The sequence below is a fragment of the Cajanus cajan genome, chromosome 9, assembly GCF_000230855.2.
Source record: "Cajanus cajan strain Asha chromosome 9, NIPB_CcT2T_4, whole genome shotgun sequence".
NCBI lineage: Eukaryota > Viridiplantae > Streptophyta > Magnoliopsida > Fabales > Fabaceae > Cajanus > Cajanus cajan.
In genome coordinates, this window is record NC_138525.1 from 8,168,814 (window position 1) to 8,229,892 (window position 61,079).

The following is a 61,079-nucleotide window of genomic DNA, read 5'->3' on the forward strand; positions in this document are numbered from 1 at the left end:
TAAGATTTTATAAAATAAAACACTAGTATTTATTTATTTTAAATATACTAACTAAAATTTAAGAGTTTAAAATAATAATAATCATAATAAAATTATAATTATTAGATGATTCTATTTTATTAATTAGATCATAATAATTATATAATTAGGAATAAATATCTTATAATTTTATTTCACTAAAATGTTGTAATAAAAATTTGATATATATATATATATATATTATGAAAATATTATACTTATTCTCTATTATATATATATATATATACATATATTTATTAAAATTTCAATTACTATTTTAAGAAGGTATACTAATAATATATTGAGAATATTGTTATACTAAAAAAAAATAGGACATTACAATTCTTCCCTACTTACAGAAATTTCGTCCTCGAAATTTTTTTATTGCTTTAAATAAATAAGGATAATTTTTCCTAATTTCCTCTTCCAGTTCCCATGTAGCGTCTCCTGTGTTTTCATTCCAAATGACCTTTACCAACGAAATCTGTTTGCCTCTCAACTGTTTGATCCTCTTGTCTGCGATCTGCACATGCATTGCATCATATGTAAGGATATCTGTACAGGCATTGCATCATATGTAAGGTTATCCTTTAATTGTACTGTATCAGGCGTTATTACATGAGAAGGGTCAGAAATATATTTTCTTAACTAAGACACATGAAAGACATTATGGAGATTAGAAAGAAAAGGAGGTAGAGAAATTTGATAAGCTACAGGACCTATTTTTCTGAGAATTTGATAAGGACCAATAAATCGATGTGTGAGTTTCTTTGATTTCATTACCCTACCAATACCGGTTGTTGGTGTAACTTTCAAAAATACATGATCGCCTTCCTGAAATTCAAGAGGTCGTCTTCTTTTATCAGCATAACTTTTCTGTCTGCTTTGAGTCATTCTCAATTTTTCCTGAATCATTTTGATCTTTTTCGTGGTTTGTTGCACTAATTCAGGACCCAAGATTAAGTTTTCTCCTGTCTCAAACCAACACAAAGGAGTTATGCACTTTCTTCCATATATACATATATTTATTAAAATTTCAATTACTATTTTAAGAAGGTATACTAATAATATATTGAGAATATTGTTATACTAAAAAAAATAGGACATTACAATTATTATAGAGGAAAAATATTTTATAATATACATGTATTTATTTATTTAATTATTTTGAGAAAAAAGAGAAGTGGGTTAGAAGAAAAAGAAAATGGGTTGGGTTGACCCAGTCCAATGGATTAATTTTAAGAAAGGAGTCAGGTAGCGTTAACCATATCTACCTCATTTGCGTTCTGAAGGATTAGGGAAAAAATAGGAGAAACAAAGAGCTCTAAGGAAGAGTACTCATGAACGAATCTTAGATCACACAAGACCATTCGTCTTTTTCTCATCCAAGTAAGGGGGGAGTGAGAAACCTTACTCTAGGTGTGAGAATGTATGTTGGGTAGTGGGATTGGCCTCCAATCCTTTGTTTGTTGTATGCTCATGTATGAGGGGTTTTCCCCAATTGTATCTGTTTCATCTATTGTTCCTCTTGTATGTAATTAATTGTATAAATTGCTTGAATGAATGATTAATTTCAGTTTTAAAATTGTAATTGTATGATTTGAGATTTCTGTGGGTTCCTACGGGAAACCCTATGAGAAAACGGGCAAAATAGGAATGTTTTCTGTTTTTTTTGTGTTCTTTGTTGGATGTGATGCATGAGTATGTGGTTAATTTTGAAAATGAATATATTTTTATATAAATTAAAGTGCTCTGTGGGTTCCTACGGGAAATTCTATGAGAAAATGGGCAAAATATGAATGTTTTCTGTTTTGCCTTCTAATTGCTTTGTTGTGTTCCTTGTTGGATGTGATGCATGAGTATGTGGTTAATTTTGAAAATGAATATGCTTTTATATGAATTAGAGTGCTCTGTGGGTTCCTATGGGAAACCCTATGAGAAAATGGGCAAAATATGATTGTTTTCTGTTTTGCCTTCTGATTGCTTTGTTGTGTTCCTTGTTGGATGTGATGCATGAGTATGTGGTTAATTCTGAAAATGAATCTATTTTTATATGAATTAGAGTACTCTGTGAAAATTATGAATATGATGTGATAATATGATAATGTGATATAGTGATGTGATATGGTGATGTGATGTGATGATGTGATATGATAATGTGACATGATGTGATATGAAAATGAGACATGATGATGTGATATGATGATGCCCAATTTATATAACAATAATTAGATATTTTCTTATATAATATTTTCGCAATAATATCATTAACAATATTTTTTTATGAAGATAAAGATAAAGAAAAAGAATATTTTGTAAATTTAATACATGATATATCGTTCTAAAATATTTAGAATAATTTACTATTTTACACATTATTTATTTCTTCCACTTCTATTACAATAATTACATTGATAGTGGAAAAAAAATTACAATTAAAATAATATGGTTGGCAAATAAAATTATAACAGATCCATCAAATAGCCTCCATATTCCAATTTCTCCCAAGTAAGACAGCAGTAATAACAACTGTAAAAGGACCTGGTATGGCCGGTAGATCCATCTATGTTATATTAAATTTTAAAAACAAAGAAAAGAGAGGAGTGAGAACAATATCCAATAAATACAATAATTCAAAAGAATATACAAAATTATTTATAATCAATATTAAACATATATATATATATATAAATATATATATACAGATCATATATTTAGATTTTCATGATACAATAAAATTTGAATTATACTTGTAGTGACTAGTCAGGATAAATGAGCATCATCATAATATCAACCAATAAAAGGATATTTCACCTTAACCAACAATAGGATATTTCACCTTCATTTCTTACACATTTAAATCCCCAAGGTTAAACCTCCAGCTACAAATAATTCAAACTTTATCTTCTATGGCCATAGAACAATATTTATTTTCATAAATACGTGAAGAAATAACAACAAGACGAGTCCAAGATATCACAACTATATCATAGTTGATTATAAATATATTTTCAATAAATATATTTACGTAAAAGAATATATTAAGAGTACCAATGATATAAATAAACATGATAATCATTATAAAATAATTAAACAATATAAAATATGAACACCTTAATAGTTATTATGGATAAAAATAATCATAGGTTAACAAATAAATGAGTTTAGGGACACCCCACTAAATAAATATACATAACAAATAACATAAATAAATATACATAATAGTATATTAAACTTTAAAGAGATAAGGTTCTCCTCCCCCTTACCTGGATAAGCAAGAGTTAAAACTTGAGCAGAATCCCCTCTGGATTCCCTCTTTCTTTCCCTCTCTTTCTTTCTCTTTCTTTCTCTCTCTCTCTCTTTCTCTAAGATTTTCACCTTTTCACTCAGTTATAATTTTTTTCACCCCTGCCTTCTATTTATAGGCATCCAGTGGTACCCGGAACGGCCCATACTGATTTCAAAACGGCCCGTTCCGGAGCCTTCAAATATACACAAAATTTTCAACTGGAACGACCCGTTCTAAAATCAGAATGACCCATTTCCAAAAAGCAAAACAACTCGTTCTAAAATCAGAACGGCCCGTTCTGAAGTTCATTTTACACATATTGACCTTTATTGGAACGACCCGTTTCTAACTAAACTTTTTAGGCAATTTTCGAATCTTGGAATGGCCTGTTTCCCTCTGGGAACGGCCCGTTTCCCTCTGGGAACGGCCCGTTCCAGAAAAACCCAAATAGGCTTTTTTACAAATTTAGAACGGCCCATTCCACTTTTGGAATGGCCCGTTCTACTACCTCAAAAATAACTTATTTACTTTGTTTGGAACGGCCCGTTCTGCTACCTCAAAAACAACTTATTTACTTTGTTTGGAACGGCCCGTTCCACTTTTGGAACAGCCCGTTCCAGCGTAAAAAAAACAAAATTTTATAAAAATTTTCACAAATAATTTAAATTGTTACAAACCTTTAAAATACTCAATAAAAACCCCTTTAATTAACTAAAATAACTATAAAAATAATCTTCATAAATATATAAAAATAGATAATAATTGATATTGTAATAGTAAAAATTCTGGGGTGTTACAGTTATGATGATGAGACATGATAATATAATATGGGAAGGACATATGAAAATGTGATATGAGAAAAGCATGGTCTTGATTGACATGCATCATGTGCATAAATGTTTTTAAGGGTACGATATGAAATACACCACCAGAGAAGGCCCCCTAGTGTAAAAGCTTTGGGGATTAGTTCTTGGGGATAGCTCAGTTTGTAAGTCTCAGTCTCGCCCATTGTGTGCATGGGATGTATCTTGCGCGGCTTAGTTATCCCGACGAGACACTGGTAGTATGTTCTTCTAGTGAGAGTGCGCAGAGGGTGTGACCCAGCATGTACTCCTAGACTACTCTTTGTGTATTGCTAGCGGCAATATGCCATGTGATATGTTACTGGCGCCACATGAATGATAAAATGTAGTCCGTGTCCATCCATGTTCATTTTGATGTTATATGATAAATTGATATTTTTATGTCTTGAATGAGTGAGATGCGATATTATTATTAATTTATCTGTGTTATATATGTTTTTTTGTGTTTGGTTATCCGGTGTATATTCCTACACTGTGAGCCAGAGTGAAATGTTTCTCACTCTCTTTTCTTGTGTTGTTTTTCCTTGACTGTCTTACAGGTAATTATCAACATGAGACTGAGGATGTTGGTGATGAAGCTTAGGCTTCTATGTTGGGATTTGCTCTGATAGGACATGTGACATCGGGGCATAGATAGAATTAGATTAGAATGTTTTTATTAAATTATTTAGGAAGACCTTATATTATTTCTATGTAATTTTCGCTGATTAAGCTACTATTTAAGTTATGGATGTGATACCCTCTATTTAAACATGTTTGGTATTTTAATTATGAAAAAAAAATTATTTTATTCAATTTTTGTTATTTGTGTTATGGTATATGGGGTAGAGGGTGTCACATTAAGTGGTATCAGAGCAGGTCGATCCAATCGGTCGTGAGTTATGTACTTATCATGATTCTGTTGTGTACTCTGACAGTGTTTTGTTTGTTGTATACTTTGATGATGCTTTGCTTTGATAATGATGATGACGATGTTCTCCTTGTGTTGATATTGTTGAGTTTTATACTGTTAGATTATATTGTAATTAGAGGAATGATAGATAGTGTTAGCTAATATCATTATGACTGCTCTTCTTCATTCTTATAAGTGCTTAATTGTTTGATACTTCTTGCTTACGTAAGAAATAATGGATGAGTGATATGCTTGTGTTGCAAGCATATGTGCGAATAGTAGTAAATGAGATATTATGCTAATCAACTAGAAATTATTGGGACCTTATATTTGGCTGAGACATTGATTTGTCGAGTGTATTGAGAGTTTATGGTTGATGGAGTTTCTGTAATCTATAGTTGTAGTGATTGAATCCAAGAGATTATGTGTTGAGCATTGGAGCTTTGCGTGTTCTTGATGAAAGGTCGAAGTGTTGATTTCCTTAAGTTTTGATGCTTGCATATTAACCTTGTTAGGGGTTAGGTTGCATGAGGATTTTATTTCAGCTCTAAGTCTTTTTTGTGGAATATGTGAGTTGTTTTGGTGTAGAATTGTAGCTCAGATATGAGTTTGAGGAGGAAAGGAGTGAGTCTGAAAGGATAGAGGTATTTTCGTGGCTTTAGAGGTTGATACACTATTTTTGTCTAGTGTAGGGGATGTTTGCACTGCAATTTTGTTGTGCCCGTACGAGTTCGCTATTGACGGATTTAGATTTGATGGTCTTCACAAAAGTTGTAGCCTTGGATGTTATCTTTCCAATGGAACTAGAATCAGGTAAAATAGAGGTCTAGTCGTAAGAATTGAATATATCTATTTTGGTTTTTGAATTTTTAGCTAAGAAGATGATCTTTTAGAATCTCATGTCTTCATAGAAATTAAAGCTTATTCTTTTAGCCTTCTTTTGAGATAGGTTTAAGATCATTTGGATGAGTATAACTCTCTAAGTATCATTTTCTTTGGCAGTTGTTGGAGGGATATGTATGGTGGCATGATGTTTTGAGTTGTTAAGCAATACAAGGATAAAAGCTAATTTTGTTATGATGTCTTGAGGTGTTATCATGTGGATTGAAAGGTTGTTTAAGGTTGTATTATGATATGTGGTAAAGTTGGTTCATGTACACGCTATATGGTGTAAATGGTGATTGATTCATACGTGCTTAAGAATGGTATATATGAAGGTCTAAAGTAGGTATTCTAATATGATTTGATATGCATGTATGTTAATATGAGGATAGATGACCTTATGGATCATGTGACACCCTTACTACCCCAACACATATAAATAAATCTTGTAAATAAACTAAAGAATAAAATATTAAACGTTGGTAAAAAGGGTTCACATAAAACCTTCATAAATAACTAAAATAATTAAAAATAAAATTTAGAAAGTAAAACTTGAGAGTTACAAATTATTAGCATATAATAAATACAACTCTAAATCCATATAAAAATTTATCCCAAAATTCTCTTCCCCGATGTCACAATATCAGAGCACACCCACAACTCAACAGTTAACATTCTAGATGCCACCCAAAGCTGGATCTTCCTCACCTAAAACATCCACAAATTATACGGTGAGAAAAGAAAACATTTATATGAAAAGCACACAAGGAAAAACACAACATAATCATAACTTATACAAGTATTTCTATATATCATAATTTGTCAATCATTCATCTTCACATCTCAATTCACAATTACACCAATCCATCACAATTCACAAAAATCTTACAATTAACACTGTCAAGACCACGCCACAACTGAAACAAGTGATACGGGTTAATTGCCTCACTTATCCCACACCATGTCAGGGGCACGCTCGTCCTTGTAGCATCACTTACCCAAGGTTCGTCTCATCCCTAGTCATTAGTGTGAGGAACCACAATCACAATCATATTCCACACAATCTCTTGCAATTAACCCTATGCCAGGGCTGCCATATTTGACATAAGTGATGCGTGTTAATTGCCTCACTCATCCCACACCATGCTAGGGGCACGCTCGTCCTTGAAGCATCACTACTCAAGGTTCATCTCATCCCTGGTCATTAGTGTGAGGAACCACAATCACAATCATATTTACATCCATATAACATCTCATCTCATAGCTCAATTCCATATCACATACACAATTCCATATCACATACTCAACAGATAAGTCCAACCACTACTAGAAAATTGCAAAATAGCGACTGAAATTAGCGACCGAAATTTATCAGTCGTTATTAGCGACTGATTTAGCGACCGATTATGAAAAATCAAAATAGAGACCGATTTAGCGACCAAAATAAGTCATCACTAGAAAATCGGTCGCTAAATAAGAAATTTTGATTTTTTAGCGACGAAATAAATTCGGTCGCTAAATTATAAATTTTGATTTTGTTTAGCGACGGAATTAATTCGGTCTCTATTTCGATCGCTAAATTATAAATTTTGATTTTTTTTAGCGACAGAATTCAATTCGATCGCTAAATAATAGTTAAAATTAGTGACAAAATTGAATTCGGTCGCTAAAAAGTAGTTAAATTTAGCGAGGAAATTGAATTCGGTCGCTATTTCGGTCGCTAAATTATAAATTCTGATTTTTTAGCGACAGAATTTAATTCGGTCGCTAAATAATAGTTAAAATTAGCGACGAAATTGAATTCGGTCGCTAAATAGTAGTTAAATTTAGCGACAGAATTGAATTCGATCGCTATTTCGGTCGCTAAATTATAAATTTTGATTTTTTTTAGCGACAGAATTGAATTCAGTCGCTAAATAGTAGTTAAATTTAGCGACGAAATTCAATTCGGTGGCTATTTCGGTCGCTAAATTATAAATTGATTTTTTTAGCGATGGAATTTAATTCGGTCGCTAAATAATAGTTAAAATTAGCGACAGAATTGAATTCGGTGCTAAATAGTAGTTAAATTTAGCGACAGAATTGAATTCGGTCGCTAAATAGTAGTTAAATTTAGCGACAGAATTTAATTCGGTCGCTATTTCGGTCACTAAATTAGAAGTTTTGATTTTTTTAGCGACCGAATTAAATTTGGTCGCTAAATATTAGTTAAATTAGAGACGAAATTGAATTCGGATGCGAAATAGTAGTTAAATTTAGGTACGAAATTTAATTCGGTCGCTAAATCAGAAATTTTTATTATTTTAGTGACGAAATTAAATTCGATCGCTAAATATTAGTTAAAATTAGTGACGGAATTGAATTCGGTCTCTAAATAAAAATTTTGATTTTTTTAGCGACAAAATTAAATTCGATCACTAAATATTAATTACAATTAGCGATGTAATTCTATTCGGTTGATAAATATTAGTTAAAATTAGCAACGAAATTCTATTCGGTCACTAAGTAAAACTTAATAAATTTTATAAATTGCTTAAAAGTGATGATAATATTTTTGTTGAGTATCAATCCCATTTTCTTTTTTTTGTAATAGCAAGACACTAATTTATATTAAAAAAATATTTATATGCACTCCTACATAATTAATACCAATACTTATTTATGTGAAAAAATATTTAGAGGTTTTTTTTTACGATTAGATTTTTAGGCAGTTTTTTAATTAGAGTATATGAATTTTAAAATTTCTTATTTATTTTGATCCATATTTATAATATATATTTCTAAGTTATGATAACTTTATTTTTAAATGAATTTTTATATTTAAAATTTAAATTAGTATTTTATTAATGGTTGATAATTAGAAAATAAAACAAGGATAAATACATTTTTTGAATTTTATATCTTAGATTTAAGATGAATAAATATATTGTTAATTAATAATTTATTTAAAATGTTAAAATTTAATTTATAAAAATAATATTTTAAAAGAGAAGGGTTATAATAATATCAGTGTAACTTTTACTAAGTATTACATCGCTCAATAACTTTATATTAAATGTGAATTTTATAAATTCAACCGTTAGATTGAAAGTTTTTTACTCTTAGATCATATATACAGAATCTTACATGAATTCAAGATGATTTGATATTTCATTCTTGTAAAATAAAATTGACGTAATATATACATTTCAAATAAAATATGAGCATTTTGATTACTTTTAAGTTGTTGTTTAATTTTAACAAAAAATGATATAAACATATAAAGTGATATGAACTTTCAATCTATCGGTTGGATTTACAAAATTCACATTTAATATAAATTTATTAAGCGGTGTAATACTTAGTAAAAGTTATACCAGTGTTATTATAACCCTTATCATTTTAAAATATATAAATTATTACTTAAACATTTAAATTTATAATAAATAATTTAAATTGTATCATAAAATTAATTTTAAATAGAAATAAGTAGATTGTTAATTATAAAAGTAAGTATATATATAAATAAAGATTATTTAAATATAATATAATTATTATTATTAGTAATATAATTATTATATATATTTATAACAGTCCGGATATACCAAAATGATAAGGATCTAAAAATAATATAAGTATGAGATTGTATAGTTGAGGATAACTTAAATGAATTAATTTGTACTACTTATACTAACAACATGCATTGGTTTTTCGGTAGCTTATCTCATAAGAACTTCACAGTTAAGCGTGCTTGACTTGGAGTAATACAGCGATGGGTGACCTTCTGGGAAGTTTCCAAAAATTGTGTAATTGAGGACAAAACATGCTAAAAACTTAAGTATTGTGAAATAAAATCCTTAAGAAGCCAAATATGAGTGGTTCATAGCGACCAAATTTGCGACGTCTATAAAATTTAATAAAATAAAAAATAAATATTTAGCGACCGATTTATTCGGTCACTAATTTGGTCCCCTATACTTCAGTGACCAAAATGATTTCAACCATTTAGCGACCGAATTAGCGATCGAAAATTTTTCAGTCGCTAAATAGTTTAGCGACCAGGGTTTTAGCGACGGATTAAATTCGGTCGCTAAGGTAAATAGTGACCGATTTTTGCAATTTAGCGACCGATTTCAGTGGTCGCTAAATTGCATATTTTTTATAGTGAACAAAACAGGGTTAACACACCCCTCAAGCAATTCACATCTAGATCATCAATTCTTATCAAGTAATATAACAATAACATTCATAAATTAATATAATAATCAATGGAATTATCAATTTAATATAATTTTAACATAAACAGTAAAACCCCCAATTATTCCAAAACCTAACTCGCAGGCACTTTTCTACAGTTTCGTTCTCCCTCTTAGATCATCATTATTACATATTAAATATATATTTCTAATCCTCAACACATACAAAATTTAATGGGATTATCAATTCCTCAAACAGAAATCATCCAATTTTTCACAACCTAACTTACAGACATTTTTTTATAATTTCGTTCTCTCTCCCAAATCATCATTCTTATATATTAAATATATATTCATAATCCTAATTCCATACAGAATCACTTAAGACCAATAATTCTCTAAACATAAATAATTATAAAATTACTCATAATCCTAAGGGACTCTTCCCCTACCCAATTCCCTCATGTAACTCTCCATATAAATAATTCCCTTTTCCCCCGTACCTGGATAAACATCAGTTCAAACTAAAACAGAGATCTCTTGGTCTCCTCCTCTAAGTGCGCCTCAATCTTCAGACAGTGTAGAAGGGAAAGAAGAGAAAGTAGAAGAAAGAAGTCAGAACTGAAAGAAGTCAAAACTGAAAAAAATATGATTTTAGGAGTGTCAGAGCACTCGATTTATAGGCATCAGGATTCGCGGAACGACCCGTTTCAAATCCAGAATGGCCCGTTCTGAAATCTCACGTCATTTGTAAATTTCCATCCAGAACGGCCCGTTCTCAAACCAGAACGGCCCGTTCTGGGGTTTGCATTAAAACTCTCAACGGTCATATTTTGGAGCGGCCCGTTCTGAAACTGGAACGGCCCGTTCTCAATAAGGTTCAAAGGCCATTTTTGAGATCCAGAATGGCCCGTTCCAACTGGAAATGGCCCGTTCCTAACTAAGAATCATAGACTAATTTTCTGGTTTGGAACGGCCCGTTCCGGGCTACTAAGCCACCTTAATTGGGCTCTTGGCCTAGTGAAAATTAGGCTGTTACAGATCAATTAGTGGGTGTTTAGTAAGATTAACCTTAGGGTGTGATATCATCATATTGGAGTTGAGGTTGAAGATATATCCAATACAGTTTTAGGCTAAGTTATCTATGTATGATTTTTGATAGTATGAGGTAAGTTTTCTAGGTCTTGTAAATTCTAGCGGAGGTATAGCGTAGATTTATCTAAGATAGAATAGTTGTGCGCTTGAGTCTCTTGGGTTGGCTTATTATTATTAAAGATTTATTTAGTAAATTTCTAAGATAGCATTACTTTTGACTAGGTCGACTAGGGAGAGTGTTCTCTTTGTGTGGGATAGTAAGTGTGAGAGTAGTTTCCAAACTCTTAAGGAAAGATTGATTAGTGTTAATACTAATAGATTTAGTAAGTCTTTTGTGGTATATAATTGTGCTTCTAAGATGGGTTTGGGTGGATTGTTGATGCAAGAAGGAAAGGTAGTAGTTTATGTGATGGAAGACTTGTTGAGAAATCGGATTGATGTTGATTCCCCTTCAAGCTTCTCCCTAGATCTTTGGCTCCTTGATTCTTCCTAGGCTTGGCTAAGGTCTCCAAGGGAGGAGGAGACCTTAGAACCACCACGGTTTGGTGGAGAAACTCTCCCAAGAGGCGCCATTCCTTGAAGAAGAGATAAGCCCCTTCAATTCTCACCACACTCTTCTATGGAAGGGATAAGAGAATTGGATGCACTCAAAGAGGTTTAGGGACTTTTGGAAGAGAGAAATCTGAACTCAACTCAGAAAATACAATCTCTAATTCATCAAAAGTGTTTTACAAAGAAGGAAAAACGAAAATATAGGAGTAGGAAGCTTGGAGAGTAAGCTAGTCTTAACCATGGTTCACTAGGAACCATGGTAAGGTCTAGCTAACCACCCATGGTCTAGAGGCTTGGAGAGCAAGCTTCTCACTTAGCTTGCTTGGTAAGCTAGCTAAGGAGTAGCTTGTGCTTCAAGCTTCCAAGCTTGAGAAGAACCAAGCAATTTGGCCAACTGTGAACACAAAGCGTGAACACACTTCTAAGGTGGGCGGCCCATTGGATTTAATTTACTCCATCCGGTTTTAAAATGGTTAATTTGGTTTAGTTAGGTTCATTCAATGTGAATAGAACCTAGCTAAATCAAATCTATGAAAAATTAGGAGTAAAATGAGTCCAATATGTAAATTTTAGCCTAGGACCACCTTTGGCTAAATTGCTAGGAGCACACTCTAGCTTACTAAGGACACTCTTTATTTTGCTAATGCCACTCCTACTAGAAAAACTAAAAAGAATGTATTTCTAGGTTAGGTTAAATGGAGTCAAAGTGTCCAAGTAACCTACCCTAGAAACAATATACAAAAGCTACTAAAAAGGAAAATAAAGTGTCTCACAAATACAAAGGCAAAAATACACCTATACAAGTATCTACAAGTATGTACAATGGAAACTTCTTAGCTCAACCTTCACCCTTCTTGGTCTTACCTCTTCCAAAGGGATCCTTGGGGATTAGATTTCCATCATTATGTTTTTAGGCAATGGAAAATTCATGAGAGGAATTACCTTACCCATGACCTTGAGTTAGTAGTTATGATATTTACACTAAGATTTGGAGACACTACCTGTACGGTTCTAAGCTTGAGGTATTTAGTGATCGTTAGGGCCTTAAATATCTTTTGATCAAGGGAGATAGTTGGAATTTCTTAAGAACTAGGATTTTAATCTTAGTTGTTATCTAGGTAAAGCCATTGTGGTGATCGATGCTTTGAGAAGGGAACCTTTATATTTGCCTTTCGTTATGATTAGAGAGATGGATCTTTTAGTTCAAATTAGGGATTTAAGCGTGACTTATGAGGTTACCCTTAGTAGTGTGAGACTAGGTATGACTCGAGTAACGAGTGGATTGTTGAAGGAAATTGGAGAAGCATAATTAGTTGATTCATTTTGGTGACAAGACATGATGAGGCTATAAGACAAGGTAGCGGATAAGAGTTGCCTTGGGTATCACTAGTACACAAAGGGTCTTTTATGTCGCGTATTTTGAGCCTTTTACGTCAAAAAAGGCTCCGACGTTAATACGGGAGACGTAAATTTACTTCGCCTCTGAAAGACGACGTAAATTTACGTCAGAGATTCTCCCAGACCGACATAAAAAGGGACCAAAAACATGCCACAATTTTACGTTGGACAACGCCATGTCCGACGTAAATTTACGTCGGCCATTGCAAGGCTAGACGTAAATTTACGTCGGACAAGGCCATGCCCGACGTAAATTGTGGGAGTTTTTTTTTTTTAAACGTTTATAAATTGATATACCCAACACCTGCATATAAATATAGTCCAGAATACCAAATCTAAACCAGGCAATCCAGAATAGAAATTCAAATTGTATTTCAAAATTGAATGACAAAAAGAAAATAATATATCAATATTAAAAAACATAAATTATGACAATGTAAATCCTATTATCCTAAAAAAGCTATAAAACATGTTTGTCAATGCTATCTAACTAACTAAACTAACTATCTATCAAACTATAAACATAATATCTAACTAACTAAACTTAGAAAAAAAGTTGCCCATTGTTCTCTTATCTTGAGCATCTCATCTTCGGGCAATGGAGATGGATCTTGAAAGACTTGAAACATTAATTTAAGTGTCATTAATATGCAATGTTAATTATTCTAAAGGTAAATATAGTTAAATAAATTTTGATATGAATTACCTGCGCCCAAGAATCAATAATACCCGCAGAAACTATGGCTCTCATCCAATACATGATGTAATTAATAGCCACATTCAAACGAGTCTTGTTGCTTATTACACTAAAATGAGAAACAAATAACTATTAATTCCAAAGTCAATAAATTTAAATATTATTGACTGTATGAATTAATTTGCTAACCTTAGGGTATATGAAATGCAATGACTTTGATGATCTGCCTCTTAATATATTAGCTCCAGACACGATTCTAATTAATTGAAATAAAAACAAATGTTAGCCAATATATATAATTACAGTTTTAAAACATAATGAAAAAATTTAGTTACCCATGTAATTGGCTTTTAATTTCGTGGCTTGGTTTTCGATGAAGTGAACAAAACCACACCACGGTATATTCCTTAGGAATGATTACCATTAACTTCCAATGGGACCTACATTGTATGACAAACAAATCAGTTAAAAAATTACCATGATTAAAAAACCAATTAAAAAACTAACCCGTCAATGTATGGAGCCATGTATATATGTCTTCTTGAGTCACTCATCCATGTTTGCATATATTGTTAGATTTGGACCTGAGTGTTTCCTGATTTTTGGATGGATTGAGGCTCAATAAATCCATATACTTCTGCTTGTGCTTGCTCCACACTCAATTTGTCCATGTACCTAACACAAATAATTATTATAAGTTAAATGTAATTATTGTAAATTTAGACTCATAAAAGAAAATATGACTTACATGGCCCACAACTGTATGATAGATATATTTAACATGGAGTTTCCCCCAACAATCTCTAATGCATCAGGCAGAGATATGTATAGTGGAACATTAGAGCTATCAACTCCAAAAACTCTAATGTCCCACTGCAATTGAATTGGCTTCTTCTTTAATCGTGGTAATATGATTAGAAGCTTAGATATGGGATCATCCTCAGCTTCTACGATATTAGCATCATGAACATGAGGTTCTCTCATGACCTCCTTACCACGATTGATAAAATCCTAAATAAATAATCAAAATTAGTTAAACAATAATAGAATTATAAGAATCTAAAAGAGCAATAATATAATTACCTTTGCCCGTGCTGAAAGCGGCATGACCAAACGTTTTGGCCAAGATAAGAATGTGCCGGTTGCCTGCCCCACTAGTTGAACCTCTGTATTGGGCAAAGGCACTAGAGCAGCAGCATCTTGAACTTGGTCAACCACAACTCGTGTCCAGTCTGGCTGTAGACGGACACCATGGATGGTTGAGCCACCCTCAAATACTCGGCTAATAGCCACTAACCGTGGGGGCTCATCCTCAACATATAACTGACACTGGTTTGGTACATCAGTGTGAGTCTGATCTGGTGAGGGATCTAGAGCAGCACAACTCCCTTTAGTGCTGACTCGAACACCATCATGAGCAACTGCAGTCTGTTGCTGAGAACGAGCCAAAAGTTCAAACTTCTGTTCAAACTGTTTTTCAATATTCTTCAGTTTCTCTTCAAACTGCATCTCCAATCTCTGCTCCAATCTCTTGATAACCTCTTGACTGCAAGAGTCGACAATGTTCCTCGATGATCGGCCACCAAAGAAATCTTGGTGGCTCCAAGAACCACCAACACCACGCACACGACCTCCGTGCTCTAGCCTTCCTATGGCCGTTGTGAGGATATCATCCCGACCATGGGAAACAAATGAGCCCTGGGTGCTCTGCTCAACTAAACCCTCCTGCAACATATTAACAATAAGTATACCCTAAACTACACTTATGAATTAAATGAGTTGAAATGAAGAGTCTTAGTTTGTATATTTTTACTTACTATTTTATTAGCAACGACCCTTGCAGACTCAGAAGTCATTTGCCCATCTAATTTTGTCTGGGCTGCTATCCACATCTCATGGCGGGGAGGTGACTCCACACGGTCAGCAGACTCAACCCCTGCTGCCTCTGCCCTAGCCTTCTTCATTTCCTTTTTTTCTTTCATATCCCCCTCTTGACAATAGATGGGGTTCATCATTCTTGGCCTGTCGTTCTTGGGCAGCTATTCTTTTAGCCTGCAATAATACAAAAAAGAAAATGAGATTAATTAAAATATACCTTAAGTATTTGTGTCAATGTAAGAGTTATCAATAACTAACCTGCCACAAAGGGTCCAATCGAGTGGCACGAAATTGCATACACTCCTCATTAGTGATCTGGTACTTTAGACAGGGAGTCTCATTTTGTCGCTCTCCAAATACTTACTCCCGTGTCAAGAAAGTCTTGAAGTCTCTCCACCTGGTGGCCAGGGCAGATAACATCTTCCTCCTCATGACCTCAGTGTTGGGAATGTCAAAATTTTGCTATGAAAATAACAACAATTAATAAATAATATATTTAAGTTATATAATATTCAAGGGATGTGAAAGTATATACCTGAATATCCTGCCACATAAGGTTCTTGTCAACCTCCTGAACGTCATCCCATGATGGAATGATAATAGAAACATGTCGTCGAGTTAGGACTCCCAAATAGCTCTTAAACTTGGCAGCATTTGGGCCTAATGCCTTGCCAGAACGAGGATCCACCTCAACCGGTGTCCTCTCCTTGGCAATGCGCCCAGCTGTCAACCCAGACAATCGGGTGACAGATCTACCTTCCCTCCTTCCACTGCCAGACCCAGAATCCTCCATAATCCTGAAAAAATTAAACTCTCATTATTAAAACAATGAATTAACTGAATAGACAAATAAAGTAAAAAACATAATAACAATATAGCAACATAATAACTAATAAAAAAACAAATAATACACAAACAGAAACCTATTAGGTTGGAATGTTTTCCCATATTCCTTCATCATGATCACTTCGAATAGCATGTATTTCGTCCACTTCATGGTCCGCAATAGGACCAAGTGATCTGCTTGAGAAAGACGGTGTCTCATGCATATCTAGAGACTCATCTTCGTGAGTTCCATGCATGGTTCTTCCTTCGAGGACCACTGACCATTTCTCATTACATGGATCCCTGACATAAAAAACTTGTCTTGCTTGATATGCCATAATAAAAGGTTCATCCTTATAGCCGACCTTATTCAAATCAACCAAAGTAAATCCTAAATCATCTGTCTGCACACCCGTATTGCCATCAACCCATTTACACTTGAACACAGGCACTGTAAACGTAACATAATCAATTTCCCATATGTCTTCTATGACTCCGAAATAACTCATGGATGCTGTAATGGGATTTTTATCTTTTGAACTAGCAAAGTGCACAACCTCAGCCTGAATTGTAACCCCACTATTTTGTACTCTACTTTTGTCATCTTCTGTCTTTGTATAGAAACAATATTTGTTAATGTCATACCCACCAAATGTAATGACATCGTTGTTAGGCCCACGCGCAAGTCTCAAACATCCCATGTCTTTACCTTCTTGTAGGCATTAACAAACATATGTGGTGCCGCTGCAAGTGTTGGGAATGAGATAGCCAACGAAACCATTGAGACACCAACGGCAAATTTCTCAATGAGGTCATCCTCAGTAAGATCAAGAACCTCAGGGCTAAATACAGAACCGTTATCGTAAACGGATAGGACCACAAGCCCGTATGAGAAGGGCCTAATGCCAAGCTTGGCAAGCAAGGCAGCTTCAGAAGAGCCAACCTTGTCTCCCTTCTTAATAAGTTCAACAGGGGTAATGATTTCCATAATACCCTTGTGAATCTTCGTAGGAATGTTCAGCACCTGTAATAAGAGAATTGTCGTATATGACTTTTTTTTGTTAAAATTGTAATAAGCATAAAAACAACAATGATTATGACCATTTTGTTTCTTGCTTTGAAAATAAAAAAATTATATTTAATAAAATTGTTTTACAAAATCATTCTTTGAGCAACAGTTTAAATAATTTCCAAATTTTAAAATATAGTCATAGAGAATAAGCATTCCAAAACAATATTTATGACCTGTTTAAACAATTTCCCATTTTTTTTTAAATATAAGACCAAATTTCAATTGTTTGGCGTTCCATAAAACACTCTTTTTTCCGCTGCTAAACTCTAAAAAAAATAATTATTAAATATTGTTTCATAAAATAATTATTAAAAAAAAATCAAGCACATCCAAAAATACATGGATGAACATTCAAATAATGCAACAAAAATAAACAAGTCAAAATAGCAAAAGAAAACTAATAAAATGTAACACAACAAGCCAACGAAATGCAAAACACAACTTTGACGGTCTTAGTAACTTGGCCTAACAAATTGGACTATCAAATCATAAAACACAAGATTGAAACAAATTACCGGAATCAAACCTTTGATTAGAACCTTGCATTCGCGAAAAGGTAAATCAGAGCACTATAAACAACATCCATCCTTAAACCCTAACTAAGTAGTCATCATAAAAAATTTAATGGTGACTGAAAAATACAGTAATAAAACCACAGGCAGCAAAGCAACATTATCATTACCAAATTTATCAAGCACTGCATGCATGACGGAAAAAATCAACCGAACAACAACAAAAATTAAAAACTATGCAAAGAAGAGTTTAGCTTGTACTAAGCAACTTCCTCGCTGACCTCCTTCAAATCACCTTTAGTGAAAATCTTCTTCTCTGCTTTGGTAGGTTTGGGGGCCATTGCTGATGATGCTGGTGTACGGAACTGAGAGTTTTGCATGGCAAAGTTGAGGACCAAAACGGTGCCGTCTCTTTAACCTCTTCTATGGATGGAGAGTTTGCGTTGGGAGAACAAGTGACGGAAGCCAAGTAGAAGATGAAGTTGGATAATGCTGAGTTCATATAGGATTTTGTCAATGTATCTGATGGCCCAATTCACTTCGTGGTCTCTTTTTCAAGAGCCTTGCTATTTGCATTTAGCATTAGTTGCAAATTTTTTGAACAAAAGTTCTTCATTACTTTCCCAATAATAGAAAAAAATAAAATATCAATTTTTATATATTAAATACAAATATTTGTCTTATTCCAAAAAAAAAATATCTTTGTACAATTTTTTAATTTTTTTTTATCTAATTTAATTCTTATTTATTTATATAATAAAAATAACACAATCTTGACATATTAAGAAAAAATAAAAAACATAAACATATATATATATATATATATGATATAATTTATCTATAACATATATATAAAGAATATGTTATAAAGATAATAGTTTGATTTAATATACATAACTTTATCCTTATAATAACTTTTAAATTACATTATTTTGTATTTAATATATATTAGTATTTTAGTTTGTATATTGCACAAACATATTTATTATATACAATATAATTAAAATTTATAAATAAATAAATACTATATTTATATATATACATATAATTAAAATACACAAATATATATAATTGATAATTTATTTTTAAATGTTAATATTTAATTAATATATATATATACATATAATTTTTAAACAAAATTTAACAAGATATTCTTCGTGAAAATTAATTTCCAAATAAAAATAAAATATTATCTTTTATATATTAAATACAAATATTTATTTTTCATGTTTAACAAAAAAAATTTAAATATTAATACTTAATTCATAAATAATTATAATAAATAAAAATTTAATTAAATAAAAAATTAAAAAAATCTCTACAAATTCTCTCACTGAAAATAATCATAAATATTGTGTTTGGGGGAGGATGGGTGATATAAGAGGAATTTGTGGGGAGGGAGATGGATTAAAGAAGATTTAACAAAAACTATTGTGTTTGGTTGAGGTGATGTATGGTGAATTGTGAGGAATATACGATGGGTTCTATTGTTGCAGTAATACCCTTACACGAGAGTAGGGGTGGACAAAACGAACTGAACTAAACTTATAAAAATTATACTGAACTTAAAAGTAGTTTATATGAACTGAATTAAACTAAATATTAGTTTAGACAAACTGAACTGAACTATTCTTTTGTATCATTGAATTGAACTGAACTATATTATAAAAACTTGAACTAAACTCCAATTTAAACCGCACTAAACTGTTATGATATTTTGAATTGAACAATTTTGACTCATTGATCTATCAAAATAGAACACATTTGCTAACTTTACTTTATTTTTCATTTTATTTAAATTTTTCAAAGGAAAAAAAATATAAAATTAAGTCAAACAAAATCAGTGAATTTTAAGCCTAAAAATAAGTAGTTCAACATAGCTCAATTGATCCGTTAAATTTGACAAAATTGATATAATTTTTTTTTCAGATCACTTTTTTTTCCAAAGTTTTGGTTATTAGATTATCGAGCTAATTCATTAAGACATAACATAATAGACACATTTAATTTTTATTCTTTTATAAAAATAGTTCAATTTTTATAATTCAGTTCAGTTTTTATACTTCAGTACAGTTCAACTTTACAACAGTTCAGTTTTTTTTAAACAGTTCAGTTTAGTTTTTTTACAAACAGTTCAGTTTTTTATAGTACAGTTCACCATCAGTTCATTTTAGTTTTTTTTCCCACCCCTACTTGAGACACTTTACTACAGTGTCGCTATGGTCCATAGCGATACCAGTGCCACGTGTAATTTTTTTTGTAACTAAGAACGGCCTGAATTTAGCCACCTAAAAGTCGCTACCTGCGATAGTGACTTTACTAGTGTCGTTATCAGCTCCTTCATTATTTAAAATGGCTCAATTTTATAATAAATTATTTTTTTTCATAGAAATAAAAATAATATTTTAAAATATATTTATTTTAAGAGTTGATCTTTTAAAATATTTTTATAAATTTAAAAAAAAAACAAGATTTTTTAAAAATAACTCAAAATAGTTCAGTCAACCAAAAATAAATTAATACTATACTTTAAGATAAATTTAAATAAAAAAGTTTAGATTAAAAAAAATAGCATTTTTATAAAGAAAATTTTTGTATATATTTTTTTATGGATTACCAGAGGCGCTAGGGCACACAGCGACCTTGTGTCACTATGGGCCATAACGACCTTGGGTCGTTATGGACCATAACGACCTTGTGTCGTTATGGACCATAACGACCTCCTTTTTTTTTTTTTTTTTTTTTACTTTTTCTACATTTATTTTAAATATTTTTATTTTATACTTCTTTTTTTTTTTTTCGTTTTTCTTACATTTTTTTCCTTCAATTAATTTTACCTTTTATATTTTTCCTTTTTTTTTTCTTTTCCACATGTATTTTTATCCACATTTATTTTATCATTTTTAAAAAAAAATTATTTTAACATTCATTTTTTTGCTTTTTCATTTTTTTATTTTATTTCGCTTAGTTATTTTTTTTATTAAAATATTTATTTTTTTTATAAATTATAATTATACACTATAAAAAAATTAAGTAAATCATATTTTTTTAAACATATTATATACTAAAATTTTAAATAAATTTTGTTTAATAAAATGAAATTAATTGGTGTCGCTATAAGCTATAACGACTTTATATGAAACTGTTTTGTGTCGCTATAGGTTAATCACATATTTAAAATGGCTCAATTTTTTAATAAATAATTTTTTTCATAGAAATAAAAAAATTTAAAATATATTTATTTTAAGAGTTGATCTTTTAAAATATTTTTATAAATTAAAAAAACAAGATTTTTTAAAAATAACTCAAAATAGTTCAGTCAACCAAAAATAAATTAATAGTATACTATAAGATAAATTTAAATAAAAAAATTAGATTAAAAAAAACATCATTTTTATAAAGAAAAAAATTTTAAACACTAAAAAAATGAAGTAAATTTTTTTTAAAAAAAATTGATAAAATAAATGTGGAAAAAAAAGAGGTCTCTACGGGTCATAGCGACAAAAATTTGTTGTGGGCCCTAGCGACTCTTGTAGTCCATAATATATATATATATATATATATATATATATATAATTTAAAAAATAGTAAAAAAAATTATTAAAATACATCTAAAAAAGAAAAGAAAAAAGAAAATATAAAAGGAAAAATAACTAAAGGAAAAAAATGTAAAAAAAAAAGGTAGAAGAAATAAAATGAATTATAAAATAATTTTTTTAAAAAAATGGGAAAAATAAATCTGGGGAAAAAATAATTAATAAACACGAGATTTTTTTACAAATAATCCAAAATAAGTGAAGGGAAAAAATGTAGAAAAACGCAAAAAAAAATGAATTACAAAATAATTTTTTTTAAGAAACTAGTAAAATAAATCTGGAGAAAAAAAATGACCCAATGACTCAAAAAAATAAAAATTTTGAAAAGAAAAAAACTAATAGAGACTTTTTGTCGCTACTGCCGATAAAAAAAAAAAAAAAAACTGAGGTCGCTATGGGCCATAGCGACATTGTCCATAGCGACCTTGTGTCGATATGGCCCATAGCAACTATAGATAATCCAAAAAAAACTGAGGTCACTTATAGGCCATAGCATCATCCTTTTTTTTTTTTTACTTTTCAACATTTAATGTATCATTTTTAAAAAATTTTATTTTATACTTCTTTTTTTTCTTCATTTTTTTTACATTTTTGTCTTCACTTATTTTTTTCTTTTATATTTTATATATTTTTTAAATCAATTTTATATATTTTTTATGGATTACTAGAGGCTCTAGGGCCTACAACGACCTTGTGTCACTATGGGATATAACGACCTCCTTTTTTTTTTTTAACTGTTTCTACATTTATTTTAAATATTTTTATTTTATACTTCTTTTTTTTTTCATTTTTCTTACATTTTTTTTCCTTCAGATAATTTTATCTTTTATATTTTTCCTTTTTTTTCTGTTCCACATGTATTTTTCTCCACATTTATTTTGTCATTTTTTAAAATTTTTTATTTTAACATTCATTTTTTTTCTTTTCCAATTTTTTTATATTATTGCGCTTCAGTTATTTTTTTTATAAAAATATTTAATTTTTTTTATAAATTATAATTATACACTATAAAAAAATTAAATAAATCATATTTTTTAAACATATTATATACTAAAATTTTAAATAATTTTTTTAATAAAATGAAATTAATTGGTGTCGCCATAGGTTATAGCAACTTTTATGAAGTCGTTTTGTGTCGTTATAGACTATAGCTATACGTGACACCCTCTACCCCAATATTAATACACAATAAATGTAAATAATAATTTTTTTTTCTTTTTAAGTAAATAAAATATTTCATAGTTGATAACATCTTTCATGTATAAAACAAATGTCTCAAATATCATAACATAGAAGGTGCACATTTGTAGCTCATAAATCATAAAAAGTCAACATGTAAATATCAAAACTCAAGAAATCATAAAAAATAATAAAGGAAATATAGATTAATTCCAGTAAAGGTGGTAGTGCCTCCTAGTTAGGAATTAATTTATAACTTCCAAATCATGTAATAAAAATATAACAAAGATGCACACTTTGACCTTTTATCAAGAACATTCAAAATTACAATTCTCCACATACACTTTCCTTGGATTCAATCACTGCAACTATAGACTTTATTTGTGTCATACCTTCGCTAGAAATTACCAAAAGAAAAGAAACCAAGGTTTTCAAAACAATAACATCCTAAACTAAGTCTAGTTATGCCCCGATGTCACATATCCTATCAGAGCATGCCCAACTGAAACCTTAAGCCTCATCACCAACATCCCCATGATGATGATCACCTGCAACACAATTTAAACATGTACAAGAATAACAAGGGAGTGAGAAATATCTCACTCGGTTCCAGGTGCAGAAATAAAGGTTAGATAGCACACACACACACAACAAACATAAGTCACATGTAAACAATACACATATACAATCAATATCACATATACACTCATTTATCATGCAATGATGTCATAGACTCGACTCATAAATGCATGCATGTGGCGCCATATGGAAGTTTCACATTTCTCATAGCTTGTTACATCACTGGTGACCTTAAGGTACACCTTGTTAGCTTGTTACATCAATGGTGACCCTAAGGTACACCTTGTTAGCTTGTTATATCACTGGTGACCCTAAGGTACACCTTGTTAACTGGTTACATCACTAGTGACCCTAAGGTACACCTAAAATATTTCAGTACATCACTGGTATGCGGCCTAAGCGGCACACCTGGATAAGTCATTTCATCACATAGCTTGTTACATCACTGGTATGCGGCATAACCGGCACACCTGGAGTTATATATATATATGATGCATGTCATACATTCACTATTTTATTGACTCAACATTTCACTTATTACGAAATTTCATTTATTACCTCATGTCATCATTTTCATATTCTCATAGTCATGGCTTATCTCAATAGTTCATTCTTATGTCTCATGTCATTTGTTCATATTTCACATAGTCAAGTCATAATTATTCCTCATAAGGTCTGAACAGGAATTTACAGAGCACTCTTATTCATATTAAAACTTATTTATTTTCAAAATTAATCACATATTTATTCATCATTTCTAACAAGGAACACAACAGAGTAATCAGAAAGTAAAATAGAACACATTCATGTTCCTAGAAACATACATTAGGCAAGGGATTGGGGCCAATCCGACTACCCAACAATTATTCCCACACCCCCGAGCGAGGTTTCTCACTCCCCCCTTACCTCGATAAGTAAGAGCTAAAACTAGAGCAAAACCTTGCTAATCTGCTCCCCTGGATTCCCTTTTTCTTTCTCTCTCTTTCTTTCTCTCTCTCTCTCTCTCTCTCTCTCTCTTTTTCTCTCTCTAAGTTTTTACCTTCGTCAGTTACAATTTTTTGCACAGCCCCTCCCTCCTATTTATAGGAATTCAGGGGTACCCGGAACGACCCATTCTGAATCTGGAATGGCTCGTTCTAGAGCCATTCGTTATGTGCAAATTTATCACTGAAATGGCCCGTTCTCAACACCAAAACGACCCGTTCTTAAACCAGAACGTCCCGTTCTAGGGTTGATATATTAACACACATTGACCATAATTGAAACGACCTGTTTCCAACTAAGGTTTTTAGACCATTTTATTTGTCTAGAACGGCCCGTTCCACTTTTTGGAACACCCGTTCTGCTTATGGGAACGGCTCGTTCCGCTTTTTGGAATGGCCCGTTCTAGGCCTAAAAAATAAAATAAAATAAAATAAAATTTTATATAAATTTTTTTAAAAAATCTCTAAAATGTTCTATAAAATTTCATTAAATAAGCTCCATAAATATAAAATAATAATAATTAACGATGTAGAAGATTCGGGATGTTACAATAGCGACTTTATATGAAGCACTACCGGCTGTAGCGACTTTAATAATATGGCGTTCATGACTTCAAAAAAAAAATTACACGTGACACTAGTGTCGCTATGGACCATAGCGACATTGTAGTAAAGTGTCCCAAAGGCGTAAATAGTTTCAAAAGACTACAAGGACACTGAATATGTCATATGCTTCCTCAAGGGTCTTAATGATCAATACAACACTATCAAGAGTCAAATTCTTATTATAGATCTTTTTCCTATGATCAACAAAGTTTTTTCTTTAGTATTACAACAAGAAAGACAGCAAAACACACCCAATTTTGTAGACTCAAGAAACTTAAGCCTCAACACACAATTTGGGGGGAATTGGAGATCTTCTTTTAATGGTAGAGGAGGAAGCTCAAGAGGAAGAGGAAGTACAGGTGGTCGAGGATCTTTCACCAATGCAGGGAAGGTCTGCACCTTCTGTGGTAACAGAAAATCATACCATAGACTCTTGCTACTTTAAACATGGATTCCCTCTCAATTTCAAATTCAAGAACAAAGGGAACTCTACTTCCCTAAACACTATCAGCAATAAGGCTGCCAATACCCAAGCTAGTGAGATTTCAGGAAAGCAAAACAAAGAGTCCACCTCAAATTTTACCTATGAAGATTATGATCACCTCATTGACATGCTAAAAAGGGCTAAGTTGCAATCACCAGAACATAGCATTAATCAACTTGTCCATCAAACCACTACTAAATCAGTAAATTCTTCCAACTCGCAGCAAAATCAACTAGGTAACCCTTTGGAACACACTAATTGGATTCTTGACACTGGAGCTACTGATCATGTTTTTAATTTGTTATATTTTTTTTACTAAATATCATCCTATAAATCTTGTTCATGTTAAACTGCCTAATGGAATTACCTCCACAGCTCAATTTTTTGGGACCATTATTTTCTTTGAAAAGTTTTTCCTTAATGATGTTCTTTACATACCCAACTTTCATCTCAACATCATATCTGTGCAAAGGATTGCTGCCTCCTTAGATTATGAACTCATATTTAACAAGAATTCTTGCATCATACAGGACCTCACTTCCAAGAAGATGATTGGACTTGCTGAGGTCAAAAATCACCTTTACATTCTACAACATTCTTCCAAGGATAATTTTGTTTCAGCTTATAAATCTAATTCTGTTTTGAATGCTTAACCAAAGACCACTACTTCTTCTTTTGATATTTGGCGCTATAGGCTTGGTCACCCTTCTCATGTTGTTTTACAAACTGTGAAAGACATTTTCCTTATGTGACTTACAATAAAAAGTTACTTGTGATTACTGTCATTTTGGCAAGCAAGCTAGATTACCTTTTCCTACTAGCACTACTAAAAGTTTATCTTGCTTTGATCTTGTTCATATGAATATTTGGGGCCCCTTGTTATTCCCTCTATACATGGTCATAAGTATTTTCTTACTGTTGTAGATGGCTATTCTAGGCATACTTGGATTTATTTCATGAAATCAAAAAGTGAAACCAGAAATCTGATTCAAAACTTCATTTCCTATATCCAAACTCAATTTACTAAACACATTAAGGTAATAAGATATGATAATGGTGCTGAATTTGCAATAGATCAACTTTATGCTACCTATGGGATTGTTCATCAAACCTCTTGTCTTGAAACTCCACAATAAAATTTTTTTGTGGAAAGAAAACATAGACACATTCTAAACATAACTAGAACTCTTCTTTTCCATTCTAATGTTCCTAAATATTTTTGGTGCTATGTTGTTAGTCATGCTATTCACTTGATAAATAGGCTTCCGTCACCTGTACGTTTTAAATGATTCTTCACCTTATCAAATTTTGTATGATAGACCACCTACATTATTAGACTTAAAGGTGTTTGGTAGCTTATGTTATGCTAACACTTTGGTTCAAGGCAGATCCAAATTGGATCCTAGAGCCACTAAAGGAGTCTATCTTGGTGTCAAACAAGGCACTAAGGGTTTTTTGGTTCTTGATTTCTTAACCAGAAACATTTTTGTTTCTAGAAATGTTGTCTTTTATGAACATATATTTCCCCTTTTTGAAAAAGGTTCTACTGTTACCACTAATTCACAACAACAAAATGATGCTAGCTTTGATTTTCTATACTTTGATTCTGCTCATTATGAAAATTATCTTAATGACATTGATGAATCTGCTCACCCCTCTAAAACATCATCTCCTTCACAACTAAGGAAATCTACTAGACATAAATGTCCTCCTGCTTATCTCAAGGACTATCATTGCAACTTGCTGATTAGTGTGCCACCACCAAAAGATAAACAGATCAGGTACCCTCTTAATTCTATTCTGTCCTATGATTCCCTTTCAGCTTCATATTCTAGGTATGCTCTCTCAATCACTATCCATGTTGAACCTCATACTTTTAATCAAGCTGTTAAAAATAAGGTGTGGGTTAAAGCCATGTAAGTTGAACTTGATGCCCTTGAACACAATAAAACTTGGACTATTATGCCTTTACCTCCTGGAAAGACACCCATTGGTTCCAAATGGGTATATAAAATTAAGTACAAATATGATGGCTCAATTGAAAGGTATAAGACTCAGTTGGTTGTAAAAGGGTATACTCAAATCCAAGGTTTAGACTATTTTGATACTTTTTCCCCGGTTGCAAAATTAAGCACTGTTAGAATGTTACTTGTTATTGTTTCCTGTCAACATTGGGAACTTCATCAACTTGATATTAATAATGTTTTTCTTCATGGGGATTTTCTTGAGGAAGTTTACATGGAGATACCCCAAGGTCTTAACATTTATAAACCAAATCATGTTTGTAAACTCAATAAATCCCTTTATGGTTTGAAGCAAGGTAGCAGACAATGGTTTGCTAAACTTTCTTCATTTTTATTGTCCTTACATTACAATCAATCTCAACATGACCATTCTCTCTTCACTAAACATCATGTTACTCGTTTTACTCATTTTTACTGTGATTTTAATCTATGTAGATGATCTTATCATTGTTGGAGTAGATTATGATGAAATCAATCACATTAAACAATCTTTAGATGTCAAATTCAAAATTAAAGATCTTGGTCCTTTAAGATATTTTCTTGGTTTGGAAATTGCTAGGTCCCATCTTGGCATTTCCCTTTCTCAACGGAAATACACGTTAGACTTACTTGATGAAACTGGCTTTCTTATAGGTAAACCAATTCTTACTCCCATGATAAATCATGGGTATGAGAAAACCTTTTATGATCATTGTGTATTTGTGAAGAAATTTTTAGACGAAAAATTTGTTATTCTTTTGCTTTATGTGGATTACATGTTAATTGTTGATCATAACATGAGAAAAATTCAAAATATCAAAAGAAAGTTGAACAAGTCCTTTTCAATGAAGGACTTAGGTCCTGTATGGAAAATTCTTGGCATGAAGATTATCCGTGATAAGAAGAACGACAAATTATGGTTATTACAACAAAAGTACATTGAGAAGGTATTGGGGAGATTTAGTATGGGCAATTCCAAGTCTATTAGCACTCCATTTGCAAGTCACTTCAAGTTAAGCTCTAAGAAAAGTCCTACAACTGAGAAAGATAAAGAAGAAATGCAGAAGAATCTGTATGCATATGCAGTTGGTAGCTTGATGTATCCAATGGTATGTACAAGACCAAATATTGCTCATGTTGTTGGAATAGTTAGTTGTTTTGTCTCTGTCCAGGTAAAGAACATTGACAAATTGTGAAATGGATACTTAGGTATCTCATAGGTACTTCTAGAGTCTATTTGTTTTTCGAAAGTGGTGAGTCTATGTTGAATTGTTACACAGATGCAGAAATGGCTGGTGATGTGGATTCTAGGAATCTTGCTTCTAGTTATATGATGACTTTTGTAGGGGGAGCAATATCATGGCAACCCAGATTACAGAAATGTGTTGCTCTATCTTCTATAGAGACAGAATATATAGCTATAAAAAAAAAAGCTTTCAAGAAGCTCTTGTGGATGCAAAAATTTCTACAAGAGTTGGGACTTTCACAAGAAAAACATGTTTTGTATTGTAATAATCAAAGTGCAATCCATCTCAGCAAGAACTCGACTTTTCATTCAAGGTTGAAACATATTGAGGTTCGATATCATTGAATACATGATGCATTGGAGATGAAACAATTATCATTAGAGAAAATTTAGACTGAAGAAAATGGCTCATATGTGATGATGACAAAGAACTTACCTATAGGAAATTTTGCTATTTTCAAAGAGTAGACAGATTTGGTTGACTATGGCACCAATTAATTAGTAAGGGGAAGATTTGTTAAGTAGGTCACTAATTTATTTGCGCTCACGTTGTCTTTAAAAATAATTAAAAAAAAAGTCAAATATGCTAATTGTATTAGCATCAGGTGTAGTGACTCTTGATATGTGAGATGAACCTTTCAGAAGAAGGAGAAATCAGAGTAATGTGTGTCTCTGCATACATTGTACCTCTTTGTGAAATAGAGAGAAGAAAAATTTCGTGAGAAGGAGTGGAGCAACCAACTTAGAGAACAAGTATTTGGTACCAATTTTTGTGCATTTTGGTTCTCTTTATTGTTTGGTTAAATACCCATTTAAGAGTTTTCTTGTATTGTTATTCACAATATTGGTGATGAGCTATTTTTAGTGATCCCTAGCGGCTCTAAGAAGACTTATGGCCTACTCATTGATTATAGTGGTGTTTTTACTAGACTAGGTCCCGTGGGTTTTTACCTCACATCGAGACATCTTGCTGAAATTATCTCGTTGCTTCTTGAACTTATTATTATTTACGCTTAATTGTTGTTATTTGTTATCTTTTTCAATACATACAATGAAGTTGGCTTCTCTTATAGTGTGAGGTAGAGAAGATGTTTTGTTTTGTCAATGCAGTGTGAAGGAAAGGGAAAGAGCGCCAATGAAAAGGATCTTTGTGCGTGAATGGTAGATTAGTGAGACTGAGAAAAAAAGAAAATGATGGTGTATATCAAGACTAAAGAGTAGGTGTTTTGTGTCGTGTGTAAGAAAGTCCCCCATATGAGTGTGTTATATATAAAGAGTTAATATAAACAAGCAAAAGAGTGTATAAAAGAAGTTCAAATTGAATCAGAATAAGGGACAATTTAATCATAATATAATGTTACTTTGCCCCTTCCCCTAGCTATGCTATCATCATCCAAAAGTGTGACAAAAGAGAATAAATTTGTTAATAGAACTAGAACGAAATAACTTCCTCTTTAGTCAAAGGAATATTATGGTTGAATTTCAACTTCTTCCATATGCATACGCTCTTTTGCTTGTTGATATTTACTCTTCAGTGATTATTGGTTAATTGCACATTATCACGTCTCGCTTCCCATTGAGAGAAGAATCCAATGAGGACGTGTTGGTTGTGCCGCATGCGCGTGTATTATTTGCTGAGATGAATCTTGTCTATTTGAATAGATTTTTTAAAAAAAATCTGCAAATTAAATTTTTATCAGATGTATATATTTTTTATCAGATGCATCTTATAATTTATTTTTTACTTCAAGTTTTAAACTTACGATTAGATAAATTATATTTTATTGTGCTTTGTTATGATATGGTTGGTGCACGATAATTTAGAAGACATGATTATATTATATGTAAAAGAACTAAAGATGTTTGGTACGAGCAATTAAAGTGCTCATAAGCTGAGTACTCAGCATACATAGGTACCTGTGGTCATATATATTCCGGAGCAGCATAGCAATATGTGACCATTACCTTTGTAATGACCTGTCGGGCCATCCTTTTGCCAAGCCAAAATCAGAAAGTTTTGCAATGTAATTCTGTCACCAACAAAATAGAATGTTTGAAAGCTTGTATGTCTAGTTAAATATAAGATCAAAGAGGTTTAATTTACCTTATACTGAGTCAAGTAAGATAATAGAAGCTTTGAAGTCTCGATATATATCACTTTTTGCTTCATCGCTGTGATGATGTAAGACCTTTTTAGCAGTATCAATGCGGATGTCTCAAGAAAGTGGTTGGAATTGAGGTTTTGAGGCGTAATTAAGTTAGTAAACAATGTCACACCGAATAAACAAATGGGGAAATCAATAACAGAAAATATAGGCAAGAAAAGAAAGGAGAATAAATCTGTCCTGTGACAAGAACCATTACCCTGAAAGTTAAAAAAAAAAAAAAAGAAGGATGAAGTGCACAGAAAATTGTTTGTCTTTAGTCTCATACTTGACTTCTTGTACCTTTTTATAGTGCAAAATCTGATTATAACATTGGTAAATAATTAAAATCTGATTCTCTAAAGCGATTATTAATTGGCTTATTAGTATATAAGGATGGATGATGAAGAGAAATAATCGAGGCCGAGAGAAGAATCCAATATATTCCTATGTGAGTGAGGACGGTGCACTGAAAGAATAAAATGTATTTGTTTGTTTGTTACTAAGTGTTAGTGCGTGTATGCGTTGCAGGGTGATGGTGAAGGAAAAGTGGGGTCCTTTCTGTTTTGTGTCGCCGATTAACAACTTACTCCTAATTAAACAAAGTTGGATGATGCAGCTTCCTTATGTAATTGATTAATTCGTTTTATTTATAAAACAAGGTTGTTCTATATATAAGACAAGGCAAATCAATCACATCAACAGTAGAAATCACCTAACTAAAATATTAACTATTTGATCACCCAATTTGACACTAAATTTCAAAGGATCAGAGCTGATCACCCAAAGAAAAAAGAATTCCATTAAACTAATTTGACGTTTTCCTAATTAAGCTTCAGTATCTTAAATTTTGAGACTCCAAGAAAAGTTCAAATTGTAAATAAGCCCTAAATTACACTCACCAACAATGTGCGATCTGCAACATTAATTAATTTTATTCTGATTAAACTATACACATTTTGTTTGTTTTCATAAACTCTTCAGCAATTGAGTAACCTCACAATATCACGTTTGTTCTGGCAGTACAATTCCTTTTCTTAGGTGCAATTCCTTAATAATATTGTTAACACGTTAAGATCCAAAATAAATAAATTAATCCAAGATAATTACATTCATTTTAGTTTCCTATTTATCAGCCTCATTAGCAGTTTTGCTATTATTTACATTGTTTACTCATAATGTATATATAAATATTTATGGTTGAGTTCATCATACAATTTCAATTTTAATTTTAATACAAATCGATGGAGAGGAAAACTTATTTGCGAATCTGATTCAAAATTAGCAATTGAGCTTTACCCACATTAGAAATTTAGATTGAGAACTTACTTTCCAAGTACGAAAGAGGTAACTGAATTGCTAATTAACTTTATTTCCCCCATCCGTATCACTCTAGCTTGTTTGTTTCTTTAGCTCATGTAATATAAAATTTTTGTTTCTCTTTATTTCATGAAAATATATAATTTTGGTGAAGGCCAAGGTGGTCCAATGCAATAGGTGATTTACATACAACCTTTTCTACCAGTATTTATAATTTTAATTATTGTAAAAATAAAATTACTATTTACACATGTATCCTTTTCAATCACGAAATTTTTGTAACATTCGAAAATCTCTTCATTTCCACCGTGATCTTGTGCCCCATGGAAGAGATCACCATCATTGATATTTGATAATAAATTTTTCATTCAAAATACTTTATGATTCCATTGCATGTACTTGTCTGGCACAACCAATCTCAATCTTCTGTTGAAATGCAACACATTACGACGGCGATATCTCCCCACGAAAGCGCTTATGTTTTGCTCTTAAAACACAATTGCTTTAACTCATAAAAGGCTTACATCACACTTAATAATATGGTAGACTGATGTCGTAGAATGACATTACCAAAAAATAAACTGCAATCCCACATTACTAAAAAAGAATGACATTAAAAAAACAAATGCAATTTCACGAAAGTTTTGTAACTCTTACACACACAAAACACCCGCGAAGGAAAAAGTATCTTTATTTTGCTAGTATATATAATATCAATTGAGAATATTTAAATTTCAATTATAAATGATAAAATATTTAAATCAGAATATACAATAATTTTTTTTTAAATCATTTAGGCAAAATTAATTCAATGATATTAAATTATATTGAAAAATCATTATATATGTCAATAACTCGATAAAATAATAAACATTCTGGTGGGTATATTAACAGATTATTGTAAACATTAACAATCAAGTGGTTATATTAATATATATTATCTTTTTCAAAAAAAATTAATTAAAAATAAAAAAATGAAAATAAATTAAAATAAAAAATACGAGAGGGAAATAGTCAAATAACTAACGAGAATGGGAGTTTAAATAAATAAATAAAATAAAAAAATAAAAAAAAGAGCAAGAGTAATCTACAACAAAAGAAAATAAAATGAATACAAATATCAACAGGTAAGATTTTTAAATGAGGTACTAATTAACAACAACAAAATAAAAGAAAATAAAATGTTTATAAATAGCAGCAATCGGGATATTCGAAATGGGGTGCTAACAAAAAAAAAAAACTTCACTTAAACCTACTTGAGTTAGTTTTTTTTCAAAAGCTCATTATTTTTATTATTCCTTCACTTATTTTTTAAGGACTTTTATACATGTCTATGGTCTAGCTTTTACTTATAAATAAAAATTTAGTTACAAATAAACTCAGTCAAACACAATCTAATACATTTCCAATCAGACTTCTAATTTTTAAATTGAAGAAAAATATAACGAAAATAATCACAAAATTTAGATATAATATTTTAAGTGTAATTGGTATTAGTTGAAGTTTTACTTTAATATTATGTAAGTACACATTTAATATAAATCTCATTAATATCCATTTACATATATTATCAAGTTAACATTTTACCTAAAAAACAATATTAACTATACCTAAAAAAGTGTACCTAAATTTTATCTTAAATAAAATCACCCATAAGTTTGTAACAACCCATTAACTCTCATAATAACATAGTAAACATTCTATAGTAAATTCTGATAATAGATACTGGTTCATATTCTCACACAGAGAAGATAATCTTGAAGCTTGCTATACAAAACTTCGACATCCAATCTCTCCGTCGCAAACCAGTGGAGTTTGCTATATATAAAACATCCTTAATAGCTCCCCACTTGGCCTGTGATAGTCAAGTGCACGTTTGACGTATATGATTTGAAGAAGAACAACCCAAATTATTAAGTTGTATCATCACTCTTCTTAGTCAAGTGGCCTTCACAAAACACAACAAATGGGAGTTAATGTTATCACTTAAACATGACAAAAGCTAATATTCATTCACATGCAAATGATTTGCACACATGACACATGTAGCATATGGAGACTTCAAAGTTGAAAAACCATGTTCATGTGAGAGACCTATTTGAGACGCTTCATGGACACTGAAAATAATTCTAACTGAATTTTGAATTCTTCAAAATCACAAGAACAGGGAGTCTACTCCCATACTTCAGGACCTTAGCTACTATGAAGCTCCTGTTCCAAAAATAATACATTTTTTGAGATTTTGAGGTGTTAAAGGAACTAAACAATGTTACATTGAATAAACAAATTAAGTCGGAAATCAATAACTTACACCTAAATAAACAAAGCTATATGATGATGCTGTCTTACGTAATTGATCAATTACATGAACAGAAGAAACCATCTAATTAAAATATTTACTATTTGCTGCATATATCAGTAATTACCAAAGAAGAGTTGATCAGGCGCCAAAGAATAAAAAAATCCCATTAAACCAACTTAATTAACGTTTTCCTAATTAAGCTTCAATATCTTAAATTCTGAAACTTCAAGCAAAGTTCCAAATTATTTATAAGCCCAAAATGATACTCCCCAACCATATGAGATCTGCAACAATATTAATTTTATTCTGATTAATACAATTTATTCAAAGTAGTTTTGTAGTATTTAAAACACCACAATTTTTAGAATATCTGTTTTTCTTTTATTTTCAAATTTTATACCAAAAAATCTAAAAGAAATCCAAAAATTCCAATCCAAGTCATTGTGATCTATTCTAAGTTCTACTTATCTATGATTTTTAATAACAATTCTGAGTCGAAGCTTGATATATAAATTATAAAAATGATGATTTTACTCCTACTTCTCTCTATAATAAAGACTGACATGAGAAAAAGATTTAAGAGACAATAAAATGTCATGTTGAGCTTATAATCATGTCATATATATTAAAATGCAATTTTTGTAATTTTTTCTGAATTTTTAGAAACTTCAAAAAAAATAATTAAAATGTTCCTAATTATTTATTGAGACTAATGAGTATTAATTTAGCCTTAAAATCTTACAAAAGTAGCAATGTCGGGTCATTTTTAAATGAAATATGCAAAAATATATTTTTCATGAAAAATTGGCTATTTATTGAATTAAAATTAAAATAATATGAATTTTTAACTACAAAATACTAAAATAATTAGTAGAAATTCAAATTGTATTATAAAAATTAATTTTAAACCACAAAACTTGATTTTTATATCTAAATTACCATCTCAAAAATTCTTAACAAAAATTGAAGCCCATTAATATAAACTATGTACAAAAATCATTAGTATTGTCGCAAGAAAAAGCCTTGTAGTAACCCAATTTCGTCCGGAAAATGTCAATTTTGTGTTAAAAAAAATAATAAATAAACATAATGAAAAATAAAAAAAAGACAAATAGAGAAGCCAAATCTTCCTCCGCATCAACAAATATATTTTGTGGCCAACGAAACTTTTTTCCTTATCCTGTAAAGTTTCTATATTAGTATAAAAGTTGGGTTTTGGTGCCATGCATAAAACAATTCTTGGAACTGCAAATTAGCAAGCTAGCATTTTTTGACAGCATGCTTTGACTTATATACGATTCTTGGAAGAAGGGGAGGGGATAAGAATAAAAAGGGGGAATTTTGGGGGATCAAAGAAAAAAAAGGGGAAGAGCCATAAAAGGAGAAGGAAATGTCTAAACAAGAGGGAGACCGTCAATGAGGTGCAGCCTGGGAAACACCTTTGAGAAAATCATCTCTTGCACAGTGCACCTTCTTACAGGCAGGATTCACATCAAATCTGTAAGCAAGCAGCTATTTTAAAAACTTTGTGAGTATGATGTGATACATTTCAATGGTTTTGCAACCCCTGGTACTACGTTCACATTGTATAAAGATGTGTTATTGGCTTTTGTTTTTTCCTACCATTATCAACTTTTCTTACAGCATGATTTGACATACTTTAGTGTGCTTTCACTATTTATTTCCTACACTACATTCACCATGTATATGTGTCATGAATTTTCGTTTTTTTCTTTTTAACATCAATAGCTTTAAACACGCAGTTTGCTATTTTATGTGACCCCTTATATCTTAGCTCTATTGCATTACGTAAAGGTTTAACCCCCTGAGGATGAACTTGCGTGAAATCACCGTTTGAACTTGCATATATGAAATCTATATAAATGAAGTTTGTTAAAATAAGCGCATTGTTTATATTTTATTCTTCCTATTATTATAACAGTATTAATTATATATTATTATAGGATGAACTATTAAAATTTAAATATCTTTAGTGATTAATAATAGAATGGTTAATATTCGAAATTTCAAATATGATTAATTTGACATAATATCTTTTTGATCTTAAATTCTTAGAACACAAGCCCTTACAGTTTGAAAGTTCTAAATCTTTTAGAATAAAACACTTGGTGAAAATGAAAGCTAACATTTGTAATTTAATCAATGTATAATAAACATATTTTAAAAGAAATTATTTGAATGTGACATTCTCTTGATTCTAAAGCTTAAAGGTGCAAGTTGTGACAATTTGTCACCTTAAAGCTCTTCTTATTTAAATTTTTAAAATATAATTTATATCAAAAAAATATTACCACAACATTCAATATAAAATATTCAAAGTATTTGTATCAAAAATTTTATTGGAGGAATGGTTAATTAGATGTGACATCTTTTTAACCTTAGAATTTAAAGTACAAGTTGTGACAACTTATCTTTAAATTTTTTCTCCAAAAACAAAAATGTTCAACCAAGAAATTTTTTAACATCATAACATCTCTAGCAATAATTATAATTATAATTTTATTGAATTGACTTTGGTGTACACCTTGGTCAATTTTATATTTTTAGGGTGAATGAGCTTAGACAGTTCAAGAATCCTATATTTAACAAAAGTAAATCTAATTAAAAAATATCAACATACAAATATTTTCTACAAAGAACTACGTGACTCTGATTCTTCATTACACATGAAGATACGTAGGAGCAAGAACTAAATCTTGTCGAGCCAAAAAATAAAAAAAATATTATCCTCCTTTTTATATAACAATAATAATTTTAACCTTTTTTTCAATGCATAATTTAAATTAGTTAAATAAAATATATTTGATAATTTTTGTGAGATAAATATTTTATAAATTATAAATAATTAGTTTAATTAATTAAAGGTAATCGTCTTAGGACGAACGTTGTGAGGTGCTGATACCTTCCTCACACGTAATCGACTCCCGAACTTAAAAATCTGGTTTTCGTAGACTATTTTCTATTTTATGGTTTTTCCAATGTTTTTCCATAAAAAACATAGGTGGCGACTCCTCTTTTCCAATTTATTTTTCGCCGTCCCGTCGCGACCGAGGTTGCTACAGATGGCGACTCCGCTGGGGACTATTTTTGAGAGTCAAGCCTATAATAATTAGTTAAACTAATTAATAATTTTTTTAAATGTTTATCTCACTTTTTATTTTATTTTATTTTTTGTTTATGTTCCTTATTTGTTGTTTGTCTTATATGCATGAATTATATAAATATGTGTTGTGGAATTTGAACTTTAGGATAGAAGAATTTTATTTTCTATATCATATGTGTTGTGTTTTGTAGATTGGATAGTGTAGGATTGCTCCCTTCACACACTTCACTTACACAATTTCACACACGTTTATGAGTGGGGTCCTATGCCCGGACTTGAGTGCAACTTAGGGTAGTAAGAGGTTGAGTAGTAGTAACCTTCTTGATGAACATCTTGTTTGGTTATTATGAAGGCCTCACTTAGAGTTTGATCCTTTCAAGGGTATTATCACCTCTAATAGTTTACCTATTATTGTGACTAATATCCTAAGAAGGGTTATTGGCTCTAGGAACCTATTTTAGAACTATAGTCCCACCCTTTTGAGAGGAACACGTGTTAGTAGTCCATAGAGTTTTCAACTTAAGGATGCCCTTATTAAGTATCACAGGAGCAATATTCAACCTTTACGTTCAAATGACGCAAAAAAAAAAAAATTTATTCCATTTCATAATACACATCATACATTTTTTTAACTTTTATCATATCTCAAGCCTTTCAATATAACACTCATAAAAAAACTATTCATGCATGCATTCATCTACATTTCATAATTCATTCATAATATGCATTTTACATCTTTGCATAAAAAATAATATCCTATAAAATCATTCATATAACTTTAAAAAATTGCAATTGTCATCATCATTGACACTTGTTTCTTAAAGAAAATAAATAAATTTCTCTCTTGCATAATTCAAAGTAAGATCATTATTCCATTTGAGCATTTAGTCTAAAATGCATCCCATAACATTCAATATTTTCATAATCTCTCATGACATTCACGCATAAGCGTTATTTAGATTAAGTAATCATGTTAGGTATATTCATCAACATATCCATCGTCTTTTCTTATCATTCTCCATAATTGCATTAATTCTCACTTCATCATCGCGAATCAAATGCATTTGTTTCTCTAAAAACCAAAAAAAACAAAAAAACAAAAAGAAAAAAAAAATATTTTTTTCATTTCAATTTCTTCACTCCAATATTATTCTTTTATACATGCATTTCATAGTAAAATAAAGGTCTAATTATTTACAAAAAAATATACTCTTCTAATTTGATTATTTTATTTTAAAGAAGATGCCAAGCAACAAATTTATGCAATGTCTCAAAAGAAAAAAAAAAACAAGAAACAAAGAAAAATGGAGAATAACATGAAATTATTGGTCTCACTTACATTTAATTCTCAACCGAGAAGATGAGTTCTTTGACAATTTAACTTGTCAATTGACATGATTTTAAAACCATTGTTAACCTTTTGAAGTATTTATCTCATTAACTTGCATAACAAGTTGTGTTGTTATCTTCATTGTCATAAATTGTCTTTGTCCCATTACATCTCATAGTTTCCTCATTATTCTTTCAAAAATAAAGAATTTGTCCTCATAAAAAGTCAAGTCTATTAGATGATTCTCAATTAGCAAGTTTGGCAAAATTTGAAGATTTCTTATCGGGACAAATTTATCATTTTTATGAGTATCTGGCCCACCAACTACCACATTTAATGGAGACAAGTCTTATGAGCAAAAAAAAGAGTGAAAAATGTAAAGTCCGTTAGACTGAAAACTCAAAAGGGCAGTCTAAGCAAAAGTTAGGACAAACAAAAAAAGAAAAAAAGAAAAAAGAAAAAGACTAACATGGAGTTCATTAAGTTTTGTCTTAGGATTAACCTTTAAAAAATAAGTAGTCAAGATTTGAAATGATGTATGACCATCACTTGTCACCCAAATTTGAGCCTAAAAGTGAAAATTTTCTTCAATCACCTCAAACAAGACTCACCCTCAAAATAGGGGCAACACAATTTAATTCAGCTTGTTTATGATACCATCAAAATAATGAAGATGAAAAAAGAAGAGAAATGAACCAAAGGCATCAAAAAGGCCATTGTTTTATCCTTGAGGTAGCTTCTTATGCTAGTGTGACAAGCAATGTGGTGGTCAAGTTCATCAAAAGAGATTTAATTTGTTATTCTGGTCTATCAATTCATTTTGTTATTGATAATAAGATCAATCTGAGTAACAAGATGATGAAAGAGTTGTGTGAAGAGTTCAAAATTCAACATCACAATCCCTCACCATATTGTCCTAAGATGAATGGGGCAGTAGAAGCGGCAAATAAGAATATAAAGAAGATTATTCAGAAGATGGTAGTCGCCTACAGGGATTAGCATGAAATGATCTTTATTGCTTTACATGGATATCACATTTTTGTTTGCACTTCTACTGGGGCAACTCTGTGTTCTCTGGTTTATGGTGTGGAAGCAGTCATTCCCATTGAGTTTGAGATACCTTCTCTAAGAGTATTGGCCGAAACCAAACTTGGGGGAAGCATAATGGGTTCAGGCTCGCTATGCTCAGTTGAACCTAATTGAAGAGAAGGGATTGAATGCCTTGTGTCATGGTCAATTATATCAAAAAAAGGATCAAGGGAGCTTTTGCCAGAAAGGTCCACCCACAAGAGTTTCAAGAAAGAGATTTGGTATTGAAGAAGATCTTACCACCTCAAAAAGATCATAAAGGGAAGTGGACGGGAAGATCTATTGAACCCAATAAACCTTGATGCAGTCAAGAAATTCTATGCAAAATAATAACAAAAGTAAAAAGCTCGCTATGCTGAAAACCTGAAAAGGCAACTTAGGCAAAATTTAGAGCGACCTGCTAGGTTAAAAACTCGAAAAGAGCAGTCTAGGCAAAAGTTAAGGTCTAAAAAAAATGAAAATAAATAAAAGAAACAAGAGCTCGCTAGGCTGAAAACCTCAAAAAGGCGGCCTAGGCAAAAGTTAGAGCAACCTGGTAGGCTGCAAACTCCAAAAGAAAAACCTAGGCAAAAGCTGTGGTGAAAAAAAAAAAAAAGAGGGGCGAAGAAAAGAAACCGAAAAAGCATTGAAGCCAACACTATAGCAAAGATCCTTGTTTCGAATAACCTCCAAACACACATTTGGGCCTTTGTATCTTTTCTTTCATATCCATCTCACCGACCAGTGTTACAATCTGATAAAGTCCATACAGATCAAAAATTGGTTGCTTCTTTTTTTAAGTTTAGTCTTAAGACAAAACAATTGAACTCATCTATCATCGTTAACACGATTGCTAAAAAAAAAAAACAAAAAATACAAATGCTCATAAGACTTGCACATCCATTACATCATGGAGAGAAACAAACATGTAGTGCAAAATCTTCTATTCATCAATGTTCATTGATTACTATGCTCAATAATTATGAGAATCATTCAAAAGATTAGATTGGGAACAAATCACAATTCATGCCTTCCTTTGATTCCCCCTACCCAATTAAATGAGACATTTGTTTCATGTCTGATTCCTCCATCAATTCATATATCAATGTCGTTTCCCTGAGTCAAAAAACAAAGCAATCACATTCATCATTGTCTCTTATTCTACCCCTGCTTTTCAAGACTAAATTGGGACAACCACTTCACACTGGGGCAAATGATCTCATTGTCATTTCATCACCTTAACTTTCAATTGGAATAATTGTCTAATCCAACTTTGTTCCCTATTTCTTCATAAACTAGGGCAACTCAAAGTACTCCTTTTATACCGGGACAAGTTCTCAACTATCATCACATTTTCATTTCAACCATATAAATCATGTGTCTCAAGTTTAATCAAGTCAATGCCTGTATCATCCATATTCCGCCATTCTAAATACAGTTTATCCTTCCCATATGTGTCACTGTTTGATTCTATCCACTCGAGTCTAAAGTGATGTAAATCATTTGCCTCACTTGTTCAAGTCCAAGTTAGTCTACATTCTTCCACCTTTCACTCCATTAATTTGACATCAAACTGGGGCAATTGCTCAATCTCTTATTCCCACCAGGTTCTCAATTTTTGTCATATCTTGGGGTAGTTTGCTCTATTTTCTCTATATCAAAATAAAGTCACGTTCAAATATCCTTTTTGAATAGTCTTCCAAAAAAAATCATGTGTCATTGTTATGCATGTTGATTAAATGATGTTTCAAAGGAAATAACAAGATGGTGATAATCACTTAATTGATAAGTTAGGCCAAATGAGTCTCACTTGATTCTAGGTGGGATAAGTTTGAAAAGATAAATTGTGAGATCATTTTTCGACGATTGACAAAAAAGGAAAGAACAGGATTTCATGGATTTGAAAAGAGGATAAAAAAGGGTGAATAATTGAGACACAAAAAGGGCTTTGCATGAATTTGCTTTCTCTAAAGAAAATAATCATTTTATGGTTTTCTTTGAAAAGAAAAAAAAAACAAAATGAAATTTGTCTATGACACCTCATAAACATCCTAATACCGAATCAAGCATTACATCATTTGTATTAATATGTTTGAAGTGTTCGTTCATGTCCAATCATCACTTGGCATCCACTTTGTTTGCATCAAAGTTTGGTATTTTCCTAATACATGCATTCAAATTCATCACTTGCATATAAAGTCTCGCACTTGTCCGACATCTATATCATCTACGTTTGAGTTTGGCACATGTTTGACATTCATTACATCATAGTTTGATACATCCATTCAAATCCAATACTTGTCCAACACCCACATTGTTCACATTAATGTCTAATACTTTGTTTAACACATTCATTCAAGCCCAATGCATACTTGTCATTTGCATCACCAAAAGTTTGGATCATCCCTAACTCATGCATTCAAGTACAATACATGCTTAGCATCCACAATAGTTGTACCAAAGTTTGGTACTTATCATGCACATGTAATCAAGTAATGTACTTGCATAACACATTCAATGAAGTTTACTATCTACTTGGTATTAACATTGTTTCCATCAAAATTCACACTTTTATGTTTCGGGTCCCCGCGCCCATTTTTTTAATATTTTGGGTCCCTACGCCCATGTTATCAATCTTTCGAGCCCCCGTGCTCACTCTTTTAATGTTTCATGCCTCTATTAATTTTCAAGCCTCTATGCTCACTCTTTTACTTTTCAAGCCTCTACGTTCACTCTTTTAATTTTTAAGCCTCTATGTTCACTCTTTTAATTTTCAAGCTTCTATGTCCACTCTTTTAATTTTCAAGCCTCTATGTTTACTCTTTTAATTTTCAAGTCTCTATGCTCACATATCAATCTTTCGAGCCCCCGTGCTCACTCTTTTAATTTTCAAACCTCTATGCTCACTTTATCAATCTTTTGAGTCTCGTGCTCATTCTTTTAATTTTCAAGCCTCTATGCTCACTCTATCAATCTTTCGGGTCCTCGCGCCCACGTTTTTAATTTTCAAGCCTCTATCAATCTTTCGGGTCCCCGCGCCCATGCTTTTAATTTTCAAACCTCTGTCAATCTTTCGGGTCCCCGCGCCCACGTTTTTAATTTTCAAGCCTCTATCAATCTTTCGGGTCCCCGCGCCCATGTTTTTAATTTTCAAGCCTCTATCAATCTTTCGGGTCCTCGCGCCCACGTTTTTAATTTTCAAGCCTCTATCAATCTTTCGGGTCCCCGCGCCTATGTTTTTAATTTTCAAGCCTCTATGTTTTTAATTTTCAAGCCTCTATCAATCTTTCGGGTCCCCGCGCCCACGTTTTTAATTTTCAAGCCTCTATCAATCTTTCGGGTCCCCGCGCCCATGTTTTTAATTTTCAAGCCTCTATCAATCTTTCGGGTCCTCGCGCCCACGTTTTTAATTTTCAAGCCTCTATCAATCTTTCGGGTCCCCGCGCCCATGTTTTTAATTTTCAAGCCTCTATCAATCTTTCGGGTCCCCGCGCCCACGTTTTTAATTTTCAAGCCTCTATCAATCTTTCGGGTCCCCGTGCCCATGTTTTTAATTTTCAAGCCTCTATCAATCTTTTGAGCCCTCGTGCTCACTCTTTTAATTTTCAAGCCTCTATCAATCTTTCGAGCCCCCGTGCTCACTCTTTTAATTTTCAAGCCTCTATCCATCTTTCGAGCCCCGTGCTCACTCTTTTAATTTTCAAGTCTCTATACTCACTCTATCAATCTTTCGAGCTCTCGTGTTCACTCTTTTATGCTTCAAACCTCTATGCTCACTGTATCAATCTTTCGAACCCCCGTGTTCACTCTCTTATGCTTCGAGCCCCGCGCTCATGTTTTTTAATGTTTCGAGCCTCACGCTCATGTTTTTTAATGTTTCGAGCCCCACGCTCATGTTTTTTAATGTTTCGAGCCCCTGTGCTCATATATCTCTAAACTTTAGACGAAATTGGTATTTTCTTTACTTATATTTTACTACGATAATATGCAACAAGAGTTGTTTATATTATCTAGTAAAATTAAGTAAAGAGGGACAACTGTAGTAACCCAATTTCGTCCGGAAAATGTCAATTTTGTGTTAAAAAAAATAATTAAACATAATGAAAAATCAAAAAAAGACAAATAGAGAAGCCAAATCTTCCTCCGCATCAACAAATATATTTTGTGGCCAACGAAACTTTTTTCCTTATCCTGTAAAGTTTCTATATTAGTATAAAAGTTGGGTTTTGGTGCCATGCATAAAACAATTCTTGGAACTGCAAATTAGCAAGCTGGCATTTTTTTGACAGCATGCTTTGACTTATATACGATTCTTGGAAGAAGGGGAGGGGATAAGAATAAAAAGGGGGAATTTTGGGGGATCAAAGAAAAAAAAGGGGAAGAGCCATAAAAGGAGAAGGAAATGTCTAAACAAGAGGGAGACCGTCAATGAGGTGCAGCCTGGGAAACACCTTTGAGAAAATCATCTCTTGCACAGTGCACCTTCTTACAGGCAGGATTCACATCAAATCTGTAAGCAAGCAGCTATTTTAAAAACTTTGTGAGTATGATGTGATACATTTCAATGGTTTTGCAACCCCTGGTACTACGTTCACATTGTATAAAGATGTGTTATTGGCTTTTGTTTTTTCCTACCATTATCAACTTTTCTTATAGCATGATTTGACATACTTTAGTGTGCTTTCACTATTTATTTCCTACACTACATTCACCATGTATATGTGTCATGAATTTTCGTTTTTTTCTTTTTAACATCAATAGCTTTAAACACGCAGTTTGCTATTTTATGTGACCCCTTATATCTTAGCTCTATTGCATTACGTAAAGGTTTAACCCCCTGAGGATGAACTTGCGTGAAATCACCGTTTGAGCTTGCATATATGAAATCTATATAAATGAAGTTTGTTAAAATAAGCGCATTGTTTATATTTTATTCTTCCTATTATTATAACAGTATTAATTATATATTATTATAGGATGAACTATTAAAATTTAAATATCTTTAGTGATTAATAATAGAATGGTTAATATTCGAAATTTCAAATATGATTAATTTGACATAATATCTTTTTGATCTTAAATTCTTAGAACACAAGCCGTTACAGTTTGAAAGTTCTAAATCTTTTAGAATAAAACACTTGGTGAAAATGAAAGCTAACATTTGTAATTTAATCAATGTATAATAAACATATTTTAAAAGAAATTATTTGAATGTGACATTCTCTTGATTCTAAAGCTTAAAGGTGCAAGTTGTGACAATTTGTCACCTTAAAGCTCTTCTTATTTAAATTTTTAAAATATAATTTATATCAAAAAAATATTACCACAACATTCAATATAAAATATTCAAAGTATTTGTATCAAAAATTTTATTGGAGGAATGGTTAATTAGATGTGACATCTTTTTAACCTTAGAATTTAAAGTACAAGTTGTGACAGCTTATCTTTAAATTTTTTCTCCAAAAACAAAAATGTTCAACCAAGAAATTTTTTAACATCATAACATCTCTAGCAATAATTATAATTATAATTTTATTGAATTGACTTTGGTGTACACCTTGGTCAATTTTATATTTTTAGGGTGAATGAGCTTAGACAGTTCAAGAATCCTATATTTAACAAAAGTAAATCTAATTAAAAAATATCAACATACAAATATTTTCTACAAAGAACTACGTGACTCTGATTCTTCATTACACATGAAGATACGTAGGAGCAAGAACTAAATCTTGTCAAGCCAAAAAATAAAAAAAAATATTATCCTCCTTTTTATATAACAATAATAATTTTAACCTTTTTTTCAATGCATAATTTAAATTAGTTAAATAAAATATATTTGATAATTTTTGTGAGATAAATATTTTATAAATTATAAATAATTAGTTTAATTAATTAAAGGTAATCGTCTTAGGACGAACGTTGTGAGGTGCTGATACCTTCCTCACACGTAATCGACTCCCGAAATTAAAAATCTGGTTTTCGTAGACTATTTTCTATTTTATGGTTTTTCCAATGTTTTTCCATAAAAAACATAGGTGGCGACTCCTCTTTTCCAATTTATTTTTCGCCGTCCCGTCGCGACCGAGGTTGCTACAAGCCTCTCTACAGAAATATCAGAAAGAAGAGAGAAAATTTACTTTTTTTACCTTTTGTTTTCTTCTCACTCATCTTTCTCTATATTTTTTTTTCATGTGCCGATTGATTTTAATCAAAAACCAATTATGACATAAGCAATCTTACATCATCCTTGTCACCTAAGCCCATTTTTCTCCTATAAATACCCATCAAACCTCACATTCTCCTCATCTCACTCTCTCTACGAGACTCCCATAGGCCCCTCTCTCTCATTTTTATTTTCCCTTCTTCTAAACACCACACCATCATAAATCAACCTTCATTACCTTTCTCAACATCAAACAACTTTCATCATCTTCTTCCTTACTCATCACCTTTACTCACCCAAGGTAGGGAGGAGTGAGGATTGAACTCTTTATGCTTTTATTTTATTCTATTGTCATTTGCTAAAATTACTTATTGGTTCTACATGAATCTATTGTTATTCTGAATTTTGTTAAAACATTTTTGGATGTTATTTTGTTCTAAATCTTTTTGGAAATCCTCTAAATTAAGGGAAGACTCTACCAAAGTTTTCTAGAATTGTTAAAGTTTGTTTCATGTTTTTCCAGAACCAAGAACCTTTACCCAAAAATCTGTTAGCCTAAATCCAGATTGAACACAAGAGAATCAAAATTCCATAACTTTCATTTTACTCATCCAAATGATTCGAAATCATGGTTTTTGAAAACTAGACTTTAAAGGGTTCAATTTAGACTTTGGAATCACTCAAAAAAAATGTTTTTAAACAAGGGAAATAATGAATATGTAATATTGTGTTTGAGTTTTGGAAATGCAAGATAAATTACCTGAGTTGTATGAATTTACTGTATCAAGAATGATTTTCAAAATTATTTACATACTCAAAAGCTAGACTTGATGATATTTTCATCCATATAAATATTATATTTTCTTCATTTGATTTACTACTTCAACAAAAAAAAGGGAAATGAATATAGATTTTCCATATATCTGGAAAACTATGAACACCATATATACTCAAAAAAATTACTATAAATTATTTAGTACGAGTTACCTTATGATTTTTGGCTTTCTAAAAAACTAGCTAATTAGATGTATTAAACACCATTAAAAATATTTAAGTATTTTGATAAGGTTATGAATCTCAAAATTTTAGTTTTATGTAAGTTGCTCACTAGAAACTTCCCCGAGAGTATATATGAGTTTGTATGAACTTTCATAATTTTTATAATTTTTTTTTAATTTTTATAGATTAATTTATGGCCATACTAATTGACAAAGCTAGCTTACTAGCTAGTCGATTGGTGCAATTTATTGTTGAACATAAAGGAATGAAATGCATAAACGAAGAAGGGAGGTAGAACATACCAATTTATTTATTCATCTTAGAATATTTATACAAAAGACATAGGTAAAGAATATATAGTTGTAATGAAAAAAAAAAAAAAAAAAAACGCAATTGCTTGCTTTAACATGTAAAAAAAGCTTGCATTGTACACTACGTACCATTGAAAGAGATGTTGAATTGTTTTTTTTTTTTTTTTTTTTTTTTTTTTTTTTTTTTGTATATAAAGGGGTGGGCAGCACGCTCCTTTTCTATAATCTATTCTCTCATTCTTTATTTTTTCTGTTATCTTATCAGACAGTTTCCATTATAAATGGCATCGCGGAGTTTTCTCCTTATGTTTGTTATCTATGCAAAGAAGACTTTTTACTTCACTAAATTAAAAAATATAAAAAATACTTGAAATAAATTAAAAAAAAAATAATTTACTAAAATAGGTGATTTTGGATAGCGTGACACCACATACGCGTTTTCTTTTTCATGTGGTGTCACGCTATCCAAAATCACCTATTTTAGTAAATTATTTTTTTTTTATTTCAAGTATTTTTTATATTTTTTAATTTAGTGGAGTAAAAAGTCTTGTTTGCGTAGATAACAAAAATAAGGAGAAAACTCTGCGATGTCATTTATAATGGAAACTGTCTGATAAGATAACAGAAAAAATAAAGAATGAGAGAATAGATTATAGAAAAGGAGCGTGCTGCCCACCCCTTTATATAAAAAAAAAAAAAAAAAAAAAAAAAAAAAAAAAAAAAAACAATTCAACATCTCTTTCAATGGTACGTAGTGTACAATGCAACCTTTTTTTACATGTTAAAGCAAGCAATTGCGTTTTTTTTTTTTTTTTTTTCATTACAACTATATATTCTTTACCTATGTCTTTTGTATAAATATTCTAAGATGAATAAATAAATTGGTATGTTCTACCTCCCTTCTTCGTTTATGCATTTCATTCCTTTATATTCAACAATAAATTGCACCAATCGACTAGCTAGTAAGCTAGCTTTGTCAATTAGTATGGCCATAAATTAATCTATAAAAATTAAAAAAAAATTATAAAAATTATGAAAGTTCATACAAACTCATATATACTCTCGGGGAAGTTTCTAGTGAGCTACTTACATAAAACTAAAATTTTGAGATTCATAACCTTATCAAAATACTTAAATATTTATAATGGTGTTTAATACATCTAATTAGCTAGTTTTTTAGAAAGCCAAAAATCATAAGGTAACTCGTACTAAATAATTTATAGTAATTTTTTTGAGTATATATGGTGTTCATAGTTTTCCAGATATATGGAAAATCTATATTCATTTCCCTTTTTTTTTGTTGAAGTAGTAAATCAAATGAAGAAAATATAATATTTATATGGATGAAAATATCATCAAGTCTAGTTTTTGAGTATGTAAATAATTTTGAAAATCATTCTTGATACAGTAAATTCATAAACTCAGGTAATTTATCTTGCATTTCCAAAACTCACACAATATTACATATTCATTATTTCCCTTGTTTAAAAACTTTTTTTTAGTGATTCAAAGTCTAAATTGAACCCTTTAAAGTCTAGTTTTCAAAAACCATGATTTCGAATCATTTGGATGAGTAAAATGAAAGTTATGGAATTTTGATTCTTTTGTGTTCAATCTTAACAGATTTTTGGAGTTTTCACGTGGCCTGTCCAAAATCACCTATTTTAATAAATTATTATTTTTAATTTATTTCGAGTATTTTTTATTTTTTATTTTTAATTTAGTAGGGTCAAAAAGCCAAGCAAACAATATCTTGCAGTTTGCAACAAGGTTAACCATGCATGTCGGTTCTGTAGGAGTACTCACGTGTTAACAACCATGTGCTGTTATCCCTGTTGAAGTTGTTATCATTTCTGTTGCTATCTCTTGTTGAAGTTGTTATCATTTCTGCTGTTACCTCTTCCTTTTATATAGGTTTCGGTTATTATTAATTCAAATGTATCGTTGATACAAATGTATATAAAAAGCCCACAGCATGAATAAAAATGTATCACGTTAAAATAATACTATACAGTTCTCCCTTTATCTATATGGTATCAGACTTGCCTATTGCTTAAACTGCATCCGATCCTCCCATATCCCAATGGCCCTCACCACTACTTCCCCATCTCTTGTTGAATTCCCCACAGCTTCTACCCTCCCCATCAAACTCACGACCTCTAACTATCCGACTTGGTTCAAACAAGTGCATCACCTCTTTGTTGCTAATGACACTATTGGCTACATCACAGGTGCGACTCCCTGCCCTCCTGCCACCATTGGCACCGGCGACACTATCACCGCCAACCCGGCATACTCTCACTGGGTCCGACAAGACCATTATGTCTTTCTCGCTCTCTTGGGCTCTTGTGGCCTCGAGGCTCAAGTTATCATGTCCTCTGCGCAATCCTCTGCTGATGCGTGGGCAAGGCTCACTAAAGCTTATGCAAATCGCTCTCGCACTCGTGTTATGTCTCTAAAAGAGAGGCTGGCTTCTATCTCGAAAGGAACCTCCGCTGTGAGTGACTATCTCCGCTCCATCAGGTTCATTCCGGATGAACTTGCATTGATTGATCACCCCGTGGATGATCTTGACTTAGTGATTGCTACTTTGAATGGTCTCGGCCCATCCTTCCGTGAGTTTAACGCTTCAATGCGTGCCCGTGACACACCGCTGTCCTTCGACGAGTTGTATGACAAGCTCGTGGATTTCGAAACCTTTCTCCAGCGTGAAGAGCGTCATCACCAAGCACTTCCTGTCACTGCAAATCATGCTCACCGCTCCTCTTCCAATCATCACCGTGGCAAACGGTATGCTCGTGACTCCTCCTCCGGGACCAAAGCTCCTCCCCACACCAACTCCTCCTCTTCTACCCACCGCACTACATCTCCTCCCACTTCCCATCACTCGTCCTCCGCCTCGGTCCCTATTTGTCAGTACTGCGATCGTCGTGGTCATACGGCCAAGACTTGCTACCGGTTGCATGGTTTTCCTGGACGCTCAACAGCAAATGTCGCCACCACCACTGAACAAACTGATCCTACCTGGCTTTTAGACTCTGGTGCATCTCACCACGTCACTAATGATCTCGCCCAACTCTCAATCACAAATGACTACACGGGCCATGATCAACTAGTGGTAGCAAATGGTAAGGGTCTCCCGATTAAACATCTTGGTTCTACCAATATTTCCACTCCTTCCCAATCTCTTCAACTCACAAACGTTTTGCATGTACCCACTGTTTCCCATAATCTCATCTCTGTTTCCCAATTATGTCAAACTAATGATGTGTCCATTGCATTTTTCCCTTGGCACTTTGAGGTCAAGGATCTTCAAACAGGTGCGATTCTGCTGCGCGGACGGAATGAAGGAAACGTGTACAAGTTAAGGCCACCTCTCCCACCACCACAAAGTCATCACGCTTACTCCCAACCCTCCATCCAACTCTGGCACCATCGTCTTGGTCACCCAGCCTCCCGCACACTTCATCACACTCTCAAGGCCAACAAACTACAACACTCTCCGTCTTCTTCGTCACCGTGTTTAGACTGTCTCCAAAATAAGAGTCATAAGTTACCCTTTCATAGGTCTAGTTTATCTAGTTCTGTTCCTCTTGAAATAATTTACTCTGATGTATGGGGTCCTGCATCTGAGTTATCCATAAATGGATTTTCATATTATGTAATTTTCATTGATTTATTTTCCAAATACGTGTGGCTTTATCCTATGAAACACAAATCCGATGTCTCTACTATATTTCCCATTTTTAAGTCACTCGTTGAAAATCAACTAAATACCAAAATTAAAACTCTCTACTCAGACAATGGTGGTGAATTTCTTAAGCTACGCCACTTTCTTCAAACCAATGGTATATCTCATCTTACTACCCCTCCCCACACCCCAGAACATAATGGTCTTGCTGAACGCAAGCACCGCCATTTAACTGAAACAGCCAAATGTCTTCTCCATCATGCCTCCCTACCCCTCTCATTCTGGTGTCATGCCTTCCAAACCGCGGCCTATCTTATCAACCGCATGCCCACCCGCAGCCTCCATATGAAAACCCCACTTCAAACTCTCTTTAATTGCTTGCCTAATTACAAAAAACTCCGAACCTTTGGTTGTCTTTGCTTTCCATGGCTTGTTCCTTACACTAATAGCAAACTTCTCCCTAAGTCTCAACCATGCATCTTTTTAGGCTATAGCCCAACCCAAAGTGCTTACATTTGCTATAACTCCTCCACTCAAAAATTTTACACTTCTCGCCATGTGCAATTTGTAGAAAATATTTTCCCTTACCCTGTCCAATCCTCGTCCAACTCTTCTTCTACTCCTCCCGATCCAAGCCCAATCTTACCACTTTCCCTCACCCATAACTCCCCTGAGCTCGTGAATCCCACCACATCGAATTCCCCCACCGCTCCTGCACCCTCTATCCCGACCTCACCACTCCCGGATTCCTCCACCACCACCGCATCTGCTACCCCCTCCCATGACTTGTACACGGATTCATCAATTCCGTCTGTTGCAGCAGAACCTTCACCGGTGGTCCCTGATCCCGTTCCAACTTCATCTCATCCGATGATCACTCGTTCCAAAAATGGTATATTCAAACCCAAACAGGTTCATCTTGCCACCAAGTTTCCTCTTCCAAACCCGATTGAGCCTTCATGTTATACTCAGGCTCTTAAACACCAGGAGTGGAAATCTGCCATGTCTGAGGAATTCAATGCTCTAATTGCTAATGGAACATGGTCATTGGTTCCTCGTGAATCTCATTTCAATGTGATTGGCAATAAATGGGTCTTTCGCATCAAACGGAAACCTGATGGCTCTATTGCCCGCTACAAAGCTCGCTTGGTTGCAAAAGGGTTCCATCAACGCCCTGGCCTTGATTACATTGACACCTTCAGTCCAGTGGTAAAGCCTCAAACCATTAAATTAGTGTTGTGCATCGCCTTATCTCGTGGCTAGGCTTTACAGCAGATGGACGTTAATAATGCCTTCTTACACGGCACCATTTCGGAGGACCTATATATGTCTCAACCCTCTGGTTTTGTTCATCCACACCTTCCTCATCATGTCTGCAAATTACACAAATCACTGTATGGCCTCAAACAGGCTCCACGTGCCTGGTACAATGCACTTCGCGGCTTCCTGCTTGCCTTTGGCTTCACCAACTCCAGATCTGACACGTCCCTATTTATCTATCACGATCATGGTGTTACTGCATACTTCCTGGTATATGTGGATGACTTACTACTTACTGGTAACAACAAACAATTTTTATCCAAGTTTCAATCTGCCCTGGCTGACAAATTTTCGCTTAAGGACCTTGGCACTCCTAGTCACTTTCTTGGGGTTGAAATAATTCCAACGCGGACAGGACTCTTCCTTACTCAGCATCACTACATCCGTGATCTTCTTCATTCATCAGCAATGCATGATGCTAAACCCGTTTCCACTCCTATGAGTACCTCATGTGACCTATCTGCTACTTCTGATGCCTCCACTTGTAATATCTCTGAATATCGCAGAATTGTTGGTTCACTTCAATATCTATCACTAACTCGCCCTGATGTCTCCTTCTCTGTCAACAAACTATCTCAGTATATGGCTGCCCCAACTGACATTCACATGCAGGCTGCAAAACGGGTGCTTCGTTATCTCAAAGGATCCATTACTCATGGCCTTCACTTACGCTGTGACTCTAATCCTCAGTTAACAGCATTTTGTGATGCTGACTGGGCTGGTGACACTACTGATCGTCGCTCCACAGCAGCGTATCTTATCTATTATGGACCCAATGCCATCTCTTGGTCATGCAAGAAACAAAATTCAGTTGCTAAATCATCCACTGAGGCTGAATATCGCACAATCAGCACCACAGCTGATGAATTACTTTGGTTACAACAATTATTATCGGAACTTCATTATCCTCTTACTCAGCAGCCTACTATTTATTCTGATAATATAGGTGCCACCTATCTCTGTGCCAATCCAGTGTTCCACTCACGCATGAAACATTTAGCCATCTCTTATCATTTCATTCGCGAGCTAGTTGCTGCCAAGAAACTTAAAGTACTGCACATACCTTCAAGCGATCAACTTGCAGACTTGCTCACAAAACCTCTCTCCATTACACGTTTTGGTTCTCTTACTGCCAAGATTGGTGTTGTCTCCGCCTCCACCATCTTGAGGGGGCGTGTAGGAGTACTCACGTGTTAACAACCATGTGCTGTTATCCCTGTTGAAGTTGTTATCATTTCTGTTGCTATCTCTTGTTGAAGTTGTTATCATTTCTGCTGTTACCTCTTCCTTTTATATAGGTTTCGGTTATTATTAATTCAAATGTATCGTTGATACAAATGTATATAAAAAGCCCACAGCATGAATAAAAATGTATCACGTTAAAATAATACTATACAGTTCTCCCTTTATCTATAGGTTCTTGCTCTAGTCCAACAATGGCAGCTCAAGGTTTTGGTCTCATGTTGGGTGGGAGGTAGTTACAAAGTCTAACGATTATGGCGGTTTGGGTTTGCGTGAAACTCGTACCATGAATGTTGCACTATTAGGAAAGTTGTTGTGGGATTTTGTTGAAAACCCAACCAAACCTTGGGTTCGCCTTCTCTCTCATAAGTATCTTAATGGTCAGTCAATTCTGTGTGCCACTAAACAAAGGGGAAGCTCTCAAGTGTAGCTTAGTATTGTGAAAGCAATGGGAAAGCTGCGAGAGGGATTCCGGCCTTGTCTGGCGGATGGGCAATCCTCCATGTGGTTTGATGATTGGTTGGGACTAGGAGCCTTGGGTCGCCTGGTTCAATTCGTTCATATTTCTGACTCAGATAGAAATGTGGCCAGTTTTTGGGAACAAGGGAGATGGAAGCTTGACTCAATGAGTACGATACTTCCTTCTGAAATTGCGACAAGGGTTCAACAGGTGCAAGTTCCGTTGGTTCAGAGTGGCAGAGATACTTTTTCTTGGATTGGTGAAGCCTCAGGTTGTTACACAGTGTCGTCCGAAGTCAAATTTCTAGAGTCTGCATCTCATTTAACTCCAGATACGATTTGGCAGAAAGTTTGGAAGTTGGAGGTGCCAGTGAAGATTAGCTTTTTTCTTTGGGAAGGGCTGCATGGGGCTTTGCCTACCAACCTTGCGCGTTTTAGGCGCCGTTTGGCTCCCTCTGGTGCTTGTGCGCGCTGTTCCTGTAGTTCAGAGTCCATCATTCATGCCCTTCGAGACTGTCCACACTCTCGTCAAGTGTGGTTTGACTCTGGGCTTGCGCCTCAAATTTCCTTTGCCGAGATGGAGTGTGTAGCATGGCTGCGATCAATCATATTACATCCTCAAGTGGCTGTGTTAGCTAACCTACTTTGGTGGCTTTGGAGGTTTCGAAATAATATGATGTTTCCTGGTAAAAAGTGGTCGCTTTCTTATCTGTTTCGCCAGATTGAAGAAGCCCGGGTGCAAAACCAGATTTATCTTGCCAAACGTAAATTGTGGCAAGTAAACGTCAAATGGAGTCCCCTAGAACCATCTTGGGTTAAGCTAAATGTGGATGGCAGTTTTGTTCCCCAGCTTAATGCTATGGGGTTTGGTGGTGTTGTGCGGAATTCAGTTGGGGAATGGAAACTTGGGTTTGCAGTTGGCCTCCAGAGCGGTGATTCCTTCCGGGCAGAATTACTAGCAGTTGTCGAAGGCCTTGAGCTTTGTTGGAAGGAGGGGTGTAAGAAGGTTATTTGCGAATCCGATTGTTTAGGTGTTATCAATACAGCTAAGAGCTGGGGGAAAGGGGCTCAACCTAGACACAAATACTATGATATTATTAAAAGGTTGACAGATCAGTGTTCCCGAGCTTGGGAGGTGGAGTTTGTTTGTATCCCTCGCGAAATCAACTGTGTGGCCCATTCACTAACACGGTGGGGTGTCCAACATTTGAACTCGAATGTTTCATGGAGGAGTTCTCCAAATTTTATTCTATTTGCTTTAGGAGTTGACTCAATGTCATCTAAGTTCTAGTGTATTTTGTCTTTTATCTTTCATAATGATACAAAAAAAAAAAAACAATATCTTGCAAGTTGTCACCACTAACATAACCTCTGATAATTCTCCTGCTTCGGCACCCTTACCACAGAAGCAGTATGCTACCGACTCTTCATTGGATCCTCTTGTAACAATAGGATTAATATTGATAATGACATTCGTAACTTTATCAATACTAATTAGAAAATTCGTTGAGCAAGAGTTTTACGGAATGCAGTAGAATAGATGTCCAGAATTTTGTATATAAACCCCATTATCGTTTTTTTTTCTTCATGTATACCCTTAATTAGGTTCTCCCTTATCTGTTATTAATTTTGTAAAATAAAATAAAATTAATTTTGTAAAATTATTATTCTCTAATTTATTTATTATTTTTCTTGATATGTGTTGACAATTATTTTGGGAGGAGAAAAACCATTACTATTGGAGAGTTAAAATAGTATTAAATTTGAATAAATATGCACGTAAAAAAAATGATATGTAATAAAACATGTTCTGTAATGATATATTACTTGATTTTAAAAGTTATTCCTACCTACACTATATATCATATATTATTAAAAAAAATGTAACTATTCTATAATAATATATAATATATGTTAAATTTTATTCAAAATCAATATTAAAATTATATATAAATTAATATATGTTAAATAAATTTATGTTTACACATATTATATCTATAATATTTTTTTTATATGTTACTGTATATAACATTTTCTATTAAATTTTTATAATATAACATTTTCTATTATAAATTTTTATAATATATTATTTCGTATTTTTAGCATAATCTAAAATAATTTGATATTTTATTTTTATAAAATAAAATTGATGTAATATATTTATTTTAAAATATACTAAAATATGAATATTTTGATTATCTTCAAGTTATTATTCAATTTTAACAAAATTTGATATATATATATATATATATATATATATATATATATATAAAGTGATATGAACTTTTAATCTAACGGTTGAATTTACAAAATTTACATTTAATTTAAAGTTATTAAGCGGTGTAATACTTAATAAAAGTTATACCGGTGTCGTTGAACCCTCCTCTATATATATATATATTAATCTAGTAATACATTTTAATCATTCTTAATCTATACCTATTAATTATAAAGGAAATAGATTTTGATAACCACCTTTTTTTATTTTTTATATTGAATATTATTATCCTTAAATTTAATAATTTTTTTTTTAAAAATTCAAAATTAAATTTCTATTCTTATATTAAATACTATTATCTTTAGATTTAACAAAATTAACTTTTTCAAATTTTTTCAAAAATAAATATATAAAGACACAAATAGCGTTTTCCCAACTAATTCTTAATAAAGTTAATCTCAATACTTCCAATTTTTAGTAACAGAGAAGTTTGATTTTTTTAACACGAAGAATATAAGAGAAGGTATCCAACATTAAAGTGCAAAGCAAAGTTCGATTTTTTTAACACCGAAGAATATAAGAGAAAATAAACTAAGGTCCAAAATGAGCGAGCCCCACTTTATTGGCTATCACCAAAAGTATCATGCAAAGTTCAATTTAAAATCTCTTTATTATCAAATTAATTAAAAATAAATTTCTAAAAGTAATATCAATTATAAGTAAAATAATTATATATTTATTTATATTAAATAAAGAGAACATATTACATGTGCTAAACAAACTAAAGAGTGATACGTTTTTGAGAAAAAGTTAATCAAAATTTTCAAATCTTGGTGATTAAATGATCCCTTCTCACCAATTCAGTTACACCTTTCAATGTTGGATAGTAGGGTAGTATCTAAATTTCTAATGTGCGTAATAAGCTCAAACGCTAATGTTAGATTTGATTTGCAAATAAGCTTTCCTAATATCATGACTCCATCGATTTGTATTAACATTAAAATTAAAATTGTATGATGAAGTGAACCATAAATATTTTATATATACATTATGAGTAAACAATGTATATGTATAATATGATAGCATAATCGCTAATCTAACGAATAAAAAAACTAAAATATCTTAATTAAAACAATCACTATAATATATATATATATATACTAATTAAATACAAATTCAAATTATAATGATTTGTGCTTAACGCAACTAATTATTTAAATATTATTTCCTTTTTTTCTTAAAGACCACATGATAATGTATAATTTATTCAATAATTAAATTGACAAAATTTACTTTTTTTTATAAAAAAGAGTGAAATAGTTGATAAAAATTATATTAATATAATTTGATTCCTTATTATATATATATATATATAGGAAGTTCAAATAATATCGATGTAACTTTTATCAACTATTACGTCGTTCAATAACTTTTAATTAAATGTGAATTTCGTCAATTCAATCGCTAAATTATAATCATATAATCTTGTATGTGTATATCAAATTTTGTTAAAATTAAATAAAAATTTGAATATAATCAAAGTGATCATATTTTAATATATTTTGAAATGTATATATATTTAATACATCAATTTTATTTTATAAAAATAAAGTATCAAATCATCTTAGATTAAAATAAATTTTGTACATATGATTTAGGAGGAAGGAATTTTCAATCTAATTAATGATAAGTTTTAAAAAAATCATATTTAATTAAAAATTATTGAACGATGTAATAGTTGATAAAAGTTATATCGATGTCATTTGAACCTTTTTCATTATATATATATATATATATATATATATATATATATATATATATATATATATATATATATATGAGGAATCTGTTTACTCTAGTAAGTCTACCTAGACTTACTCCGTCAATAACTTATGTTTTACATCAAATTTCGACGATCCAACAGTTAAATTTAAAGTTCTTAATGCACAGATCAAATTTGTAAAATTTTTAAAAATTTAAAAATCATTTGATACTTCAGTTTATTAATTCAAATTGATAGATAATCATAAAATTATTTTATACATTATTTTATAAAATAATTTTATGATTATCCGTCAATTTGAATTAATGAAATGAAGTATCAAATAATTTTCTAATTTTCAAAAAATTGTAAACTTGATATACGCATATATATATATATATATATATATATATATATATATATATATATATATATATATATATATATATATAAGCAAACATATAATAAAATCTAAACGTAATTAATAGTCTCGCATTATATCCCACCAATCGAGGCATCAAGCTTTGATATTTGAATTAAAATAAAAGATACATCTATATTTTCCGGGTATCTTTTTCTTCAACGTCAACCCCAGGACAAGGTCAACAGATCAGCCTTATACATACTTTAGGCTTCCTTAAAAAAACTATTTTAGATTAATATTTGTATAAGTTTTCCAAAGTTTCAAACTTAAAATTCACTTTTTACGTTGTTAAAAAATTCATTTTAAAAAATTTCTCTATAAAAAAATATAAATATAATTATTTTTTCAAATTTTATCTTTTTTTTTTAATTTTTTTATCAAAATATATTATTATTAATTTTTGAAAAGTTTCATTTTAATTTTTACTTTAGATTTAATAATATGTTAGATGGACCTTTAATTTCTTGATCTTGGTTATATGGTCTCTCTAATATACTTCCTCTCCTCAATTCAAAACTTACAAAAGTAATTTGTCACGCTATATCTTTATATATAATCACTGAATATAATTTGTATTATGTTCTCTCGGGTGAATATGACTCAACCTAACTTGTTAACTTCATCTAATCTGAGATTGATTTAGACAGATTTTGATTTTAAAATTGGATTCAATGCATTTCTTGAATGGTTCAAGTTATGTTTTTAACTGTGAAACCTAATTTGATAAATTATATATTCTATTATAAAATAAATTTTATGAATTATTGTGTATTAATATTAGAAATTTAATAATACTTTCTATAACACGATGTTACATTTATAATATAATTATTTATTTTAAAATATATATTATAAGTTATACCTTATTTATATATTTTTAGGTCATGATCAATTCAAGTTTAATCTTTAAAAGATGATATAAACAAACATTTGAGTCAAATTTGAACAATAATTAGTTGACCCAACTTAATTCCAACAGCACTCGAGCGGATGGCACAGAGGAATTAATCATCCGCGGTCTTTTAGCTAAACACAAATCAGGGAATCATCAATGTATTTAGTTATTTTTTAAATTAATTAGTATAGAAATATGCATAAAACATAACAAATTAATAAGACGCACAGTACTTAACACATATACTAACAATTAAAAATAAAAGATATAAATTTAAGAGGTGATCTTAAACTCTAGAAAAACTTACCAAACGCATAATGAAGTTGGCTTCTCTTACGATGTGAGGGAGAGATGTTTTTGTTTTGTCAATGCAGTGTGAAGGAAAGAGAAAGAGCCCCAGTAAAAAAGATCTTTTGTGCGTGCGTGATAGAGTAGTGAGATTGATAGAAAAGAAAATGATGGTGTATATCAAGACTAAAGAGTAGGTATTTTGTGTCTTGTGTGCGTGAGTGAAAGAAAGTCCCCCCTTATGAGTATGTATATAAAGAGTCAATATATATAAACAAGCAAAAGAGTGTATAAAAGAGGTTCAAATTAAATCAGAATAAGGGACAATTTAATCATAATATAATGTTACTTTGCCCCTTCCCCTAGCTATGCTATCATCATCCAAAAGTGTGACAAAAGAGAATAAATTTGGTAATAGAACTAGAACGAAATAACTTCTTTAGTCAAAGGAATATTATGGTTGAATTTTAACTTCTTCCATATCCATGCGCTCTTTTGCTTGTTTATATTTACTCTTCAGTGATTATTGGTTAATTGCACATTATCACGTCTCTCTTCCCATTGAGAGAAGAATCCAATGAGGACGTGTTGGTTGTGCCGCATGCGCGTGTATTATTTGCTGAGATGAATCTTGTCTATTTGAAGAGATTTTCTAAAAAAATTCTGCAAATTAAATTTTTATCAGATGTATATATTTTTTATCAGATGCATCTTATAATTTGTTTTTTACCTCAAGTTTTAAACTTACGATTAGATAAATTATATTTTATTGTATATTATATGTAAAAGAACTAAAGATGTTTGTTACGAGCAATTAAAGTGTTCATAAGCTGAGTACTCAGCATACATAGGTACCTGTGACCATATATTCCGGAGCAGCATAGCAATATGTGAGCATTACCTTTGTTTGTTACTAAGAGTTAGTGCGTGTACTAGCTTGTTACGTGTGACGGTGTGAGATAGTTGAGTGCTTGATGAGAACTAGTGTCATGACTTGCTTTTATGTGAGAAACGGTATATGGTGTATGCTTTGCAGTGTGATGCTGAATATATGAAAAGTGGGGTCCTTTATGTTTTGTGTATCAGATAAACAACTTACTCCTTAATAAACAAAGTTGGTTGTCCCTGCGTAATTCATTAATTTAGTTCTATATATATAAGACAAGGCTAAACATATCAACAGAAGATAAATTCC

The 61,079-nt window shown here is 31.9% G+C and overlaps 2 protein-coding genes and 1 long non-coding RNA gene across 7 annotated transcripts; all 3 read right to left on the reverse strand.

The window, feature by feature from the left end:
• Positions 1–3,937: 3,937 nt before the first annotated feature.
• On the reverse strand, positions 3,938–19,141 carry LOC109791565 (uncharacterized). 4 transcript variants are annotated; one of them, XR_014429783.1, is made up of 10 exons: positions 18,444–19,141; positions 16,275–17,588; positions 15,998–16,201; positions 14,945–15,913; positions 14,610–14,872; positions 14,369–14,536; positions 14,197–14,301; positions 14,051–14,117; positions 13,871–13,970; positions 3,938–6,652 (listed from the first exon to the last, which is right to left on the reverse strand). XR_014429783.1 is itself a non-coding variant. In XM_083063965.1 (6 exons), the coding sequence occupies exons 4-6, from the start codon at positions 15,593–15,595 to the stop codon at positions 14,434–14,436; spliced, it is 1,017 nt and encodes a 338-aa protein (XP_082920091.1). In that variant the 5' UTR covers positions 15,596–15,913; positions 15,998–16,201; positions 16,275–17,588; positions 18,444–19,141; the 3' UTR covers positions 14,139–14,433. The 4 variants fall into 4 exon arrangements, 1 of the variants encoding a protein (XP_082920091.1); XR_014429782.1 differs by having other exon boundaries at positions 14,197–14,536; XR_014429784.1 differs by lacking the exons at positions 16,275–17,588; positions 18,444–19,141 and having other exon boundaries at positions 14,197–14,536; positions 15,998–16,240.
• On the reverse strand, positions 17,253–18,528 carry LOC145949217 (large ribosomal subunit protein uL10-like). Its single transcript, XM_083064098.1, has 2 exons — positions 18,430–18,528; positions 17,253–17,588 (listed from the first exon to the last, which is right to left on the reverse strand). The coding sequence occupies exons 1-2, from the start codon at positions 18,526–18,528 to the stop codon at positions 17,253–17,255; spliced, it is 435 nt and encodes a 144-aa protein (XP_082920224.1).
• A 3,708-nt stretch (positions 19,142–22,849) lies between the features above and the next one.
• Positions 22,850–60,516, reverse strand: LOC109791567 (uncharacterized). 2 transcript variants are annotated; one of them, XR_014429720.1, is made up of 4 exons: positions 59,904–60,516; positions 30,929–34,236; positions 30,790–30,854; positions 22,850–23,471 (listed from the first exon to the last, which is right to left on the reverse strand). It is a non-coding gene; the product is annotated as an uncharacterized LOC109791567 (long non-coding RNA). The 2 variants fall into 2 exon arrangements; XR_002239045.3 differs by having other exon boundaries at positions 30,742–30,854.
• Positions 60,517–61,079: the final 563 nt, after the last annotated feature.

Coding starts and splice junctions, on each gene's coding strand:
- LOC145949217 (XM_083064098.1), bottom strand. CDS start 18,528: ATGCAAAACTCTCAGTTCCGTACACCAGCATCATCAGCAATGGCCCCC. Junction 17,589..18,429: donor CTAAAGGTGATTTGAAGGAG/GTCAGCGAGGAA, acceptor CTCTTATTACAG/GTGCTGAACATTCCTACGAA.
- LOC109791565 (XM_083063965.1), bottom strand. CDS start 15,595: ATGTTGCAGGAGGGTTTAGTTGAGCAGAGCACCCAGGGCTCATTTGTT. Junction 14,873..14,944: donor CGCTTTCAGCACGGGCAAAG/GTAATTATATTA, acceptor TTATTTATTTAG/GATTTTATCAATCGTGGTAA. Junction 14,537..14,609: donor ATCATACAGTTGTGGGCCAT/GTAAGTCATATT, acceptor TATTTGTGTTAG/GTACATGGACAAATTGAGTG.